The sequence below is a fragment of the Pseudorasbora parva genome, chromosome 20, assembly GCF_024679245.1.
Source record: "Pseudorasbora parva isolate DD20220531a chromosome 20, ASM2467924v1, whole genome shotgun sequence".
NCBI lineage: Eukaryota > Metazoa > Chordata > Actinopteri > Cypriniformes > Gobionidae > Pseudorasbora > Pseudorasbora parva.
Window position 1 is genome coordinate 20,244,320 of NC_090191.1, and position 72,089 is coordinate 20,316,408.

The window sequence follows — 72,089 nt, forward strand, 5'->3', positions numbered from 1 at the left end:
AGCTCTCTGGATGTCAGACTGTGATGAAGGTTCCTCTTCCAACAGGTCAACGACCCTAAGCACACAGCCAAGATAACACAGGATGAGACAACTCTGTGAATGTCCTTGAGTGGCCCGGCCAGAGCCAAGACCTGAACCCGACTGAACATCTCTGGAGAGATGGAGAGGTCCTGCCTGCAAAGAAGAATGGGAGAAACTGCTCTAAAAAGGTGTGCCAAGCTTGTAGCATCATACTCAAAAAGACTTGAGAATGTAATTGGTGCCAAAGGTGCTTCAACAATGTATTGAGCAAAGGGCTGTCCATACTTATGTAAATGTGATTTTTGACATTTTTTGGTGGAAAAAGTAAAGCACTGTGAATACTTTCCAGATGCATGCTTTCCTGTATGTTTCATATAATGCATTACATTATTAGCAAATCACGATATATGAAGATAAAATACCCATAGAAGAATTATTAAATATACATATATTGACTTTTTATATGGTACTGTATGTTAACGCCTTATACAGTATGTAAACAATATGTCTAATTTATATATGCAAGTTTATTTAAACAACATATATGCAAACATTCAGTATATTTATATAGGGTTTTGTATGGATTTATATAGTTGTACACCACATATAAACATTAAAACACAAATTGTCCACATGCACATATTACAGAAATGTATATACAGAAATGAATTTATATTGTCATATGTCTGTCTGTTGCCACCTTTACCCCTCATTAGTTTAATCCTGTCCAGCTGTGTGTAATCATTTATCTTCTGTCCAGCAGCCATATCACCCTGTATCCCAAGACTGGTTTCCCACTGAAGCTAAGCAGGACTGAGCCTGGTCAGTACCTGGATGGGAGACCAACTGGGAAAACCAGGTAGCTGCTGGTAGAGGTGTTATTGAGGCCAGCAGGGGGTGCTCACCCTGTGGTCTGTGTGGGTCCTAACGCCCCAGTATAGTGATGGGGAGACTATACTGTCAAAGAGCACCGTCCTTCGGATGAGATGTTAAACCGAGGCCCTGACTCTGTGGTCATTAAAAATCCCATGGCACTTCTCGTAAAAGAGTAGGGGTGTAACCACAGAGTCCTGGCCAAATTTTCTCGATTGACCCTTACCTATCATGGCCTCCTAATAATCCCCATCCACTGAATTGGCTCTATCACCCTCTCTCCTCTCCACCTATCGCTGGTATGTGGTGAGCGCACTGGCGCCGTTGTACTGTGGCTGCCATCGCATCATCCAAGTGGATTGTCTCCTCGTTTTCTCCCAGCGTGCACCATGGACCATCAAGCGGTCGAGCTCATGTGCCTTGAGCAGGAAGAAAGCTCCCTCGAGAGACATTTACAACGATATTTGGATCTCGCCCATTGACAATATTTGGATCTCGCCAACGATATTTTGATCGTCGCCACATTGTCCGGGGAGGGTCCTCGAGGTAACTTTTCATTGTATGTGGAGTGGGTGCTGGCATCCTGTAACTCACCATTCACCGTCGTGGATGCCGCCAGCCCCACTTCTGATCCAAGACCCTGCCCAGTACCTCCTTGCTGCAAGGAATGGCAGGATGTACCCACCGTAGATGGAGAGAAGACCTCGGCAAAGATGTCAGAGCCCACACCGGAAGGAGCGAGGGAGCCGGACATCTCACCGAAGCCTGAGGGGAATCCGTCTGACCAGTGTGCGAGCCGACTGACCCTTCCATCGCAGAGGGAGTCCTCGTGGAGTTCAAGGGAATGGAGATGAGCCCCACCCACCCTCCCGTCATTGAGAGTGAGTACTGCTGGAACATCATGGACAGGTTGTTTTTGTCTGGAGACACCAATTTCCTGTGCCCCCTCATCTCATATAAATCTTCTTCATCAGTCATGTTAACCCCACCAATCCTCCCTCTCCCACCACCTATCCAAACTGCCATATACAATCATTGTCCTGTCATCAGTAGCTATTTTCTTCAGTCTCTTCTTCAGCCCTCAGCCACTCCTACAGACCAGTCAACGCTTCCTCCCATCAGTCCCTCAGTTTCACCTCAGCCTCCTCTCAGTGGCGCGGCTACCCCTTGGACCCGCTGGGAGTTACATATCCCTGGATGTCTGATGCCCGTGGCTCCACCTCCAGCCTCCGAGTGCTCCGCTCCACCACGACCTGTCATCCTGGCGCCTACGCCCTCACTCCTTCCTCCCTAAATTTTTAAATGTCGCAAAAGCACTTTGTTCCTACATGAACTGACTACCTCTTTGCACTGCAATAAAAAATAAAAAAATAAATAAAAAAGATTTTGTGGTATTTGGCATAAATGTTTTTGCAGTATTTTTGGGGGGTTATCTTTCCTGTAAAGATATCGAGATATATATTGTATATCGAGATATAGCAAAATATATAAATATATATTTTTTGCTCCATATCGCCCAGCCCTACGTCCCATATTTCCAAAAAGAACTTCACATTTTGATTCGTCTGACAACAGAACAGTTTTCCACTTTGCCACAGTCCATTTTAAATGAGTGCTGGTCCAGAGAATGCGCCTGCGCTTCTGGATCCTGTTGATATGGCTTCTTCTTTTTTGACCAATAGAGTTTTAGCCAGCAATGGCGAATAGCAAAGTGGATTGTGTTCACTGACCATGTTTTCTGGAAGTATTCCTGAGCCCAGGTTGTGATTTCCATTACAATAGCATGTGTGATGCAGTGCCGTCCAAGGGCCTGAAGATCACGGGGATCCAGTGTGGTTTTCCGGCCTTGACCCTTGCGCACAGAGATTTTTCCAGATTCTCTGAATCTTTGGTTGATATTATGCACTGTAGATGATGGTAACTTTAAACTCTTTGCAATTTTTCTCTGAGAAACTCCTTTCTGATATTGCTCCACTATTATTTGCCGCAGCATTGGGGGAATTGGTGATCATCTGCCCATCTTGGCTTCTAAGAAACACTGCCACTCTATTTATACCCAGTCGTGTTGCCAATTTACCTAGTAAGTAGCAAATTGGTCCTCCAACTGTTCCTTATATGTACATTTAACTTTTCCTGTCTCTTATTGCTACCTGTCCCAACTATTTTGGAATGTGTAGCTCTCATGAAATCCAAAATTAGCCAAAATTGGCATTACATTTCAAATTGTATATCTATATTGTATTGTGTATAAAAAATAAGTTTATGAGATTTGTAAACATTGCATTGCTTTTTCATTCCCAATTTGTAATGTGTCCCAACTTTTTTGGAATTGGGTTTGTATACACGAGAATGAAGGCTTTAAAATATCATGTTCTGAGTTTTCTTGGAGCAAAACCACTCTCTTTAAGCAGCATGTGTTGAGCTGTTGGTGTCTCTTGAGCTGGAACGTTGTTGGAATAGAAATGTGCAGAGCTTTTGTCTGGATGAGCTGGCTTTTGTAGAGACCCAGAAACACGTTTTCTCTCCAAGATGGATACTGCCCGTACCCATGTCAGATACAGCACAATTTGGCATATTTGTTTCTCTTGATCCCTTTGTTTTCTCAGAACCCCCTAACTTTTTTTTGCCTTAGCTGAATGGCTGGTGGAAGGGCTTCTGACTGGGAGGGGAAAATTAAACCGAACTAATTCTGAGAGGATTATCTGAGTAAGTCATGAAAACAGTAAAAAAAAAGTCATTCTCTGTTTCATATGGTTGGCTTTTCCTTGTTTGTTTTTTATTATTTTAAATGTAGTATTATTATTATTATTATTATTATTATTATTATTATTATTATTATTATTATTAGTAGTAGTAGTAGTAGTAGTAGTTTTTGTATTTGTTTCACCTTCAAATATTTAGGAGATGGGGCAATAGAACAGAAGCTAGCCTTTGCTTGCTCCAAAAATTGGAACATTTCAGTCTTTCTGAAAATTTAAATACAAGGTAAGTTATGAGTGACATTTTTTTTAAATTCCTTTTAAGTTTATATTACGTTTACAATAACTTAATAACTGTTTTTAAAATTTAAGACACTGGCCATTAAACTTGGATTTGACTCACAACTTCTTGTTATTGAGGAATTTATTTTTATGTACATACATTTATTTTAATCTTATTTCATGTTCAGATTAATGTGCAACAGTGCAAATGATTTAGAAAGTTAGGTAAAGGCTAGTAAATAAATCTTTTTATTATCATTTATTTATCATAATTATTTGTATAATGCATTTTGTAAAGTCAGACTGTGTATGTCGCAAGTAGAGACATGGGTGATCTATATTGGACCCACTTTATATTAGGTTACCTAAACTACTGTACTAACATTGTAATTAATCATTTGATACAATGAACTTATTATGTACATACATGTTTTTACATTGTACTTACATTTTGCATGTAATTTATGTCTGTGATTAATTTCTGTAGTTACATTTGTAATTACACAGTTGCCACTTCCCTTACACCTAACCCTACCCTTAAACTGACCCACACCACCACACCTGTCTCTAACTTTACCCGTATCCCACCTCAATATCAGCAAAGGTGTTTTGCAATACAATTTGAACACAGTAAGTACATTGCACTTATTTTTTGATGTAAATACATAGTACTTACCTAATATAAAGTGGGGCTGCTATATTTGATGCCGGAATGTGCATACATGTATCCAATATAGAAGGCACAGCATTGTGTTTTAATCTCAATATGTCTGCAAGACCAACTTGATCTGAGACTTTTTTACAAACGATTTCAAAGTGAAATGAAGCAAACACAGATATGTCTTCCCCATGTGAGCTAGAGCCTCATTAAAAATAAATATCACACATTCCTAATATTAGGATCCGTAGGAAGCTTATACAGCGACTGTGTTCTGCCACAACAAGGAATAGTGCAATATGTTGCTACCTTCTTCAGCATGTTTATTGCTGCTGGCTAGCGTGATCCGAATGGCTCCATGAGTCGGGGGGGGGGGGGGGGGGGGGGCTACTGAATTAGACGTGCTTATTATTCAGTAGAGGCGGTGTAATGAAGCACACGATCATTTGCTGGGCCTGGTGTCTATAAAAGCTTTTCTTTGACTAACAAGGATTTTTTCAGCTCTGAAACTTACAGGATATTTGTATATAACAATGACCTTTTTATATCAAAAGCTCAAGGGAAAGTTGATTTCTCAATTCATCACCCCTTTAAAGAGCAGCGCAGGGGGCAGAAAAAATACATCAATAATAAAGTAACAAACTCATACTAAATAAAATGTCTCTGGAAAAATTACACAATTAAAAAGTACTATTTGTTTTACACATTTATGTTAAAAAAATATATAAAATGTAGTTTGCACCATTTCCCGTCACTTATTCGATTCATTAACACGTTCACCTGTGTCAACTGTCAATCGCAACGTTTGTCTGTCTATTTAATCCCTTTGTCTTCAGTTAACCTTTGTCCAGTCTCCTCTATACTGTACATGTGAATGTACATCAACATTATTGTGTGTACCTGCTTGTAATCTTGTGGATTTGACCTATGGATAAATATTAAATACCATTTGAACCTGTCATCTTTGTTTTCATGCCTTTGTATGCAATACAGCCATGACAGAAGACTGACACAATACAAGTCATAAGTATACAAAACATAAGTGTTCTATATAAAGATTGCAGTTTTGTTTAGATTTTTAATTTTTTTTCGTATCAGTATTTTTGTGTTTTCCCCATCACCACGGACTCTCCCTTGTTCCTGTTATTGTACCTTGAGCAGGGAAATTGCTCCTCTGGGGCACATTTGACAGAATTCCTTGACATAGCACATCAGTCCAGCTTCCCGGACAACTGCCTTTGTTCATTCTTCTTTGATAGACTCAACACATTGGTTCTCTGCATTCGTGAAGTGGGTGCTGCACATCATGTGGATTGCATTTTGCCGTCAAACCCGACAACGACGACACCTGTCCCCCTCCCAGTGCTCAGCCAGGAACCACCAGAAGGCAAGGGGCGACAACATGAGCGACATGATGTGGAAGCCAGTGATTAAAGGAACAGCTGAGCTAAACATTGCCCTTTGAGCAGGAGCCTTTTGTGTCTAACCAGGTGTGCGACCCGGCTGAACCAGCTACCAAGAGAGTTCATGAGGAATTCGGGGATAGATGGAGCCCCATGCATACTCTAGCCACTGAAAGTCAATTTCTGGCCCGAACTATGAACAGTGATTTTCGATTCTGTCTGTTTTCAACCCAGCCTTCATCTCCAACCTCCTTGCCGGACTTTTCCCAACCAATATATATATATATATATATATATATATATATATATATATATATATATATATATATATATATATATATATTTTTTTTTTTTTTTTTTGCCATACACTCTGTTCCTCCTTAGTTCCTTCTCCAGCCCTTAGCCATGCCTGCTACCCAACTCTTGCTGGCTCTCATCAGCCCCTCAGTTCTTCATCAGTCTCCTTTCAGTGGCCTGACCACACCTGGGGCCAGCTGTGAGCCATCTTCTCCTAGGCATGGAGATCACGTGGCTCCAACCCTGGTCTCAGATCCCGTCGTGCCACCTTAGCCCATTGCCCTGACTCCTTTGCCTTAGCTCGTTTCTCCCTCAACTCCAACATCGACCATCGAGCTTTCAGCTCCGCCAAACTCCCTTCAGACCATCGGCTCTACCTGACACAGCATCACTTCACCACAAATTCGCGGGCCATTTGCTGCTCTCCGGCCTCTCACCCCTAAGACTCTGTTTGTCGTTCCAGCTCCACCACAGCCCTCCAGTATCCTGATTTCATCTCTGGGTGTCGTTGCTGTGGATCTTCAGTGTCGCTCCTTCAGCTCTCTGTATGTCCACCTCCATCGACTTTGTCAACTCTGCTTGTCCCCAGGTTGGAGTGGAAACACTCACCACCATGGCTCCTCCCTTTAAAAACACCACCATTGGACATCTTTCTGGCAGTGACCTGGAGCGCAACCAGGCCATTCCTGCTCAAGGCCATTCCCTGGATTACACCAACATCTGCACAACCTGGGCATCCTTTCATTACATCCCTCTGCCTGATTCCTGTCCTCCCTGAAACCTTCTCCATCCAACTGCCATGCCTTTCTTGAAGGGGTGTAATGTCGCAATATCACACCGTACACTCAGTTTGGTTTTACAGAGCACTGAATAAAATTTTGTGCAAAATACACAGAGATAAGGATTAAAGCAACTGATAAATTCAGACACATAAGAGAGTAACAATCAAAAGTTTAATCTCAATGCCTAAATTAACTGAAATGCAGAAAAATCTGAATACAATGTAATTAATTAAGTTAAAGCTTGACTAAATATATAATTGTTTGATTATATCATGACAGCAAAATGTCTGAGCCAGAGGACAATGGAAAGCCAATCAGCCAACAAGACCTCTGCATTCCAGAGAAAGAGGCCCCAAAGGACTCCTGCTATTCAAGTCTAAAGGTACCTGTACTTTATTGAATGTGGGTGAACATTTTTTTTATACCACATAATGTATGTGATCATTTAAATCAGTTCTTAATGTGAATAAAGATAATTTAAGTACTGTCCGAAGTATTTCTCACTAGTCTGGATAATCATTTATATTTCTATTGTAACTTTTCTTCAAGATTTTTATTGTGGCCCTCTCCTTCGCCTTCTTCTCCAAAACTCTGTGTGGAACCTACATGAAAAGCACCATTACTCAGATTGAGAGGAGATTTGATCTTTCCAGTTCTGCTGTGGGCCTCATTGATGGAAGTTTTGAAATGGGTTTGTAGAAGGATCCCAATTTGGCTCAACAAAAATTGCCCATTCATTGCAAAAATTACTTTCAGAGTAAAAAAAATAAAATAAAAATAGATTTCGAGTTATTTAAGTATATAAGTACTTCAACATTTTATTTGTTGTATAATGTTGTAAAACATTCATGGAAGTCACATTGGATGGGCAATCTTATTATGGCTTTTTTCATACTCTGCCATTTTTTTTGTCCAAACTACCAACATAGGCTCATGAAAAATCAGGACCTACATTTTTGCAAATTTCAAAAATGTGCTCTAGCTATATAAAATTCACTGCAATTTCTAGCTGAAATAAACACTAGTGTCAGTAAAACACCAATAACTTGTATTTTTACACAAATTATGATTTATGGGGCAAATTATTGATTGATAAAGACTTATTTTCATGTGGTTTTCCAAATACTATGTTATGACATCAGACCACTTTTACCATAGTGCATGATTTGTAAAGTAACACAAGTAATATGTTTACATTAGGTAAACAAGCAAGACTTGACTTTGTACACCGACGCATGTGTCATACCTATTTTGCACCTGCGCAAAGCGCGCTTTTCCCTCCACAGAAGCACGTCACTAAACTAGTGAATGAACTTGCGCTCCCTGGGCGGTTCAGCGCAAAAAAAGAGGCGTGTTTCGGCGCAAACAATCCCTGGTGCTATTTTGCTGTTCCATTAAACAATTGCGCCACTGACCAGAAAAAACCTAGTCTAAAGTCAGTGGCGCGTTGCGCATTGTTCATTATGCTATCTTAAGGGCGCATGCTTTACCATGATGTATAGCGTGCACAATGCGCATACACTTTGCTCATGTAATCTACACAGATGCAACAGTTATTTTTGCAAATCATAAATTGTTACACTAAAAAAAAAATTAACACATGAGATGACGGAAATCATTGTGGTGTGCCACGAAGATGTGAAAAAATAGGCATAAATCTAGCTTACAAATTATTCAGGCTAATTATACTAATTAAAGATCAGACCTGTTTGCCCAATAGCAAATATATTATAGACATATATGTATATGAGGACATCTGTCTTTCACTGCTCTTACAAGAACATCAGTTTCCTCGGCTGTGAACCGCTCCTGGCGTGCGCCTGGTAAATACGTCATAATAATAGCAACCCATAATGGAACTTGCGCACCTGCTTTAAAAGGGAATGTTGGATGATGCTCTGATTGGTTTATTCACGTTACGCCCAAACCACACCTATGAATAATGAAGCTACTTCAGACCAACCCATTTTAGATTTGCGCCGGGCGCAAGAGTCATTTATCCCGCCGGGAAAATAGCAACAGCGTCGACACCCGTCCACAAAGTTACTTGCGCTTCGCGCTTTGACACTTGCGTTTCAGATCGTTAAAATAGGGCCCATATTGTTTTAACACTATATGTTGGGTCGGTTTAGGGTATAGGGTTTTAATGTAGGTCGTATGTTGTTTTGAAACACTTTTTTGGGCCGTCCTCCAGACATTTAATTGCCAAACTTCCATGATGCAAATAACAACCAACGTAAGAAAATGTCAGTTTCATGTTCATCTGTTTCAAATAAAACTGAACATGCTTTAACCACTGATCAGTGGCTTTAAGCTCCACTAGCTGGGCATTTTATTTTGAAATTGTAACGAATTGTACAAAATGAGACAATGTATAATGTTTGCAGTAATGTTAGCACAGGCAGTTTTTTCAATGAGCTGTGAAGTTGGTTGTCCATTTCATGATAAAAATAAATATGCTTCTAAATATGTTTTGTGTATTTTCATTGTCTTAATTCATTGGTTGTTCTCGAAATGCTTTTCTGCAGGTAACCTGCTCTTTCTGGCAGTGGTTAGTCATTTTGGGGCGAGACTGCACAGGCCACGGCTCATAGGAATGGGCTGTTTCCTCATGGCCATTGGCTCGGCTCTCACTGGACTGCCACACTTTTTCATGGGGCGGTATATTCATTAATACATACATATTATTATTATTATTATTATACACAGTTGGCTTAGTTGATCATTTCTTATAAAGTTACTCATGTTTCTTTCTTTCTCTTTGTCGTTTATCCTCCTACAGGTACAAGTATGACTCTGCAATACAAGGCTCTTTAAACAAGACTGTCAGTATAGCTCCTTGTCAGTATCCCATGGTTCCAAGCGATTACTCAAGTGCACACATTAAGCCTTCTAATAACATTGGAACAGGTAACTGGTTTACATTTACAATACCACATAGCCTGATAGACTTCATGCCCTGATATTTTTTCAAGTGAACTGGTTTGATGTAATTTCAACATAAAATGAAGCTTGTTTGGAGTTTTGTTTCAGGAGTTTGTAACAGCTTTCCAAAGCAAACTTTCCAGAAAAGTCTGCTCCACTGTTGCCAACTAATTTTCAGAAGTTGCTAGTGGCAAGGTCTTTGTCTTGAGGGACTATTTGTTTGAAGCGATTACTGGTATAATATCATGATTGCTGAGAATTATAAGTGTGAATCTGTGTCCAAGGTTTTTGACAGCCAATGACACACAATTTGAGTGGGACTTTGTGTGTAAACTGAGAGTGTTTTCCACTGAGGAAGCTCTGCTCTATCTAGTCCCTTTTCTCAAGGGGAGAGGGACAGACTTCTGGACCCGACGTCTCAGGCCCTGCTTGCACTAAGGCAAAGAGGAAATTAAGATCGTGGGGATCCCAGAAGAGCAGGAGATGTCTGCAGAGGTTGAGGAGTATGAGTCATCTGAGCCCTCTCAGCCTCGCTGTCCCACAAGTTCTGAGCTGCTGGGAGTTACGGAACACTCTTCTACTAGACTCCCACTACAATGGGAGTGCATGAGGGAAGAAACTCCTTGCAGCCGAGTTGACGAACGGTTTCTTTCTGGTTATAACCCTCCAGCTCCCGCGAGCCGTCTGTTCCTTCTGGATTTCCATTCTGAGATCAAGAAGGCATGAAAGAATCTGTATTTGACCCGCAACCATCGACCTCAGCATGATAACTATGTGAATGTCGAGCAGATGTGTAAGTACAGATATATGTTGATGCCACCCATTGATAAGACATTTGTGAACTATCTTGTGGCAGGTGAGGCATCGACAGTAGAATCTTATCAGAGTTGTCTAGGTATAAAACGCTTCGCTCACAGAGCTCCATGCTTTGGGTGTCAGATGCCAGGTATTCTCAGGTTCTCACTGGGATGCTTCTGGGCTGCCTGCTGAACAGTCCCTTCATACAAGAAGCGGATGACATCTAGGAGCTCCTTGAATACTTCCTGTTCATAGGAAGTGATGTCATGGGCTGTTGCTGGCCAATATGATTGCCAGATTTGATGCTGTATCTTGTTCCCTTTTCTCAGGGAACCATAGTTTCATGAGCAACACAAGACGTTTTCTTGCCGTAATTTTGTGTGTGTACTTTTTGTAATTTAGAGGAAAGTATGTAGAAAATATTTTTTACCTATTGATCTAAATGCTTCTCCCAGCAGCATGGGTGGCATTGCGGTGTTTACTAATAGCATACTGCAGTTCAATTGTGATGTAGGATATAAGGACTTTTGAAATAACTGAAAGCGTGGTACGGAACTGTAATACGGTCAAGACTTGCATGGATCTTTTTTTTTAGCTGTGAACACAACATCCATCAACCAATCAGAATTAAAGCATTTAACAGCCCCTTAGTATAAGAAAAGAAGAACCTGTATGGTTTCAGTATTTGAATAAGTGTTAGATGAAACTCACCACTCATATTTTCTTAAAAAAATTGCAACATATAGTTTTCTTTCAAGAGTTGACTTGATTTCTATATTTTAACCTTAGATTGTGTGAAGGACCCTGAATCTAGTATGTGGATCTATGTTTTCTTGGGTAATGCACTCAGAGGAATCGGAGAGACTCCAGTCACACCGCTCGGCATATCTTATATTGATGACTTTGCAAAAGCAGAAAACTCAGCATTTTACATTTGTAAGTAACATTTGAATGTCTTTTTTTCTTTTCTTTTTTTTACTACAGGTCAAACTCTGTTGTGTTACAATATAGAAGTATAATTTACATCAGCACAACAAAATATTATATCTGCATTATGAAAATATGAGCCCTTGTGCTGAATGTGCACTTGACATATTTCATATAAGTAAAATAATAAAATATAAGTATATTTAAAAAAAAAACTGTACTGAATAAAAATCAACTTGCTGCAAATGTACATAAAGAGAGTTTTCTTACATTTTCATTAAACTGCAATTAACAATTAAGTGTCCAGAAACATTAAATTCAGTTCACACTTAAGTATATTCTGCTAAAGTATATTATTTCTGTTAATTACTCTTTTTATAAGTATGCCACAATGTACACCATTTTCACAAGGGAAGAGCAATGTTTTATGGCGGAATGATTAATTAAAAGACTCTGTTCTGATGTTTAGCATGTCTTCAGACTATTATGCTGCTGGGTCCCATGTTTGGATTCATACTGGGCTCCATGTGTGCCAGACTGTATGTGGATATTGGATTTGTCAGTGTTGGTAAGCATCCAGTTTAATTCGTTTCACCAGTACTGTGTGTATGCATTGCAGTTACAATGTAATTATATGTTCTGCTTGTTATTACATATGTAATTACATTATTGTCCATACACCATCCCTAAAGCATCTCTTCAACCTACCTGCATCCCAACCTAGTGAGAGTTTTGCAGAACGTCCTATATGGACCCCACTTTATATTAGGTGGCCTTAAGTATTATGTAGTAACATTGTAATTAATCATTTGATACAATGCACTTATTGTGTGCATACATGTTTTTACATTGTGCTTACATTTAAAAAAATACCTGCATGTAATTACGTCTGTAATTAATTTCTGTACTTACATTTCTAATTACACAGTTGGCACTTCCATTACACCTAACCCTAACCTTAAACTTACCCACACCACCACACCTGTCCCTAACTCTACCCGTATCCCACCTCAATATCAGCAAAGATGTTTTGCAATACAATTTGAACACAGTAAGTACATTGTACTTATTTTTTGATGTAAGTACATAGTATTTAAGGCCACCTAATATAAAGTTCATTGCATAACGTTTCATTGTAGAATATACACCGATCATGCATAACATTATGACCTAATATTGTTTTGGTCCCCCTTTTGGTGACAAAACAGCCTCGACCTTTCGAGGCATGGACTCCACTAGACCCCTGAAGGTGTGCTGTGGTATCTGGCACCAATGATGTTAGCAGCAGACCCTGAAAGTCCTGTAAGATGCCAAGTGGGGCCTCTTGTTTGTTCAGAACATCCCACAAATACTCAATTTTATTGAGATCTGGGGACTTTGGACATCAAGTCAACACCTCAAACCCATTTTTGTCCTCCTCAAACCATTCCTGAACCATTTTTGCTTTTTGGCAGGGCACATTATCCTGATGAAAGAGCCACCAGGGAATAATGTTTCCATGAAAACCACCCTTCCACCCTTTCCATGAAAGGGTGTACATGGTCTGCAGCAATGCTTAGGTAGGTGGTACATGTCAAAGTAGCATCCACATGGATGTAAGGAACCAAGGTTTCCCAGCAGAACTTTGCCCAAAGCATCCCACTGCCCCCGTCGGTTTGCCCTCTTCCCATAGTGCATCCTGGTGCCTTGTGCTCCCCAGTTAAGCCACGCCATTCATGTGATGTAAAGGGACCATGATTAATCCGATGAGGCCACCTTCTTCCATTGCTTAGTGGTCCAGTTCTGATGCTCACGTGCCCACTGTTGCCACTTTCAGTGATAGACAGGGGTCAGCATGGGCACTCTGACTGGTCTGAGGCTATGCAGCCCCATATGCAACAAACTATGATGCACTGTGTATTCTGACACCTTTCTACCAGAGCCAGCATTAACTTCTTGAGCAATTTTAATTACAGTAGCTCGTCTGTTTGATCGGACCACACGGGTCAGCTTCACTCCCTACCTGCATCAATAAGCCTTGGCCACCCATGACCCTGTCACCGTTTCAGCACTGTTCTTTCCTTGGACCACTTTTGATAGATATTTATGTGGCAAGCAGCGAGGCGATGGACCGTGAGAGCGGGCCGGTGGCAAGTGATAATGAGCGCCAGCTGTGTGCCACAACGGTCTCGTCTCACGACGGAGTGACAGGAGTATAAAAGGTGTAGCAAAGACAGTGGAAGATGAGAGAGGACCAGGCCTGGACTTTATGTTGAGTTTTGTTTATGCTTAGGTATGTGTGTGCGGGCAGTCCTCCGTGAGGGGCTGCCCACGTTACTTTCGTTTTGTTTACATTTATTTGATAATTTATTACATAATTTATTTCATTAAAAGTTGTTGAACGTCCGCCTCCTTTCTTCCCATATTTATGAACATTTTTACAATTGACAACTGCAGACCAGGAACACCCCACAAGAGCTCTGATCCACATGTCTAGCCACCACAATGTGTCCCTTGTCAAACTCCCTAAAATCAAACATGCTTGCCTATTTTTCCTGCTTTTCCTGCTAATACATAAAATTTGAGAACGAAATGTTCACTTGCTGCCAAATATATCCCACCCACTAACAGGTGCCATGATGAAGAGATAATCAGTGTTATTCACTTCACCTTCGTAATGTTATGCACAATTGGTGTAAATGCACAATAATTATGGTTAAAGAGAGCTAATATGAAGTAAAACCATGCTATTTGATATTACAATGTTAGTTTTTTTCTTCTTGTTATAAGCTTGTTTCAGAGCAGTTACATTCTGATTTCTTATAAAAAAATAAAATAAAATAAAAATATTTAGACAATCATATTGTTCATTGGACTGACGCTAGCGGTTGCAGCCTTTATCCTCCTTGTTAGAGTGTCCGACTCTCATGCTGGTGGACCAGGGTTCGAGTCCTGCTGGGAGTGGGTGGTTTGAACAGGAGGGCTTACATTAAGCAGACAATTTACTAATACTCGACTGAAAGTTAGTTGAAATGTAGGTGCAGCTTTACTTGTAGTCTGGCTGCTAGCAAATAATGACTAAAATGGAGACTTTGTTCCCAGTGATTAAATTGATTTTCCCTGAGAATGACATTGTGTAGTCTAAATATTGTATACTTTTTTCCCCATTCTCCTGCAGACAGTGTAACCATCACACCACAGGATGCACGCTGGGTGGGCGCTTGGTGGCTGGGCTTCTTTGTGTCATCTGCCATATTAGTACTTGCTGGTGTTCCTTTTTGGTTCATGCCCAGGTCTTTAACCAAACAAGGAGAGGAAGGGAAGGAAAACTCAACCGTGGATCAGGAAAACAAAGAGCAACCTGTCCAACTAACCACACACTCAATGAACCTGTCCGACATTGCAAAAGGCAACTTCCTTCCACCATTTTAATAAATGCAGTATTGTTTGAACTATTTGTTTTCCTATTCATGTGCCTTTTTCTCTTACAATAACACATTCATGTTAATAATAGGATGCATTCAAATTTTATAAGAAAGGTCTTAAAGATGATACCATTTTAATGAAGCTTAACATCTATGCAAATCTTTAGGAAAAGCTGACTTCATTCTCTGTACTCTGTCTTGTAAATGGTAAGGATTCTTGCCTTCCCTGAAAAGACTACTGTGCACTCCAGCATACTTCCTGTTGCTGTGCGGGACTGTTTTGAAGTTCAACTCTTTCATCGGACTGCTCACCTTCAAAGCCAAATACATGGAGCAACAGTTTGGCCAATCTGCATCAAGAGCAAACTTCCTTATTGGTAAGAAGTCTTTCATGTAAAAGTGTCTTATCCTTAGTAAATGTCCAGGTTGTTCATTGTTTTGTTCCGTGTATGTGCCTAATTGTGATTATGAACAACCATTTAGAAATCTATGTCAATGTAGTAGATTTATATTTAACATATATATATATATATATATATATATATATATATATATATATATATATATATATATATATATATATTCAATAATAAATAAATTACATAAAAACATAAAAAATAAACTATAATACAGATAGAATATAAAACGTCTCAGGTTACGTATGTAACCCTAGTTCCCTGAGGGAACGAGACGCTGCGTCGAAACACTGTGAGAATGCCTCTGCGTTAATGCGTCGTGAAGCGCCTGTAGAACCATTCCATCGGAAAAAAGATCGATCGTCGGCGTGATGACGTCATCGACCGGAAGCTATAAAACGTCCGTGAAAACAAACAGGAACTAACTTCTGATAAAGCCTGAAGTAAGTGATCACGGACACGCCGGGAGTATGGCAAAGCGACGCAGCGTCTCGTTCCCTCAGGGAACTAGGGTTACATACGTAACCTGAGACGTTCCCTTTCGGGGAACTCGAGCTGCGTCGAAACGCTGTGAGAACGCTTATACCCACATCGCCATAGGACCAAGTGTCTCGTATGTGTGAAGCCGAAGCGCACACGGTTACGAGAGTACCTGTGCCCCTACTGTAGATGCCAGGTCTAGTTCATAGAACCTGACGAAGGTAGAAGGAGACGACCATCCGGCATATCGTGGAGGGAAGCCCCCGACAAGAGTGCTTTAGAAGCAGCCATACCCCTGGTTAAGTGCGCCCGGACAGCCAGTGGAGATGGCTGCCCGGTAGCTTCATAAGCAAGTGAGATGGCCTCGACCACCCACTTGCTCATCCTCTGCTTGGATACTGGAGCCCCTTTCTTAGGGGGTCCAAAGCAAACAAACAATTGTTCTGATTTTCTCCACAGGGCAGCTCTGTGGACATAAGTATCCAGTGCCCTCACAGGGCACAGCAGATTTAACCTTTCCTGGTCTGACGTCATAAATGGAGGAGGACAGAAGGCTTGTAGAGTGATGGGGCCCCGTGGGCTCGTAGGAACCTTGGGGACATAACCCGGCCTGGGATGCAGAAATGCTTTCACCATCCCTGGCGCAAACTCTAGACATGAGGGCCCTACTGACAGGGACTGAATATCTCCTATCCTTTTAAGAGATGAAATGGCCAAAAGGAAGATAGTTTTTAAGGTGAGGAACTTATCCGAAACCTCCTCCAGAGGTTCGAACGGAGGTCCGGACAAGCCCCTCAAAACAATGGCCAAGTCCCATGCTGGGACCCTCGAGTGCATAACTGGCCTCAACCTTAATGTGCCACGAAGGAAGCGTGTAATTAGAGGGTGTCTTCCCAAAGACACTCCACTGCAAGGGACGTGGAAGGCACCCAAGGCCGCCACGTACACCTTAAGTGTGGAGGGGGTCAACCCTGCAGAGAACCTCTCCTGCAGGAACTCCAGCACTGTACCAACCGGGCAGTTAACTGGATCCCACTGGCGTTCTCTGCACCAAGCTGAGAAAAGTCTCCATTTCAAAGCGTACAGCTTCCTTGTGGACGGAGCTCTGGAGTGTAGGATGGTCTCCACGACCTCGGTCGAGAGACCTTCCTCTATGAGCCTAGCCCCCTCAGAGGCCAGGCCCACAGTTTCCACATCTCCGGGCGTGGGTGCAGGAATCTCCCGCCCGCCTGAGAGAGTAGATCCCTCCTGATCGGAATCTCCATTGGAGAGCCTACCAGGAGAGATATTAGGTCCGAAAACCATACTCGGGTCGGCCAGTTCGGAGCCACTAGAAGTACCTGGGCCCCGTCCCGGCGTACCCTCTCCAGAACTCCTGGAAGCAAGACAATCGGGGGGAAGGCGTACAGAGGCAGCCTCGGCCACTCCTGTACCATGGCATCCAGCCCCAGCGGGGCCGGATGGGTCAGAGAAAACCACTGCGGGCAGTGAGAATTCTCCGCCGAAGCGAACAGGTCTATCTCTGCCTTCCCATAAACCTTCCAAAGGAGCTCCACCACCTCTGGGTGGAGTCTCCAGTCCCCGGGCCTCGGCCCCTGTCTCGACAGGCTGTCTGCTTCCTGATTCAGGGCCCCCGGGATATATACTGCCCTGATTGACAGCAATTTCCCTTGGGCCCACAGGAGGATCCGATGTGCCAATTTGTCCAACGGACGAGACCTCAGACCCCCCTGGTGATTTATATAGGCCACCACGGACGTGTTGTCTGTTCTGACTAGTACATGGTGGCCCCTGAGGTCGGGCAGGAACTGTTTCAATGCAAGAAACACTGCGAGCATCTCTAGCCGATTTATGTGCCAGTGCCGCTGATGTTCCTGCCATAGACCCTGGGATGAGCGACCACTCATGGTCGCCCCCCAGCCCGTGAGAGAGGCGTCTGTCGTTAGCGTTACGCGACGAACATGAGCCCCCAACACGGGACCCTGAGATAAAAACCCCGGGTTTTTCCACATGACCAGAGCACGTAGGCATCGCCGCGTGACTTTGATCGTGCGGAGCGGATTTCCCCCCGGGGAGAACCCTTTTGTTTTGAGCCACCACTGCAGTGGCCTCATGTACAGTAGGCCAAAAGGTATCACGTTGGACGCTGCTGCCATGAGACCTAACAGTTTCTGGAACCGTTTCACAGTGACGGCTCGGCCTAGCTTCTGTTCTTTGGCGGCTGCCAGGATCGATGCTATGCGTGTTGGCGATAATTGCGCCCGCATAATTACCGAATCCCAGTTCACACCTAGAAAAGTGGTTCTCTGAGCCGGAGAAAGCACACTCTTCTTGGCGTTCAGCCTCAACCCCAGCTTCGACATATGGGCGAGAACAGCATCTCGATGCTGAACCGCCATCTGCTCTGTATTCGCTAGAATCAGCCAGTCGTCGATATAGTTCAGTATGCGGATGCCCTGTAGACGCAGCGGCGCCAGAGCTGCATCCACACACTTGGTGAACGTGCGGGGTGACAGTGCTAGACCGAAGGGAAGTACACGATATTGGTATGCCTCTCCCCCGAAGGCAAACCTCAGGAACTTCCTGTGATGTGGAAGGATGGAGACATGAAAATACGCATCTTTGAGGTCTATGGTGACAAACCAATCCTCCGATCTGACCTGCGCTACAATCTGTCTGAGTGTAAGCATCTTGAATTTGAGCTTGGCCACCGAGCGATTCAATAGCCGCAGATCTAATATCGGGCGTAAGCCCCCATCCTTCTTCGGCACGATGAAGTAACGGCTGTAAAAGCCAGACTCCCTGCTGGGAGGGGGAACCCTCTCTATAGCCCCTTTTTGCAGGAGTGTCTCTACTTCCTGTGCCATTACCAGAGCCTGCTCCGGGCCCACCTCTGTAGGTAGGACACCGCAGAAAGGAGGTGGCCGACTCTTGAATTGAATGGCGTACCCCCTTTCTACTATCTGCAGGACCCAACGAGATATATTTGATAGACGTTTCCATTCGTCTAGAAAATCTACTAAGGGAACCAGCCTCTCAAGGCTGGCCTCTGGTGTATTTTGAGCAACAAATACAGTGCCCTGAAGCGGCGGACCGGCAGGGAACGACTGACTTGACTGCTCGGGGACCCCCCGGAGGGGGTGCGGACCACCCTCGGGTGGCCCGCGGAGACCGACTGCGCCCCGGCATTGCGGCGGGGTTGGCAGCGCGGCCCCCCGAGGGTGCCGTAGGGAAGCGGGTACCGTTAGCAGGGGTAAACACCGCTTCCCTATGGGGGGAACCACCCTCAGCGTCCTGACGCTTCTGGCGTCAGGAACGCTTCGACGAGGCCTTCTTGGCGATCAGGACTGTCCGCAGATCAGCCCTGCCCCTCGAAGGCCTCGCCTGAGAGCGCCGCCCCTCGTCCCCGCGCTGAGGGGGAGCTCGAGCGGCGACGCTCTGTTTTTGTTGTGCCCTGTGAGCGGAGCTCGTACTCGGCTTGGGCTGCCTGATGTCAGCGGCAGCCCCAGGGACCTGGACCCGGAGAGGGAGAAACTGCTTTAGCGCCGCAGCTTGTTTCTTTGACTCCTGGAACCTCTCGGTGACAGTATGTACTGCGTCACCGAAAAGGCCACCAGGAGACAGCGGCGCGTCGAGCAGGAAGCTTTTCTCCCTCTCCTTGATTTCAGTGGGGTTGAGCCATAAATGTCTCTCCGTAGCCACCAATGCTGCCATAGAGCGGCCAACACATCTGGCCGTCTCTTTGGTGGCCCGGAGAGTTAGATCAGCTGCTGTTCTTAGCTCATTTATGACATCACCCCCCACTTCATCACGTCCATCTAAGTCCCTGAGCAGGTCAGCCTGATAAGCCTGCATTATAGCCATGGTATGCAGGCATGCAGCAGCCTGACCTGCCGCCGAGTACGCTTTGCCCACCATTGCCGACGTTGTTTTTAATGGTCTGGTGGGCAAAGTCGGGGCCTTTAGGGACGATGCCGAGGAAGGCGAGAGATGGCTCTTCTACCTTTGGCATCGCCCCATAACCGTAGTGCTTCAGCCCCATGATGTTGCTGTAGACCGAAGTCTGAGGGCTGAACACACGGTATGATGCCGGTCTCCTCCATGATGTTGCCACCTCGGTGTGCAAATCATGGAAGAATGGCAGGCCCCGCCGCTGAGGTTCTGAAGCGCGAGCGGGCAGGAATCTTTCATCTAATTTACTAGATCTTTTCCTTCCTGCCTCAGATCTCTCTACGGGCCAGTCAATATTTAATCTGGCCACGGCTCGCGTTAGAACCTCAACGAGCTCCTCACTCGCAGGGGACTGAAGTGGCGAATCTTCAGTCGCGATGCTCTCAACGTCCACCTCCTCGGAGCTGGATAGTTGGAGCACCGGCGGCTCTCTCGGGGGGGAAGAAACCGCAATGCGTGCTTCCAAGCCCCGAGAAGAACCGCTGGATGGAGCAGGTGAGGGCAGAGATAAGGCAGCGCCCGTCTCAAACCCCTCTGCAACATCCAATTGTGAACCCCACGACTGCAGCCTCCGCTCTGCCTCGGCAGCAGCGGGACCAGAGCCGCGGGGAACACGAGCCGAGGCACCCTCCTCGAAGAGTGCCCGGCGGGAGCGCAGCGTTCTCAGTGGCATACGCTCACAGTGCTCGCAAGCAGCCCCCTCGAGGGCTGCCTGGGCATGCTGCGCTCCCAAGCAGGCAACACAAAGAGAGTGTGTATCCCCACTCGTGATGTAGCGTGGGCAGGGATGTACACACCTCTTGAACTGACTGCTTTCACTCGCCATTTCTCTATCTATTTATTTTCTCTTTTTTGTAAATATAAGGAATATTTAACAAAGGGTGGAAAAACTCTTTCAATAGACAGACAAAAACACCAAATAGACAGACAGGTTCACACAGATCGCTTGCTGAAGGCTCAGAAGCTAGTTCCTGTTTGTTTTCACGGACGTTTTATAGCTTCCGGTCGATGACGTCATCACGCCGACGATCGATCTTTTTTCCGATGGAATGGTTCTACAGGCGCTTCACGACGCATTAACGCAGAGGTGTTCTCACAGCGTTTCGACGCAGCTCGAGTTCCCCGAAAGGGAACTAGAATTACTTCTTGTTGTCTTTACAATATGGTTGAAGTATACTGTCCAATTGACAAACATTTATTGCCATTTCTTATGAAAATTGTATGTCATGTGTTTAAATATGTGTTATTACTCATTTGTAGTAAACTTACATGCAAATATATTAACTTTAAACATACACTAATATTGAATAACGCACTACAGTAAAAATCTAGTTTAAATCCACTTAGTATGTTAGTCAACACATCAAAATTAGATTACTTCTTTAAAGCATGACAAAAGTTTATCAAAACATGATTTAACATGAATGTTGATGTAAAACTTTAACTATTTTATCGACTTCCATTAACTTTTGTTAGTGACAAATGGCCATATGTCATATTCAATTACAGTATTTTGGGGCAAATTCATCAGTCACACCGAAGCCAAGAAACCCAAGTATACAACTTATCCCACACAGAGAAGCATATCAGGCTTGAAATTAATTGAAACTAAAGACCTGTCATGTCCCACAGGTGTCCTAATCCTGCCTGTGGTTGCCGTGGGAATATTCCTGGGCGGTTTGTTAATGAAAAGATACAAGTTGAGCGTTGTGGCAGGGGCTCAGCTCTCCTTCATCACCTCCTTCTCTGCATTCCTTCTCCTCTTTCTACATTTTGGCACAAAGTGTGACAATTTGCCTGTGGCAGGGCTCACTGTGTCCTACAATGGGTAAAATGTTTGTATAACTGTAAATCAGTGGTTCTCAAAATGTGGGATATATTGTAAAAGGACTACACTAATTCTCAAATCTTATTCACTTTCTCACATTCAAATATGCTGTTTGACAATAGGGGAAAACCAATTAGGTTTTATGCAGTTTCTCATTCTCCTTATTGTACAAAGAAATATATTGTTACATGCAATGTTCTTCATACAAAATTATTATGCGGCTTCAGAGAATTTAGAAAATAAAACACAAGTTGTATGGACCAGATTTATTATATTTCTTTGCAATTAAGATACAATCACTACCATATACAGCTTATCCAATGTATTCCACAAATGGGGAAAATGGACATCAGGGAAATAGCAATAAATATACAGATACAGTTGTGCTCAAAATTATTGTCTTCTGGTAAATATAATTAAAGGTGGCTGTAAAATTAAATCTGCATTGTTAATCCTTTTAATCTTTCATTAAAATAAAAAAATGCTAAAATATAACCTTTAATTGAAGTAAAATTGAAAGTGCCATGCCCGCACAGTGATCAGACATTGCCACACCCACTCGTTCCCCATCACCGGCATTCTATTCACCTGTGCACCATCACCAGAAACACTACTTAAACACTCCTCACCCTCACACTCACCGTCTGGTCTTGCCCGTGACTACCTGTCCTTCATAGAAGCCCTCAACTGAAACCTTCATCGTCTTCATCATCTTCGTTTCCTTCGTCATCCTTGTCTTCACCATCATCATCGTCTTCACCTCCATCGTCCTTCGTCTGAGTGTCACCACCCATCTAAGTATCACCTGTGTCCTTTGTTATTAAACTTTGCACTTGCACTAATCCATCTGTGTCCTCGTCTGTGTCTGACAGAAGACCAGACCAAATGCAGAGCTCTTCAGACACAGACGGGGACAGCACCGCAGACCACTTCACCACACTGGTTCACGCTGTACGGTCCTCACTGGTTCATGACATTCCCTCCACCGCTACCCATGCTAGCGTTTCATCACCTTCAACACCGGCACCGCTACTTCGTCGACTGCCTGCGTAAGTCCCATGGCCCGACCAGTTACCTACAGCGGCACGGCGGAGGATTGCAGCGGGTTTTTCTTGCAATGTTCCCTGTATATGGAAGCGAATTCCTATCTGTTCCACAGCAAGAGCCAGGTGCCAGGTGGCGTTTATCATCTCATTACTCTCAGGCCGAGCCCTTCATTGGGCACAGTCACTATGGGAAGCGGATGCCCCCGTCATCGGCGCAACTACCGCCTTCTGCACTCATCTAAAAGAGGTATTTGGTCAACAAACTGAATTTTCTGTCCATGATCAACTGTTTTCTATTCGCCAAGGCAAATGAGAGACAGCGAGTTCCTATGCATTGCGTTTCCGCACGTTGGCCTGTATGAGCGGATGGAATGAATCAGCCTTCGTCACCGCCTTTCGCCACGGCCTCCACGCTGATGTCAAGCAACTTACTGTAGTCTACGAGGATGCCATGGTCTTGGAGGTCCTCAGCCAGGAAACTATCCGCCTGTCTCAACGGTTCTCTGCCTGTGGCCTCTCCTCACCCGCTGCCGATCCTCCGCCCGCTCAAACAGCTGTCGCACCTCCAGCACCTGAACCCATGCAGATCGACTCATACCATCTCACCACCACCGAACGCCAACGCAGGATATCACAACATCTGTGCCTGTATTGTGGGGGAGATGGACATGGCATCACCTCCTGCCCCGTGCGACCTTCTTTAACGGCAAACCGTACCAAGATGCCTGTATTCGTTTGTAATTCTCACTCATCTGTTGCAGCACAAGCCCTCATCGACTCCGGGTCGGCAGGAAACTTCATCAGTCAGCAAACCCTCGAAAAGTTAACCGTCCAACGTCAATGTTGTCCCGTCGACCTCAGAATCACCACCATTTCTCCCCCACACTTTGGTCATCTGCGTGAGGAAACCATCACGTTCATGGTGCTGGAGGAGTCAACTGTGGACATCATCCTGGGATGCCCCTGGCTTATCTTACACCAGCCACATATCCACTGGTCCACCGGAGAGATCCTGCAATGGGGTGAGAACTGCTTTGATCGTTGTATTCATCGTCCTCGCCGAAAAGGTCCATCATCATCGTCAGTTCCTTCATCATTACCAGTCCAGTCCACCTCAGTAGAGAGTCCTGAAACTCAAGTCAATTTGGCCATTCCCCCAGCTTACCAAGCATTCCAGGATGAAACAAGATTAAACAAGTTTGTCATCGTCTATATCTATCTATCTATCTATCTATCTATCTATCTATCTATCTATCTATCTATCTATCTATCTATCTATCTATCTCATCTATTCTAGTGACCTGAGGGAGCATGAAGAGCATATCTGTCAAGTCCTGCAAAAGCTCCAAGACCATCCCTTTAATCTCAAGCTCAAGAAGTGTGAGTTTCATGTCTCCACTGTCCAGTTTCTTGGGTACATCATAGACAACAATGGAGTCAAGATGGACCAGAGGAAGGTGGACACCATCACCCATTGGCCTCAGCCCACCACCATCAAGGAGCTGCAGTGCTTCCTGGGATTTGCCAACTGGCGGAGCAGAACTATGACATCGGCAACCGGGAGCTCCTGGCGATCAAGCTCGCCTTGGAGGAATGGATACACTGGCTGAAGGGAGCAGAACATCCATTTGAATTCATCACCAACCATCGTAACCTTGAATACCTTCGAGACGCCTGAGAATGGCTGAATGGCATCGTCTCCTTTGTCATCCTCGTCTTCACCATCATCATCGTCTTCACCTCAGTCGTCCTTCGTCTGAGTGTCACCATCCATCTAAGTATCACCTGTGTCCGTTACCTCTGTTATTAAACTTTGCACTTGCACTAATCCATCTATGTCCTTGTCTATGTCTGACAGAAAGTGGGTTGAAATTCACATATGAAATAAATATTTTACTCCAAAACATGTTGGCCACAATTAATGGAACCCCTTAATTTTTATTTTTTAAAATAGTTGAGTTGTGTGGTCAGAAAACCTACAAAAAATTAAATAAATAAAACAAACCCTACACAACCACATGTTGTTTGGGAGGGTTTCAAGAAACAATCCTTCTCGCTCATCCAAAAACAAACTCCAGCATATTCAGTTAATAAATTAATTAATGTATTTATTTTTGCTGGAATTCCCAGACATCTTTTTCAGATACATGGTATTATGGATTCTAGAAAATACCAGCAGATTAAAACAAAAACAAAAAAGAAATATAAACCTGATGGCTTCTCCTAGAAATCGAATAATGGGCCATGGTTGAATCTTCCATCAGAACAATGATCAAAATCAACACAAAAATGTGTCACTGAGCACTAAATGAAGCCTCTGCTATGACAATCCCTGTCTCCTAACCTGAACCCTATAGAAAAAGAGTGGGATGAATGGAAGAGAAGAAGTACCAACATGGAGCTGGAGAGATTCTGTATGAAGGAAAGGTCTCTGGAGAACAACTAACAAGAAATCAGAAATCTCTGCTCTCTTGTAAGGTGTTCTCGAAACTCATCAGGCATTATAGAAGAAAACTCAGAGCTGTTATCTTTGCAAAAAGAGGATGCAAAAAGTATTCAATTAAAGGGTGCAAAGAATAAAGGCCGATGTGTTTTGGAGAAAAGCATTCATTTCATAATGTGATTTACCCCCCACTTTCACTTTCTTTTACTTAGGGGGTTAGATTTTTGTAATATGTTCAATGAAAGATCAAAATGTATAAACAATGGAGATTTATTTTTACAGCAATCTTTGATTATTTTTAAGGGGTGCCAATAATTCTAACCACAACTGAATACACAACTGAAACATACAGAAATAGAACATTTGAGTATGTTTTCTCTACTCTTTTATGGATACTGTGAATTCTGACATACAGTATTTACTTATTTTGTCACATACTGTTTTTCTCCTGCTATATAGTAGGGAAGTATACGATTTTGATTTCAGCCAATGGATTGAGAACACAATTTAGAACCACTGTTATAAGACAACATTGGCTCATGGTCAGAATATGGCCATTGTGTTTCAAACTGGAAACAAACACACATCTTAAAATTCCTCCTCAGGACTCCTGATACATCTTATGATGAGCGCTCACTCATGTCTCAGTGTAACCAGGACTGTTCGTGCTCTACGTCTGAATGGGATCCTGTGTGCTCTGACAATGGCATTACATATGTGTCACCCTGTTTGGCAGGATGCTCCACCTCCACTGGACAAGGAAAACATACGGTACATATCTAAAAAATGTATTTTTGTTTTCTTCCTAAAACTCTTTTCTAAATTCAAGGCACCTAAGTATTGTAAGCCTTCTTTTACATACTATAATATATTTTCTTCTCATTTACATTTTATCACAGGTTTTCCACAACTGCAGCTGTGTCTTAACCCCCTCACCAGTAGAGGGCAGCAGATCTGTGTCTCTGGGCCAGTGTCCTCGTGGGCCAGTATGTACCCGGAGTTTCACCTCCTACATGGCTGTATCTGTCCTTAGCTCCTTCATTAGTTCTCTTGGCACTACTCCTGGATACATGATCACTATACGGTCAGTTACCACCAGAATATAATTTAGTTTTTGGTCATTGGCAAGGCAAGAATGTGGGAGTGAGATTTGCTCAGGCAAGCACTCGCATATTCTTCAGAAAATAGTATTACAGTTATTTTTTTTTAATCAATGCTAGGGGAAATGTCTCATCATTTTCTCAAATCTCTTCACACAGTGAGCACAACAGCAGTTTATGTGGGCTAAACTATGGATCATTTATCATTGCTTTGTTACTGAATACTTATTTCAGCTTACATTAATTAATTTCTCACTTTCTCCATGCAAAAAGTTATGTATTTTTAGAAGAATTACAATCTTACATGTTCTTTACATACTCAAAACCTAACATAATGCAAATATTAATAAGAAAGCAATTGGCTACATTTCTACAGTAATACCATATTGAAATACTGACAACTATCAAAACAATTAGATGAAGCTGGACACTTATACAGGTGTTAGTCTTTCAATTGTATCACCATCTATACAAAAGTGGGCAAAACTTATGGGGAACATATATTCATTATTAACTATGATTTAAATTAAGGGTTTTTGTTGTTCTAGTGCATTTTGAACAAGAAAATTAACTACTGTGCAATGCTGAAATTTTATTTTTATTATTGAGAAATGTGTCCTAGTTATTGTAAAAATATTAATATTAAACATATATAAATAGGCTTGGTTCCCTTTCAGTCAGTCACTTTTGAGGTTTCCCTTGTGTGCTTCAGCACATTAAAGAAAGCTTATTTCCCTAAAAAAGCATGCTTTTAGGGAAAAGCTCTGGCAAACCGCAAGCTGTAGAGCTTCTGGAGGAGCACGCTGGTCCTTCTCATGGAGGACCGTTCATTTTATTAGGGGGTTTGCTGGACGATCAGATGTCGATCACTGAGGATTTTGCCAGAAACCGGTCCGGTGCCTCTTAATTCTGATGTTTGGATGGCCATGGGGTACATGCAGATCCCCCTGGTGTAGCACGCTGTTATAATGCAATTCTGTCCAAAAAGCAATGCCACCTGGAGGGGTAATCCGTGTCTCCCATCCAAGGCCTGTACGTTCTCATCCATTCTTAAAGGCAAGGCTTTTCGCTGGACAGCCTGCCTCCACCCTGTACACCATGGCTGTCTAGCAGATTTGTTTAGGCCAAGGCACTTAAGGAGTTGCACAAGTGTAGTACTGATTCAGGTCTAATGCAGGAGCTGCCCACAGTGACAGGCTGCACAGAAGCAGACAGAGGTGAACAGAGACATCCTGCCCCACTGGCCAGTTGGTGCTTCCACCCTGCTGCCATCTGTTACACTATGCCTTGCCACCCTCATACCCCTTTTCGATTGCCAGTGGGCAGCAGCATGCGCTTCGAGGACACGAGGCCTCCTCATGCATCCACTTGCCCAACAGTGGAACCAGGTGTGTGTTGCACTGCACACTCAGACCCCACTTTGGGATATTACGCCTTCTGAGTCAGGTCCCTGTGTTCCACCTTGCTGCCCCACTGCGGATACATCTGTTGTCCCTCTGGTCTTGCTTGTATGGTCTCTGGGGGCCTGTCTAGTGCATTCGGACCATCAGATTCGGCTATGTTATCATTTTGCCCGGCATTCCCCAGAGTTCCGAGGTAATTGGTTCACCTCTGTGCTGAATGAGGGTGCTCATGTCTCAAACTATATTCTAAAAAATGTATCTGCAAGGTATTTTATACAATTTTGCTTTTATGGATATTTTGATTTATTGATTCTAAAACACAAAAAGGAAAGGGTAATGGACTTTATTTATGTAGAGCTTTCAAAAGACCATCCAAAGTGCTTTACATTTTCGCCTCACATTCACCTATTCATACACCGACAGCGATTTCAGCCATGTAAGGCACCATCCAGCCCGTCGGGAGCAGCTAGGATTAGGTCTCTTGCTCATGAACACCTTGACACTTGGTCAGGTGGAACCGGGTATTGAATCACCAACTTTCTGGTTTGTAGACAACCTGCACTGAGCCACTGCCACCCCCATATATTGGGTGATTTTCAGCAATCTAATGTGTAAGGCACTGATGGCATTTATAGTTCATACGTATGTACCTTTGACAGTGTTAAACATTGTGTCAAGTAGATGGGAATATGCATGGAAATCATATGCTGATGAGGTTATGCATAGTAAAACAAAGTATTGTAAGCTCCATAAATGGTGATTTCGGGGAGGAGACAGAGTTGAGATGCACGCACGCACAACCTTCTGCTGACTGGAATTCATAAATGGATTTTTGCACAGGTTCCAGCGTACACATGGTGGTAGACCAGCCAGTGGTAGACACCATCACTTGAGCAAGAAAGCCCTATACTAAGCTTGCTTATGCTTTGAGGTAGAACCTGTGTTCTTCTTACCGGGAAGACCCCGGGAGATGCCCAATCAGAATGGTGATTTCCTGTCTGTAGAAAGGGTTGGAGCAAAGGCTGTCTCCCACCACCCCACTCATGATGCAGTTGATTTTAAATCCGTAGATATCTACGATGATCCCATATGTGTATTCTTCTACGGTACAGCTTCCCTGTCGGTGAGCCCATGTTTTTCACTTGGCAGACGCTCTGCCGTCCATCCCGGTGTTAACTTCCCCCTAATTTGTTGCCACAATTGTCACACATCACGATGCAGTTGATGGTAAATCTGTGGGAAAGCATGACCTGATTATCAGGTTCCTGAGGGGTGCGAGAAAGCTAAATCCTCCTCGCTCTCACCCCGTACCTAGAGGATCTCTCGTTGGTGCTTACAGCTTTACAGAGCAATATCATCCAACTGCGGCCACAAATGGGCGTTATCGTGCTGGTGGGGGGTTACCGTTTTCACAGACTGGAACTTCATCTTCTTCTTCTTCTTCTTCTTCTTCTTCTTCTTCTTCTTCTTCGCCTCTTCTGCTGAACTGCTGGCTGTTAACATCTGGATTATTATACTCAACATTCGCTAGTTAGTTTTTTTCAAACAGAAGCTTCAAAATAAGATCTATCATCTTACACCATGACATTATGACTTTGCATAAACATACACGGCACTTTCTAAAGCCAAGTGGTGTGTTATCTGTACGCATTTTGAGCGTGTATGTCTACGCTGTGTGATTCCGCGTGAATGTCTACGCCTAAACAAACCATCATCCCCGCTTGTTGTTCCGCGTATATGTCTACACCTAAAACAAAACCATTATGTGTGTGTGTGTTCACAATATAAATGGATTTATAAACGTACTAAATTATGTTTTTTTGAAAATGCAGAATGTTTCTTGTGATGGGTAGGTTTAGAGATCAGGGTTGGGTGTAGGCAATCGTTATTGTGATTGACATGGCCAATGAAATGTTAAATTGGTTGCAGGGCATTTCCGCTGAACTGGTTTGGGGAAAAAATCATGCATATGGAAGGGGATAATAACATCATACCCAGTGAGAAAATTATTGCGATTGGTTCGATGAGACGTTACCAGGAACGCCCAATAGGCGTTCTTGTTCCATGAGAGGAACGCCCAAGCCACAGCTGGACCCTTCTCTTACAGAGAGCCCCTTAAGGAACAATGCAGTCAACTGAGCTAAACATTTTGTCAATAAAGGCAGTACTCCTGACTGCACTGGCTTCCATTAAGAGGCTAGAGGACCTGCAAGCATTTTTGTTTGATTAATTGTGCCTGGAATTCGGGCCGGATATGAACCCAAGCTTTCCACCACTCCTTCCAAGGACCAGGTGGTGAACTTGCAAGTGGTTCCCCGAAGGAAGCAGATCCAGCCCTCACTTTCCTCTGTCCCGTTCATGTTTTGCGCCTTTTCATGGACCGGGCACAGAGCTTCAGGACCTCAGACCAGCTCTTTGTCTGTTATGGAGACCAGTAGAAGGGAAAGGCTGTATCCAAGCAGAGACTGGCCCACCGGAAAGTGGATGCCATCATCTTGGGATACCAAGTTTGCAACTTGGTGAGCTGTTCTCCCTTGGGTGGAGAGCTCACTTTACCAGAAGTGTTGCTTCTTCCTGGGCATTGGCGCTGGTAGATAAATAAATAGAGAGCTGGGAGACACCCAAGATTCTATAGCCTCACTGTAGAGCTGGTATCCTCTCGTGTACTCACTTCAAGTAGCCAGTAACACTGGATACCTGCTTAGTGTCTCGCTTGCTGCGCCATTCCCCTCCTAAGGACCGTATATGTGTGCTATACTGCTCTTAGGTGAGTTCCCCAGCTGGCGAACCCTGTTTGAGTATAGTAAGCCCAGTGGTTGAGCCCTGTGCCAGGCTAGGTGTCCATATGCTGTGATCCCTACAGTTAATCTGAAATGTGTATTCTTCCATGGTCCATGTCTTTCCTTTGGCAGAGTCCGCTCTGCCGTCCCTGTCAGTGTTGACTTTCCCCTAATTAGGTCAAAGCTACCCCAGTGCCCATCTTTATGTAGCATATTTGCCAATCCAAATGTGTAACTTCCATATGGGCAAGATGTGTCTTCCGTATTGTCCTTTTTCCAGCTGAAATAGGCATGGTATTCTAGTGTTATCAAATATTCTTACTGTATGGGACATATGTAAATGAGACATTTCACAGACAGGGCTTAGATTAAGCCATGATTTGGCCTTAGTTTAATTATGCCATCTAAGTATCTTACGCAGATATTAAAGGGAGTGTTTGAAAGGACCGATCTGCTGTTATCGGTCCATTTGTTTATCCAGGTAAGGACTTCCTGAACCTTTTTTTGGACAGTCTTGGAAATGTTTTGCTCCCATTAGAAAAAGAAAGCAGTATGTATTTTGAATATACCTTCCTAATATTGTTTAGTTTAGTTTTACTTGTCAAAACAGCCCTGACTTGTCAATGCATGGACAGCACTAGACCTCTGAAGCAGGTATCTGGCACCAAGATGTTAGCAGCAGATTATTTAAGTCCTATAAGTTGCAAGGTAGGGCCTCCATGGATCGGACTTCTTTGTTCAGCACATTCCACAGATACTTAATTGGATTGAGATCTGGGAAATTTGGAGGCCAAGTCAACACCTCAAACTCGTTGATGTGCTTCTCAAACTATTCCTGTACCAATTTGTTTTATTATTTGTTTTATTATTTTTTTGTGGCAGGGCACACTATCCTGCCAAAAGAGGCCACAGCCACCTGGCAATACCATTTCAATGGAATTACACACATGTAAGTGTACATGGTCTGCAACAATGCTTAGATCGATAGTATATGTTAAAGTTACATCCACATGGATGGCAGGACCCAAGCCATCCAAGGTTTCGCAGCTTCACACTGCCTCCACCATTGCCTTCTTCCCATCCTGCTGCCATGTGTTCCCCAGGTAAGCTAAGCAACATGCACCTGGCCATCCCCATGATCCACGTTCCAAATCCATATGCTTGCCCATTTTCCTGCATCTTATACATCAGCTTTGAAGACAAAATATTCACTTGATATGTTGACATGTTGACTCAATAACATTCATTATCTCTTCATCACAGCACCTGTTGGTGAGTGGTATACATTAGGCTGCAAGTGCACATTTTGTCCTCAAAATTGAGGTGTTCAAGGAGGAACAATAGGCAAGCATGTGGATTTCAGCGAGTTTGACAAGGGCTAAATTGTGATGGCTAGATGTCTGGGTCAGAGTATCTCCCAAATTGCAGCTCTTGTGGGGTGTTCCTGGTCTGCAATGGTCATTATCTATTAAAAGTGGTCAAAGGAAGGAACAGGGGTGAACCGACGGCAGGGTCATGGGTGGCCAAGGGTCATTGATGCACGTGGGGAGCATTGAGCAACATGGGGTCTAATCAAACAGACAAGCTACTGTAGCTCAAATTGCTCAAGAAATGAATGCTGGTTCTGATAGAAAGGTGTCAGAATACAAAGTGCATCAAAGTTTGTTGTTTATGTGGTAGCATAGCCGCAGACCAGAGAGGGTGCCCATGCTGACCCCTGTCCACCGCTGAAATCCCCAACATTGGGCAGGGGTCAACAGAGGTCTAGTGGATTGCTTCGACAGTTCAGGGCTGTTTTGGCAGCAAAAGGCGGACTAACACAATAATAGGAAAGTCATAATATTATGCCTGACCTGTGTATATGTTTCTGTGTATTATTTTTATTTGAAGTATTCCTGACTTACAATTCCATCTCTGTATGTCATGTATTTACCTTTTATAATATGTGTTTTTAGATGCATTGCACCTGAGCTGAAGTCACTGGCATTGGGTATTCAAACTCTTGTGATGCGAACTCTAGGTACAATTAATGTTCAGATTATGGTTATAAAGTGTTACTTTAGCTACTAAGGCGAGCTATAAATGTCTAACTATAAAAAAAGCAGTAAGGCAATATTGTACTATTATAATATTTTACATTTTGTGCCTATTATGTTTTCTGTAAACTGCAATAATGTCTAATATCTTTCTGGAGGTGGTATTCCTGCGCCAGTATATTTTGGAGCTCTCATTGACTCAACATGCTTAAAATGGGGAATGACGAGGTGCGGGGGGCGAGGAGCCTGCCGGATGTATGACTCAGATATGTACAGGTGTGTATTTGTAATTATATGCCATTATAAAATATGGGACAAAGCATCTGATACTTAAGTCTTTAAATGCCCATATAAATATAGGCCCTATTGTATATTTACTAAATTCCTAAAGCTCACTTTTGAAAAACCTTGGATGTCTTTACAAAAACCTTGGTGTTCTGTTTTCAGAGTGATCTTCTTGAGCCTGACTACATGTTTAAGTGGATGCTCCTATTTCTTCATCATTGCTGTCATTGTGCTGCTGCGGAAGCAGTATAGTAAAGAAGAGGTCAAAGCATTACAGCAAACAGCCAGCAAGCAACATGAAATTGAACTTCAGGTTCCAGAGATGCACCACCCTGATGGATCTAAAACTGATACCAGAGAAAAAACAGAAACAACCAATAGTCAAGGCTTGCAATGAGCACCACAACATCATTATGGAACTATTTCAGGGAAACCAGGAGACATTTTTGAGACAGAAATGGGTGGAGAACCACTAATACATTTAGGGACCAGAACTGCAGGCCACGCCATTGTCACTTTTCATAACACTTATGCTCTTCTATTGTACTATCGGTTTTAGGATCCAGAGTTGTTTGTTTTTTTATGGTACAGTTATAAGCTAAAAGTGATTTTCAATCAGTTTTACCAAAAATCTGCCAATCTGCCATTGGTCTGAAAAAAGTTGCCCCGCATCATGCGAGTATAGCCATTGTTGCCCAGCTACTCAAACAAACAGAGCAATGCTTTGAACATTACTACATACTGGTTGATTAAATGTTTTAAGGCAAATCAACCTATAACATTTACATTCACCCAAGAAAGAATAAAAAAGCTGATTAGTTTGTTTTAATAAAAATCAAGAAGCTCTTATATTTAAATGTATTTCAGTTTTAAACAAGAATTCCTTCCTGGAGTCTTTCATTTGTGGAATACAAACACAATATTGCCAAATGTTTTAGGATGCCTGCCTTTACATGCTCATTGACTTTAATTACATACCATTCTTAATCCATAAGGTTTAATATAGAGTTGGCCCAACCTTTGCAGCTATAGTAGAGTAGTAGTGCTTTAGAGTTCTGTTGCAGCATGATTTACAACACTGCATCCGACTCTTTGCATTGCACTTGGTGATGTAAGGCTTGGATGCAGCTGCTTGGCCATGGAAACCTATTCCATGAAGCTCTCTATGCACTGTTCTTGAGCTAATTTAAGTTGAGTTTGGAGGCCTGTAGCTATATCTGCAGAAAATTTGCTCTGTGATTTTATGTGGCTGTTGTTCCTGAGTTGCTGTTGTTCCCAGTTGCTTCCACTTTCATTTGAGACCACTAACAGTTTACCGTGGGATATTTAGTAGTGAATACATTTCACAAATGGACTTATTGCACTGCTGGAAACCTATTACGGTACCACGCTTGAATTCACTTAATCTTGAAAGCGACCCGTTCTTTCCCAAATGTTTGTAGAAGCGTCTGCATGCGTAGATGCTTGATTTTATACACCTGCTGCCATTGAAGAGATTTGAACAACTGTATTCAATGATTTGGAAGGGTGCCCCAATACATTTAGCAATATAGTGTATTGTTCATATAATGAAATATAATTGTAATGTAAATGTAAAATGTTAATTTCACATGTTATTGCATGTGCAGAACTAGGATTGGGGAACACTGCCTTCCTGTTCCAATAAAGAATGAAGATTTTTACTTATTTTCCTTTGCTGGAGTTGTCAACCATAGACCTCAAAGTTATGTTGTCAATTAGTAAATGATGAAATGACCAAAGAGTACCAACAAATTACTAACTGGTACATTGTGTTTTAGGACACCAAATTGCACACACAGTATCCTGGGTTTGCCAGTAGCTGACAAACTATTGAAGCGTTGCAAATCTGTTGCAACCTGCAATTATTTGTAAGAAAGTGATTTTTATCATTTAGTATGTATTAACTGCAGGTTTACTATTTTGTAAGACAGAGAAGGCAAATGTGAACTGCCAAAATATACATAATGCACCAAGAAAGAGCAGATTTGTGTTGTTTGGTTTTTAATGCTGTTAATGGTATCTGTTTTAAATGTATGGTGATTAGTACATTTTGCCATATAAATACTCATAAAAAGACAAGAACAACTTTAAAGTCATACTTAGGGTACATTTATGCAGCAATGATGTACTAAAAATGGAAAAATGGAAACGCCCTGTTCACAATGGATTTGCAAAAACGACAAAAAAAATTGGTATTATGCTTGCAAGTCAGTAGTTGGCGATGTTACTTTGTAAAGAAATGCTACGTACCTATAGACAGAACACTTATTAAACATGACATCACTGTTTTCACAAAGTTGCATTTTTGTTATTTACATGGAGAAAATAATGGTATAATTTTTTTAAAAACTTGCACTTTTAACCCTGTTTTTCAAAGTTGTATTTCTCAGACCTTCAAAATGCAATTTTTTGTGTAAATGAATCGCCAAAATGCATAAAACATTAAATAGCCCCTAACTTGTTTTACATTGGTAGTCACATCCAGAATGACAGCTCATTATCATATTTCCAGAATTAATCATGTTATGATGCCATCCTGTAGCCTAGAAATCTAGACGCACCCTATCTATTTTGCTGCAAATGTAGTCTAGCAACTCTAGGGCTGGGCACCGGCGGACAACGGCGATACTTTTATGGTATCAAAATAAAAACTTAGATACTATGAGTGCCAAATTTTGTTTTTGTTGGTTTAACTTAAAAAAGTAAGTAACCTGGTTGCCTTAAAAGTTTGAGTTTATCGAAATTAAAAATTTGAGTTAATACAATGAAAGAAATTTGTTTAATAAATAGAAACTCAAAATGTTGTATCTGAATCACATAAAAAAATTGATAAATCATGAAAATAGCACAATTTGGCATGTTTCACTGCATCATCAGAAATAAAACACACACAATTACCCAATATGCTTACAAAATCTTTTAATAATATTTTAATAAAGGTTGTCGAATCTCTAAAAATGTTCATTGTATTAACTCAAAAAAAAATGTATTTCAATGAACTCAAAATTTTAAGGCAACCAGGTAACTTTTTTTCTAAATATTTTTTTACAGTGCTGACATTGCATCCTAACAGTAACTCAGCATAAATGTATACAAGATACATTTAGTACATTGTTATCACTTAGTATAACGCATGTAAAGTGTCTCAGAAGTACAATTCGATGCATCTCAAAAGCATATTTTTACATCACAAATAATTTAGTAATTTAGTCCATTTCATCAATTTCAGTTTGTTTGTTCTACAGTAGGTTTAAAGGAACACTTAGTGCAAGTTAATGATTAATAAAACTGTCTAATGGCTTGTAGGTGAATATAAAGAGATCCCGCTCTGGGCATATTTCAACTGATTGTTCATCTGCTTCCTCTCTGTGACACATCTGGACATGTGAGTGTTTCAAACTTGTGAATTAAGAATATTTTAATGTTTCTTTGTATTTGATTAGAATTTGTTTTCCTTTGGATCATCTCTGACATGATAGAAATGAATGGATAAAGTCTTAAAGTCTGTTAAGAAGTGGTTCTCAACTTTATTTGTTTATTTATGTATTTTGGAATCAAGGCAGTTCAAAATTGTATCTAAATGGCTGATTGTACAAAGTTATGAATAAAATATTTTGATAAATCGTTGAAAAATTATTAATATTATCATGAACTGCATAATCCCAACAATATGCTAAAATATCAACATGAATTGACTAAAAGGGTTTACTGTCAACATTTTTTATTAACATTTTATTATACTTTTTTTTTTCATTTTTCCACATTAATACACAACTTTAACTTTGCAGAGTTTGTCTTCTCTCATCTTTCATCAGTTGGTTATTTGTTTACCTCTTCACTAGCCCATAGTGAAGACCAAGACCAAGTTTTGTGCAGTACGGATGGTTTCTTTGAGCCCAGACCAATGGAATATTCAGACAATTATAAGAAAACAACTCAGGCCAAATGCTGCTCCCCAAGCCTGAAGGCAAGAGACAATATACATATATAGCTGTAATGCTTAAAAAAGGTTTAATCTAAACTTAATCTCTTTTCTCCCCTTGTGCCTGGAAAGATATTTCTTGGTGTGCTTGCCTTCTGTTGGTTCTCGAAATATATGACGGGAGCTTACACCAAAAGCACCGTCACTCAGATTGAGAGGCGATTTGAGATCCCAAGCTCTACTGTTGGGATCATTGATGGCAGCTTTGAAATGGGTGAGTTGAGATGGGTCGAGCTGCACTGAGATATGAGGGCAGAGCTTCACCCATTAGATGAGTACTTACACCAGTGAGTCACTGATGCTGTAATGTGACTGAATTGCTGTTCATACTTTGGACTCAAATGCGTTGATTTTACGGTATGCTATGAAACAACAGAACTTGTTAAATAACATTACATTTGCTTGCAGGTAATCTGTTGGTCATTACTGTGATAAGCTACTTTGGTAGTAAGTTTCACAGGCCCAAGATCATTGGAGCAGGGGTGTTGCTGATGGGTATAGGGACACTGGTGATGGCCTTGCCTCAGTTCATTATGGGCCGGTGAGTTGACATTTATGGGTCAGTGACAAATGAGTGTCGATGATGAAACATTTTTATAGTGCTTAACAATTACTTTTTTATTCATGTTCAGTTCCATATTATTTTAAAAAACCTTTATAACATTATCAAGAAAAGATGAAACTTAATGACTGTGTAATTTAGCCCAAACATCAAGTTAAAGTATATTTCTATTATCTAATAAAATATTTGTTGATTTTAAAAGATGTGTTTCAAGTGATTATATCTATATCAATTGTATTTTAATTAATATAGATGGCCATCACATAAAACTCATAATTACTATATCCATACATATTTAATGAAGATCCATCTCATAACAATTAGTATTCTTGAAGATCTGTATTTGACTATTTATGTGTCTGTTTGTTTCTGACAGGTACAAGTACGATACAGCTGCCGCCCACACTAATGATGCTGATAATTTCACATTGAGGTCAACATGCTCATCTGACACCCAGAATACTGTTCAACAGCTTGTTTCTGGTAATGCATGGTTTTACTCTTTGTGGAAAAGCATGTGGAATATTTTAATTGTAAAATGCAGTAAAATTCCCAACAGAGACAACTTTTGTATATGTGTTGTATAGGGTGCCAAAAAGGAGAAGAGGAAAACTCACCCACATGGGTGATTGTGCTGTTGGGAAACATTATTCGTGGCATTGGGGAAGCCAGCATCGGCCCTTTGGGAATATCTTTCTTAGATGATTATGCACATCCTGAAAACTCAGCTTTTTACATTGGTGAGAAAATTGTTGTGTGTGTGTCTAAGAGTGTACCCTTGTCCTTCATGTGATTCCATTTCCTTTTCCTTTTTTTGTTTTCCTTTTCTGTAGGTTGCCTGCAATCAATCGGAGTGATCGGACCAATTTTTGGTTATTTGCTTGGATCTCTGTGTGCTAGTCTTTATGTAGATATTGGCTTTGTGAATCAAGGTGAGTTAAAATGTACATACCTTAGAGGTCACTAACAAAAAAGTAAAAAAAAAATAAAATAAATAAGTGCAGTTTTACTTTATTTTAATGCGTAGTAGTATTTACTCTTTGGACTACATTGTGGAACTATACAAACTCCATGGAGTATTAATATGGTAATGGACATTTGGAAAAGCCAGCAGAGCAGGAGTCTCAGGAAAGGCCAGTTGAGCAAGTGACCCAAGATAGGAAGACAGATAATGAGGACTCAGCAAATTCGGCTGAGTGAAAACAACAGAAGAGCCAAAAATATGACTTTTTTCTTTCCGCCAAACACAAGAGTCTTTTTAAATATCCTTGCTCTTCCCAGCTTTAAAATGAGAATAAACAGTAACTTGGATTTTGAAGCCCAAAAAGCACATTCCATCTACCATAAAAGTAATCCATTTGGCTCCAGGGGTGTTAAAGGTGTACTTCAGTGCTGGAAAGATGAATCTGTATTTAAACTGTGTCATTAATGTAGTAGAAATATGAAATTATTTTTGAATTTGGTGCCTTAAATTCCTAGAACGTGTCTGTTCAATATAATGATTGAGTCGCCGCGTGAGTCTCACAGCACTAACGCTGCAGGAGTCAGATTACATTTAACATAAAAGAGTTGAGCTCTCGTGATAAGAGCTGAGGTAATCGGTAATAGCGACCACATTTGCGGCAAATACATTCACAACGCGTGTTCACGCTAGCGCGTTTTCAGTTCATGCCTTTGGAAGCTTAACTTTCATAGAAATTAATTTGAGAAGTTAAAAGACTTACATTGCTCACCATAGGTCCGTTTAAATGAATCCATGTGAGTGCGATCTCCCATCCCCCATGCGTGGGTGTAAGACATGTGGAAATAGCTCCCTCTGCTGGCTGTAGTCTTTAGCCTCTGGCCAAGAATTGGGGGGTGGGGGGGTGTTATGTATAACTTTATAAACTATAATCACTAGTTTCTTATAATCGCTAGCTTCCACCCGTGAGAAGCTAACATTGAAATTCTTGATTTCAAACATTGAAATCAAGAGGGCACACAGAAGGGTTCTTTTTCTGAGCTTCCCAATGCAAAATATCCGTAAACGACATACCATTTGGAAATAAAAGAAAGTGAAGATTAGGAGATCAACATCGATCAAGCGCTACTAGAGATAATAGATTGAGACTTCCTTTTTTAAAATATCTTTTCTCAATAATAGCCAGGTAAGCCTAAAGCAACAAGTAAGATTACAATGATAAACAGATGAGCCTGAGCAACAAGCACCCCCCCCCCCCCAATACAAACAGACAACATTAGCGATTTGCTGATATATAAGCTTAAAGAACAAACATGAGCTTTGCTTAGTACAATATGTTGGCAATAATAGCCTTAGTTAGAAACATGTTGTCTTCCCAGAGCTGCAACACAGCAGAAGTGAATTTTGCCCGCATAACCCAAACTATATTTCCTGCACATCACTGAATGCAAGCTTTGGTAACACTTTAGCATAATGGTCCGTTATTAATAGATAACTATGCAGGAAGTAATGCAGGACTAATAAGTAGCACTACACTTCAGCTACTACTAACTAATATAGAAACAAGCTGAACTAATCAGTAAGTAACATTGAATTCAGGACTAAGATATTAGGTAATTAATAGTTACTGAATGAGACTGGCATCATTCATAATTAGGTAACAAGGAAAAATTATAGAGAATTACTAATTTATTACTAATCACAACATTAACATGTCTGAGATGTGAGAATTTATCTTTGTTTACTCTCAATGTGGTCATAAAATGCATCACTATTTACTTAAGTGTTACCTAGTCATTATGCAGGAACTTCTAGTGTTCTGGACCATTATTTAACAGTGGAAAACATTGTTAGATCACTAGTAGTTCTTACATTTTTTTTCCTTTTTTACTCTGAATAAAGTAATAAAATGCATCACTAATTACTCAAGTAACCAATCACTCTTCAAGGACTACTGGTGATCTGGACCATTATTTTAAAGTGAAAACCCATAATGGTCCAGATAGCTCCTGCATAATGACTAACACTTAAGTAACTAATTAGTGATGCATTTTATAACTTTATTCAGAGTAAAGAATATGATTAATTACATCTCAGACCCACAATAATGTTGTTATAATTGGTCAGTTAGTTAATAGTAATTAATGGGGCTAACCTCAGTCAGAAATTATTGATTATTTAATTAGGAAATATCTCTTAAATTCGATGTTACTTACTGATTAGTTCAGCTTGTTTCTATGTTAGTTAATAGTAGTAGCTGAAGTGTTAATGTAGTGCTACTTATTAGTCCTGCATTACTTCCTGCATAGTTATCTATTAACAACTGTACAAAACACTATACAAATGAGTGACCTGACTAGGTTTAAGCACAGCATGTTGGCAGCGATAAGTATATAATTTTGTCAACCAACGCAGATGCCTGTCCGAAGCTAGAGATAATAGTTATATGGGATAGTTATAATCAGAATAATCAGAAGAAACAGAATTAGGGGAGCAAAAGGCTGGAGGAACAAGGAGTCTGGCAGAATCAATGGACATAAGTAAAAAGATAAAACTGAACGGAGAAGTGACCCAGAGGGAGCCAGTAAAAAGAGGGACCCCTGAGGAGTTTATGGATGGGAAAACCATAATACAGCTGGTGGAGTAAAAAAGGTGGATAAAGGGTAGCGTTTCTAGCTAGGACAAAAGGTTCAATGGGAACTCCTGTTACCTGAGAGAATAGCCAATGAGTGGCCCCTGTGGTGAGAAAAAAGGACTCTTTTTTCGAGGAAGTATTGTTGATCTCAACAACAGAGATGGCAGGGATGAAGATATTGTTGCTCTCTGTGGTTTAGATGAAGGAGTGAATATTATCCGCTTGGGAATCTCTGAGAGAATTTAAGAATTTCTCTGAGAGGAGTCTCTTGGTCAAGTCCTCTGAGAGGAGTTAAGATCCCACTGGGTTCATAATAAAGGTACACTGCTCTTCTTATTTAGTAGTTTCCAGTCCAAATATCTAAAAATTCTTAAATCAAGATTCATTTACTTGATAAGTAAAATTACACAAGATATTTGTCCTTGTTTTCTGGGGGAAAATATCAAAATGAAGTGAGTTTTTGCATAAAACAAGCAAAATTATCTGCCAATGGGGTGAGAAAAATAATTCAATAATTCTGTTCAGGACGTAAAAAAAAAAAAAAAAAAGATTTTAATCAGAAACAAGATTATTTTTCTCACCCCATTGGTAAATAATTGTGCCTGTTTTAAGCAAAAACTCACTTAATTTTGATTTTTATTTTCAACAAAACAGAAAAAAAATCTTGTCATTTTACTTATAATAGTGAATGCATCTTGATTTAAGAATTGTTAGATATTTAGACTAGAACAAGACAAAAATATGAAGAAGAGCATATTTTGCAGTGTATGGTCTTCTTTCAGGTAGACAACACACACAGTTTGATTGTGAACCCAAGTGCAGGAACTTTTTTAGGTTATGGATTGTGAACAGGTAAGAATGATACAATAAAAATAACACTTGGGATTGCAGGACAGGTAATATACCAACTATAAACAGTTAAGTCTGTTTGTTCTAATCAGATATCAAAAAAACTAAGTGACTGTGGTGAGTATAAATGCGGTCCCAGGTGTGACTTGAACGCTTAGAATGGGCGAATGGTCAATTGAGATGATAAGTCCAGTGGAGGTGTAAAACATATTTTTCTAACTCATACTGTATTGTTTATTTGTATATTTTCTTCTCATTGTCAGAAAGTGTGACCATCACCCCTCAGGACTCTCGCTGGGTTGGGGCCTGGTGGTTGGGTTATGTGGTTTCTGGGCTGTTTACTCTCCATGCTGCTTTTCCTCTCTGGTTCCTGCCAAGAGCTTTACCGGAAGAAACTTCTGAGCAATGCCACCCCTCAAACCAAACTAAACACACACCCAGCATTACAGATATTGCTAAAGGTATGGCAGCCTTACACAGACCACATAGTGAAGTTAATAAACGTAATTTCAGGAGGAGTACGCCCATCTAATCTTTCAATTAATACCAAAGTATAAAACCAGCAGCTTACCTCTTCCCCTTTTTAGTTCCTGAAGCATCCCTCCTCCTCCCCTGCTCCTCCTTTTGTACAATTTTGTGGTGGCTTTGGTGGTTGAGGAGAGATCCCTGACACGAGTGTAAAGCGCTTTGGGTGTATAATAGTACATATGAAAGCGCTATATGAATGACGCATTCACTCATTATTTTATTCATTCAATTTGCCTGTTATAGGGGGGCAATCGGAGATCGGGTAGAATATCCTCTCTGAGCCCCTCTATAGCAGACTGCAAGCCAAATCTGTTTACCACTTTCACTAAGATTATATGGGCACACAAACCCGTGAATATACAATTAAGGTTTGCAGGTCTACTATTGTTCAAAAAAATATATATAATTTGCTTATTTTCTAGATTTTGGGCCATCTCTGAAGCGTCTTCTCACCAACAAGATCTATATCCTTTACCTGGTTTCCAACGTTGTGACATTCAATGCCTTTGCCATATTCACAACATATACGCCAAAATATTTGGAACAGCAATTTGGACAAAGTGCATCCAAGACCAACTTTCTCATAGGTGACAACTGCCATGATTACTGCCATTTATTTATTTATTTATTTATTTAGTTAGTTAAATGTGCTTATACATTTCTGTAGGTGTGACAACTATTCCACCATTGGCTCTGGGTATGTTACTGAGCGGGTGGATAATGAAGAGGTTTAAACTGGATCTGCTGGGATCTGCAAGAATGACGTTTTTCACGGCTATTGCCTCATTGTTTCTCACCATACCTTACTTCGCTCTTAGCTGTGAAAATATAGATGTCGCTGGGGTCACAGTGCCCTATCAAGGGTACTTTAATCTACAATCATACTCTTTGTATATCTTATCACATCATAGAAACTATACATTATCCATCAATCCAATCTATCCATTTAACAATCTGCTTGCCCTATGTACAGCAGGGTCATATAAATATGTAATATAATATAGTCAATTGTTTATGTTGCAGATCTGTAGATGTTCAGAATCTCACTTCTTGCAATGCCGGCTGTGGGTGTCCTGACTTCCAATGGGATCCAGTGTGTGGACAGAATGGAGTGACCTACATCTCTCCTTGTCATGCAGGCTGCAATTCTACTAGTGGCACAGGATGGAATATGGTAAACAACTACTTTTAAATGGGTGGTAAAACACATTCTTTCGAAGGCTTGATATTGTTTACAGGGTGCACTGCAACATGTGTTCATGCTTCGTTTTTAAAAAATTGCATTATTTTTGCATATATTTTACCTTTATTCTACACTGCTCTGACCCTCCTTGTAAAAACGGTCTGATGGTTTCTGGATTCTATGAAGCTGTTCCCTCAAAAGTACGCAATGGGCTCATATTGGTTAGCTGGCCCAGCTGTGTTCTGATTCGCTAACCGCCTAGTGCATGTGTTTCTTGATCAGTAAGTTATAACGGGCTGTGGGTGGGGTGGGGCGCCGCCATTACATGTTTCCAACACTGACAGGGAGTCGGAGCCTGCTGGATTTACAACAGAAGATCATCCACTTCACCTGATATATGTTACGTGGCATTACGTGAGGAAACAGGATCGAAAATGGGTTGTGTTAGTTGATCGGTAATGTTATCACGGGCTGTGGGCGTCCGCACCGTCATTATATTACAACACTGACGGAGCTGGATTTACAACACAAGATCATCCACTTCTCCTGAAATACGGTGAATTTGAGGTGTTTGGGACACTTTTTGGCATTAAGATGACTTGGGAAAAGTGTCACAATCACCCAGAATTCACCTTATGTACCATTACGTGAAGGAACAGGGTAGAAAATTATTGTGTTAGTTGATCGGTAAAGTTATCATGGGCTGTGGGCGTCGGCGCCGCCATTATATGTTTTTACACTGACGGAGATGGGGGCCTGCTGGATTTAAACCTAAGATCATCCACTTCTCCTGATATATGACATGTTTGTGATTGTGTAATGTAATTTGAAGTGTATGAAACCTAAAATAAACATTTAAAGACACTGCGCTCAGTGGCTCAGCGCCAGATCAACAGCATTTTACAAATCCATTGACAAAAAATTAATCATACTTACAGCTTAGCTTATGGGCCGTAAACAGCTTCTGTTTTTAAAGTTGGAACTGCTCCATCTTTCAGGACAAGCCGTTGTGCGAATTCATGCTTTGAACTCGCGGCAATTGTGAGCTTTTCACTGTAAAAATGTGCAGCACAGAGACAGAGATTTGGGTAATATTTATAAGGGACAGATTTAAAAATAAATTTTAACCATTGATCCCTAACTCCCCCATCCCTGTAAAGTGGACCTGCAATCTAGATGAAAATCAGTTATTTTCAGTTATCAGTTACTCCCGCATCTGCACGACAGATGGCACTCCAGCCTACTATTCCACAGCAATAAAAAATGGCCTCGCCCCCTTTAATTTAATATTCTTGGAGGAGGTGTTTATGTAAATATTGGAGCTGCTGATGTCACCAACCCTGGAGGAAAAGGCTGTAGTTCCCTACAGGCCATTTGCTGTACTCCTTAGAAATTGATTTCTTTAAAAAAAAATAAGTTAAAAAAAATTCTTTGAAGCCCCCTTTGCTTTAAACTTTGAGCGTTGTATCTTTGCAGATATTGTTTATGCTCACACAGCAACATTGCACAGTTAGAAAAGTGAAATCATGTTTTACCACCACTTTAATTATTGACCTCAAAATCATTATTACGTGTTTTTGAGTTTCTTTCTTTTTCTTTTTTTTCTTTGTGTGTTTGTCAGACCTTCCACCACTGTGCATGTGTCCAGAGCTGGGGAATGAGTGCTGGGAACTCCTCTGTAGTGCTTGGACAGTGTCCACGAGAGAGCAGCTGTACTAGAATGTTCTACATCTATCTGGCACTACAGTCTTTTGCATTCTTTGTGTACTGTCTGGGCTCTGTTCCCTTATTCATCATCACATTGAGGTACTGTTTATATCAGGGGTTTCCAAACTCAGTCCTGAAGGGGGCCACTGTCCTTCAGAATTTAGCCCCAGCTTGTCTAAGTACACCTGCTGTAAGTTTCTAGTTTCAAACCCTCGATTAGCTGGTTCAGCTGTTTCATTGGGGTTGGAGCTAAACTCTGCAGGGCAGTGGCCCTCCGATTTATATACCATATTTATATGGAGGAAATTTGTATTAAATGTTAAATATAAAAAAAAAAAATGTCTTGCAGGATTGTGGATCCTGAGCTGAAGTCTCTCTCAGTGGGCGTGCTGCTGTTAGTTTTAAGAGTTTTCGGTAAGTTCCCATTTGGAGTTGCTAGTAATGTATCGTTTTGGTTTATTTAGACAGAGTGCCCCAAGAATTTATAACAAGTCACAGATGTTATTCACATTAAGGTCTGGCACACCATTGTTATTAATGTAATTTCACTCTGTTAAAGGTGGTATTCCTGCTCCCATTTACTTTGGTGCTCTCATTGACTCCGTCTGTCTGAAATGGGGTCACAAGAAATGTGGTGGAAGAGGTGCTTGCAGAATGTATGATACCGAGTCTTTCAGGTGAGCAAATCTGGTGGGACAATTCTATATAGCACCAACTGACGCATACTAAAAATTTATGTGACCCCCTTCAGGTTTCTGTTTTTGGGACTGCACAACTGTCTTCGAGTATTAGCATATATCCTGTTATGGATGGCCATCACAGAGATTAATAGGAAACGACAGAATGAGAAATGGGTTTCCAAAGACATCGAACTGCTGGAGCCTGTGCTGAAAGATCCAGAAAAGCTGAAGACTCTAAAATAATGTTCTGTGTTGATTTATTTTGTATTCGTTTATGTGTGCTTTTTTATGTACTTTGTTTTGTGCTATTTTGTACCTGGGTCATTTTCAAAATATGGTGACAAACATATTTCTCTGGCCAGGTGCCTGAAAATCTTTAGTCTCATTCTGCACATATGAGTTCCACAGTTATTTATATTTTTATTTAAATAATTTATATAACAACATATAAATTATTTTGTTGTCAATGTTAAGAAAGTGTTAAATAGCACAGCTGAGAGGGAGTGCATATGTAGATTCCACCCAATTATGACTTGTGTGGGTGAGTATAATGTATTTGCACAAAGTGTGTGACTCTTGCTTCCTTTATTCATGAATCGAATAAAGATTAAGATCAAAAGTCAAGTTGTCCTATGTTTTTTTAAAAAGTAAAACATTTTTAACTTTGAACTTTGCTGTTGAACTGAGAATTAGGGTTTTCAAACTTTGTAGTTCTTGTGTCATCTTTCACGGCATGAAATCTGACATAAAAAGTTGTGTGAAACATACTGTTTTGTGCAACAGTATAAAAAAAATGTTTACACGTTTTGAGTTGTTAAAGGGATCCCCTATTGTTGAGACTTGTATGGCTTAATATAACATAAATGATGTCTCTTACTGAAAAATGTAGTAGAAAACCCATGAAAGATAAATATCTATTTAAAAAAACGATTATATATTTGGACCATGGGCGGCGCCATTTTGTTTGAGCTCTAGTTTGATGACGTAGAATTGTTGCACTCCTCAATCTGCTGGCATTACCCGTAGCTATTGTTACCACAACGCAACTCGAAAATTGTTTCAGAGTTAAACAAAACCAAATAATTACTTTGTAAGTATACTTAAAACACATAAAAAAATACATGTGCACACAAACTCTCTCTTTCACAGACTCACACACACACCAACAGATCGGTACATACATCAACCTCATCCACTATTCCCTGTGTTGATATCAGATAGACGGTTAATATGCAGTAGATTAAATGTAATGCCTAATGTGACCAGCAGAGGGAACTATCTAGGTAGGACGATGGGATAGGGGAACATGAGGAAGAGAGGCAGGATGTTTTGGTTATGATGTTTGTTCGTGCATTAAAGTTTGAGCACAAGTTCAGTAATTTAAAACCTCAATCTTTAAACTTTCATCTTTAAGACACGAATAACATTCCCTACTTTTGTTCACTAATACAACTTGGAGTGAATGAAGACGGGTGCGTAAAGTCGGACACCTCACAGCTCACAACGTGAGACTAATGAGTGCACTTGAACATGTCCACTGGTGTCGGACAACACTACAAATGGCCGTCCCTTCAAACAATGCCCTATTTCAGGGTATAGGGGGTCGATTTCAGATTCAGCGCCTGTCGTGGAGACTGAGCAGCCCAACATCTCGATTGAGACAGCTGTCAGTGTGTGCGCGCCTGCCGATCTGTTTGTGACTTTGTGTAGGTGAGTTTGTGTGCACATGTATGTTTGAAATGGTCCTTATTTCCTGTTTACTAATCAGGGCATTGGGGTCTGTGTGACCTCAAAATTGAAAGCATAATTGTAGAAAATATATAGTACATTTTCAATAATACAAATAATATATAATTTTGTTTTGTTTACTCCTCATCTATGCATTAATGCTGTGTTTTGGGAGATTTGAATTACTTTTGTACCTATTTACCTCAATAATACTACATTTTTAATATATTTACTGTTTACAAAGTAGGACAAAAGTGTCACAGAGAAATCCAAACCTTGTTTGGATAAAGGAGCATCTCCACCAAAAATGTCTAACGTCACCCTCCCTCTCTTCCTCTGGCACACTTCTCAAACACACAGACATCGGTTGAATGAGGAATCGATATAAATATATCTGTGATTGCACCGGCTCTATCTGGTCTCGGTCTCGACCCTTTTTGAACTCGGTCTCGACTTGGACTCGACCCTCTCTGAACTCGGACTCAACCCTCTCTGAACTCGGACTCGACAACACTGATACTGTCCATGTCCAGAAAGAGAATAAAAACAAAGTAGTCCATATGTGACATCAGTTAGTTCATTAGAATATCTTGAAGCATCGAAAATACATTTTGGTACAAAAATAACGAAAACTACGGCTTTATTCAGCATTGTCTTCTCTTCTGCGTTTGATTTCAAACCTCAAATAAAGATTCAAACGGTCATGTATCAGCTTATTGATTCATGATTTGGATCGCGTGTCAAACTGCTGAAATCACGTGACATTGGCGATCCGAATCAATACGACGATTCATGAACGTTTGAATCTTTATTTGGGGTTTCAAAAACAAATGCGGAAGAAAAGACAATGCTAAATAAAGTCATAGTTTTTGCTGTTTTTGGACCAAAATGTATTTGATGCTTCAAGAGATTATAATTAACTAACTGATGTCACAGATGGACTACTTTGATTATGTTTTTATTCCGTTTTTGGACACAAGTGCTTCTACACTTAGGACGCTTTCAGACTAAATCTAAAATATCTTAAACTGTGTTCCGAAGATGAACGGAGGTCTTACGAGTGTGGAACGACATTAGGGTGAGGCATTAATGACATCAATTTTATTTTTGGGTGAACTAACCCTTTAACTCAGGATAAACAAACTGAAGGAACAGTCAGATAAGCAATACATTTGTTACAGGATTTGTTAATCTTTGTTATTGTTAGTAAAAATACAACTGGTCATTATTAGTTCACTAATGTTATTAAATACAAATACAGATTTTAATTAGTAAATGTTGAAATTAACATTAAGATGAATAAATGATGTAGAAGTATTATTTGTTCATTCTTAGTTCACGTTAACTAAAGTAGTGAACTAATGTAACTAATTTAAAACAATTAAATCTTATTGTGAAGCGTTACCAAAATTTTAAACACATTGTAAAAGGACCAGTTCTAATGAATTATAAAAATATACTGTGAATAGATATTCACAAACAGTACCTCATGTACATATAGTAATCGTTACATTTGTAAAGTAAATGATAATTAAGTCTATTAAGATGCAATGGAGTCTTTGTAAAAAAAAATAGTGGCAGAATATTCTAGTACAGAAATGAGTAATCCACATTATATTTAATTTAACATACTAGTTTTTAACTCATCCTTCACGCTCTTTTCAATGTTTGTTTGAGGACACAGGAATGAGGCAGGCCGGCTGCTACTCAGGATGGTTATGCAAACCCACCTCAACTTCACAATGCATTGGCACCACACGCACACACACCCTAAAGCAGTTGTGTCAGTATACACACACAGCAGCTAGCCTCCCCTGTTTCCCAGTGCAAATCCACACTGGCTCCTGGAGAAAGAGGAAATATGTTAGCAAGAAACACAACAGAATTTACACAAATAACACTAAAAAATAAGGGAAAAACAAAATAATCATAGACACTGTGCACCAGGATGGTACCAGCAGGACAATGCATTCATTTATAACAATTATACAATTTAATAATAAACTGTATAAACATAGTTGAATTCAAGTATTATTATTTTTTTTACAAACAGTAGATCACTGTCAAGGTTATTTCAGATCAACAGATGTATGCAAGTGACCACTAGATGGTGTCATGGAGACGGGTGTCGGATATTGTTTTGAAGCTTCAGCACATTTGCTTCAACTGTTTCAGTGCTTCACAAAGCCTCTGTCTGCCCACCACTACACTGCTCTAAACCATAAACAGTGGATATTGTCACATAGCACAGCCTTAAGCAGCTCACATTACACCATCTGCAGCCCAACATACCTATATAGAGGGAATGCACGTGACGTCACTGTCAGCTGGAGAGACTGCGATTACGCCCTACCGAGTGGCAAAAAGACTGAGAGGCAGAATTGGTTTACTGCGTGAATGCAGCGAAAACACAAAACCAGGCCCGGCGCCAGAGGGGGGGTAAAAGCGTGTAATTTTCTAACTCAAACCACAGCCAACCTAGCCTAGAAATCTAGACGCACCCTAGCGGCAGCAAATTTAATCTGCCCGCGAGTGTCTTCTAGCAACTCTCAATACCCTTCTGAGCTGTATTCGCCTAACTCTAGCCGGGCCAATCACATCGTGTATAGAGTTGGTGGGCGGGGCCATAATGACGATGGCCGAGTTGCGTTTGCGTGCTTCTAGTAAACATAGAAACTGGCGAACGGCGGTCTTTCGAATTAGCTTTGACTGCGACTCTGGAAGACTTGGAGTTAAGCTTTTCTCTGAGAAAAGAACAAAGAATGGCCCTGAAGTCATTCTTAAAAATGGAAGATGTGTTCGGAGTTTTGCCGACCGGATACGGCGAATGTTTAATCTATCAACAAGCTCTGCTTCACCTTCGTTGCTCTGGTTGGTTTGTAGCGCTATCCTATCGCGTGCAGAGGGAGTTTGAAAGACAACCGTTTATCCCGCCCCTCGGATTGAGTCCTGTCAATGGTGAGTTTCCAGACCAAACATCTTGATGTGGGCCTGGCTTGTCAGGCTACAGCCAACCTGCTGCTGCTTCTGCTTTAAGAGGGAAATGCTGCCCATGCTTTAGAAATGCTGCCCATGCATAGAACTGCTTGTCTAGGATCTGTAATCCTCTGTAAGAATTCGTAATAATAGCATATTATTAGCGAAAAGGAGCTAGCAAATGATCCAGTGTGTATCTTTGCACTCTTCAAATGATTACATTTCCAACGTGTTTTCGCCTCGGTGAGTAATGTAGCCAATCACAGACAAGTTTGTAGATATCTACAACGGAATTGGCCAATCACAGGTGTTGAACTTGGAATCCACTCACCGCTCGAGTGTTTGTCCAGGTGCTGAGTTCAGTTAACACGTGCGTGCGTCTCTGTAAGTGCAGACATTGTGAAAATAAGATATTCATTGTATACCAGGTTCACTGTGGAACTTTGTGAGATTGCGTTTATTGAATGAGTGACAGCTTTGATTATAAAGGGAGCACTCTTCGCGCGCTGTCTGTGCAATATAATTATTATTTATTTTGTATTAATAGGTCTAATATATATTTCGAATTTGAATAAAACTATTGTTTTCCATTCATGACAAGTGGCCACATACATGCTTCAATACACTGACCCATCCACATATACATGCGGGATTCACTCGAAAAATTAAACACGCGCGTCTATCCTCTGTAAGTGCAGGCTTTGTGAAAATGAGAGATACCAACATCACTGCGGAACTTTGTGAGATTGCATTTATTGAATGAGTGACAGCTTTTAGTGAATATAAAGTATATTACCACCACTACACGCTTCAAAACACTGACCCATCCACATATCATGCGGGATTCACTCGAAAAATGTGATGAATGACAGTTATAAACATTCATGTCGAAAGCATGCTCCTAAAAATATCAGGAAAACATGATTCCTAGCTGCATATCATTATCCATGGATCACTGAATCTTTGGTGTAAGTTGTAAGGATCGTGCATCGACGTCACTTTCCTGCCGTAACACGCCCCCTCAGCCGGGGCTGAGTGGCAGAAGTGCTGCTGCGTGACTGGAGTTACTAGAGAAAAACACGAGTAGAGCAAACGATCCTTACAACTTACCAAAGATTCAGTGATCCATGGATAATGATATGCAGCCAGGAATCGTGTTTTCATGACATTTTTAGGAGCCTCATTTCGACAAGAATGTTTATAACTGTCATTCATCACGTTTTTCAAGTGAATCCCGCATGTATATGTGGATGGGTCAATGTTTTGAAGCGTGTAATATACGTGTTGGTAATATACATTTATATTCACTAAAAGCTGTCACTCATTCAATAAACGGAATCTCACAAAGTTCCGCAGTGACCTTGGTATACAATGAATCTCTTAGTTTCACAATGTCTGCACTTACAGAGGATTGCTGCGCGTGTTTAACTGAACTCAGCACCTGGACAAACGCTCGAGCGGTGCGTGATTCCAAATTCAACACCTGTGATTGGCCAATTCCGCAGATAAGTGAAGAAAACCGAATGACAGTTTTGTTTTGATGAACTTTTATTAACTTTTCTTGACTTTTGAGTTTAGTTCTAGAATGTTCTGAGTATTTCACATTTGAAAAAATGGCTGAAGGTGGCACAGATAATTAATTTCTTCGGATTGGATGAGGCAAATACCTAATGCAGTTTTCTGATAACAAGCCAGCGTTGGGCGAAATCGGCTATAAGACTGACATTCATGCTGAAAGTGGGAGAAATTACATGGCTCATGATGTTTATAAGACTATCCCTATCACTTCTACTCTGAAGCCATGTAATGTGGAAAGTTCTAGTGATCAAAATATCAATAAACTTGGCGCTCTAGTTAAAGAATTTCTCAGAGGGCAGGGCAGAAGGATGGACAATTTAAATTCTGAAGTTGCAATGAGGTTTGTGAGAAATTGTCCAGACCCTGATATTGCACGCACTTTTAAAGTACGGCCGTTAGAATTAAGTGCTGGACTGCAAAAGATGTTCAAGAGCTTTTAGACAGTTTCCAGCGTGAACATAAGTTAAGAACAAACACCAATGCCTACCCAGTCAGCCAAAATGCACAATCTACCACACAAAGCATTGGAAATTCTAACATTGTTTCTGAGTCTACATTAAAGTGTCTTAAGCAGGGGACCAACTGGCCCGGTGTCCAATAAGGATACAAAGGACCATTCCAGTCTGAATTGAATGGCTGACATGCTGGCTCAGCTGATTGAAGTTTTGAAGGCGAGAGTGTATAAAATGAACACAACAGGACCAAGGAACTGTAAGATTTCTGGCGACACAACACACACTACATTCGATCACTGCAGATCCAATCATTTGTGCTTTAGTTGTCATGTTGCTGGTTCCTCAAAATGCGACTGCACAACAAGATTCTCAAATTCGACCACTGCGCTAATACCACCTGACAGTCAGGGAAACTGACGCACCCACATTCGTAGAGGGGAGGTGTGGGTGATGTTGAAATTTCCCTCAAAATGGACACAGATTTTGAAGCTTTGCTCAGCTCCTTTAAGAATGTATGTCCTGACTCCTAGAAAGTCGTCTTTCAAAATACACAATGCATTAAGTGCTCGGATACACTTTTCTAGACACCTGTTTGTATTAATGATTCACTTACTGTCAGCATTGTATACTGGCTCTATGGCCTGTACATTAAATGATTCAGTTGTCAGTAAACTAAGGGAACATGGTTTGTCCCATGCCTTTTTGTTCCAGGCCAAGGAGATGATCTCATTTTAGGGACAAACGTCATCAAACATCTAGTCCACAGATTAATGGTTGATGGCTGGTGTATTTCGATGGAGGGGCGGAATGATTCCTGATGTCGTTGGTACAGTTAAACTTCAACATGCAGTTACACTTTCGTCTGGCCAAGAGCATTGTGGCGAGGGGGGGCGTGGTTTAGCGAGGTCTGTGACAGGAGAGAGAGTCGGAGGGCGAGTGGCACGTAAGTGAATCAGGGGCAAACAATGAACACCTGTCTCTTGTTTCAGTAATTGGTGTGGAGAGACAGGTTATAAGCCACGCAGGAGATGAGGACCGGAGAGAGAGAAGCTGGGACCACACAGCGTGCTGGGACTCGGGCTGAGAGAGAAGCTGGGAACACACAGCGTGCTGGGACTTGGGCTGACTGACTGCTAAAACCAAAGCGAAGAGACTCTGAAAGAGAGACTGAGAAATACAGTGCGAAGTGCACACCGTCTATACCTGAGTTAATTGAGAAAATAAACAGCCTTGAGTTCCAGCCAGTCGATCCTTTCAGGCGCTCTTCCTGGCTCAGCAGCAGGACCGCAATGCTTTTCCGGAGCTGCATCGATCGGGAGGTTCCCGTCGGGGACACATCATCAACCCCGGCCAGCGCCACCCGCATGCAGCACACCAAGATGGGTCCGCAGGACAACCCAGAAGCCTTCCTGGACTTGTTCGAGCGGTCTGCGGAAGCATGTGGGTGGCCGCAACTAGACTGGCCGGTGCGCCTCATCCCACTGTTATCCAGTGAGGCGCAGATAGCGGCTCAACAACTTCCAGTCCCGAACCTTCTGGTTTATGACGACCTACAACGGGCCATCCTTCAGCGGGTCGGGAGAACGGGTCGGGAGAATAGCCGGCCCTTCGTGATGGCCCAGCAGCTCCGGGATGCCTGCCGCAGATGGCTGAGGGGGGACCAGTCGACCATCAAGCAGGTCGTGGATCAAGTGGCACTGGAAAACCGCGCAATGGGTCCAGTGCCACAGGCCGACGTCGCTGGACCAAGCCAGCTGGGGGAGGATCAAATGGTGGTGTGCCCAGGGGTCGGCAAACACCTGCTGGCGGCTTCTCTCTCTCTCTCTCACCCCTCCCCTGTTTTCTCTCTGTCCCCTTACAGGCCAGTTCCGGCTCCCCGTACCAGGAGAGGGTATCCGCCATGGGGGCAGGCCCGGGGAAGGTTCGGGGGATCCCCGGACAGAGCGTTGGGCTCTCGTGTGCCATCCCGAGGGGGGTACCTATCCGGCTTTGGTGGATTGGGGGTGTAACCAGACCGCTATCCACCAAAGCCTGATACAATCATTGGCATTGGATAATGGCCGCTTGGTTAAGGTACGGTGTGTGCAAGGGGATGTGGTGGATTATCCGCTGGTGACGGTCATAATTCAATTTCGGGGTCAAAAATATAGAGTGGAGGTGGCAGTTAGTCCGCAACTCCGACATCCGTTAATTTTGGGGACGAATTGGCCAGCATTTGATATTTGTCTATTGGGGTACTTATGTGCGGATGTCTCTTGGGACAAAACAAGGCGGGGATAGAGAGCGGTTGTGTAGGTGGGAGAGGCTGAGCCAGGACCAACAGGGACTGTTGCAGAGGAACGGAGCAGTGTTGAGAGGCTGAACCTCACTGACCGCGATGATTTTCCTCTGGAACAGTCCCAGGATGAGTCGCTCAAAAATGCATTTGCGCAGGTCCGATCAATCGATGGACAGCTTCTCCATCCTGAGCAGACGCTCTCGTATCCTTATTTTGCCATATTAAAAGACAGGTTTTATCGAGTGACCCAAGACAAAAATAAAACAAGATAAAACGCAGTGGTTAGTTCCGAAAAGCCGTCGGGAAATGATTTTCCAGGCGCCTCATTCTAATCCAATGTCCGGTAATTTGGGACAAGCGGCAACACTAAATCGTTTTATGGTCCAGTTCTTTTGGATGGGCATTCACGAGAACGTGCGCAGGTGGTGCGCGTCTTGTCGTGAATGCCAGCTGGTTACTTGCCAAGTGGCAAGGGCCCTTTGTGGTCACACTGCGAATAGGAAATCTCGATTATGAGGTTTTCCGGTCGGATAGGGGCGGGGCACATCAAATATACCACCTCAACCTCCTTAAAAAGTGGAGCGAGGCGGAGTCAGTGATGCTGGCAACGGCGGTGAGTGGGGAGGAGGATCTTGGGCCAGAGGTGAGCACAAAAGATACATCCCTCGCTCTGGCCCCAGGGGGAGATCACCTCTCGCCGTTGCAACTCACTGACATAGCCCAGTTACAGGAAGTTTTTTCCAATGTGGTCTCGCCCATTCCCGGCCGAACAAATCTCATTCAGCACCATATTGAGACGGAGCCGGGCGTGGTAGTTCGCAGTTGGCCGTATAGGTTACCCGAACACAAAAAAAAAGTGGTTCAGGAAGAATTAGAGGCAATGCTGGATATGGGAGTGATAGAAGAATCCTACAGTGATTGGGCCAGCCCGATAGTTTTAGTCCCTAAAACTGACGGCTCAGTCCGATTCTGTGTGGATTATCGCAAGGTGAACGCTGTGTCAAAATTCGACGCTTATCCAATGCCAAGAGTTGATGAGTTGCTCGATTGGCTGGGCACGGCTCGTTTTTATTTGACACTGGATTTAACAAAGGGATATTGGCAGTAGTAATGTCTTAAGGCCGTTAACTAAAGAAAAAAAAGCCTTTACGACGCCGTTTGGATTACACCAATTTGTCACACTTCCATTCGGGTTGTTTGGGGCTCCGGCCATGTTTCAGCGTCTTATGGATAAAATTCTTCGGCCGCATGCTGGCTATGCCACTGCATACTTGGATGACATCATCATCTATAGTAACGATTGGCGACGACATACGGAGCATGTGCGGGCCGTCCTGAGATCGCTGAAACTGGCCGGGCTAACGGCCAACCCGAAGAAGTGTGCAATTGGGCGCGTGGAGGTCAGGTATCTGGGTTTCCACTTGGATCATGGGCAGGTGCATCCTCGGGCTGAGAGTGAAGCAGAGAGGAACTGCTAAAACCAAACCGAAGAGACTTTGAAAGAGAGACTTAGAAATACAGTGCGAAGTGCGAGTTAATTGAGAAAATAAATAAGCCTTGAGTTCCAGCCAGCCATCCCTGTTGTCTTCTTCCTCACCCATATACACAAACATTGTTACAAGCATCTTGTCTGGGGTAAACTCCCGATTAAGTCCTTTAGTCAACTGGGCAGTACTGTTATGGTGGAACCAACTAGACTTTGTTCTGCCTCCAGAAATGTTTTAGTGTGTTGTGTTGTCACTCCTTCTAATGGTATTTTTGGAAAGGCTGGGAGAAGACTATTACAATAGTTTACCCTGCTGGTGATGAAAGCATGAACGTCTTGCCTGGAGACAAAGCATCTAATTCTTGCAATATTTTTCATATGATAGTATGCCCTTTTGATAGTTATTGCTTTGACATTACTACTGAAACTCCAAAATTACACCAAGATTCCTGACTTTTTTGTTATTATACCTTTAGCCTTAAGATATACATTCACCTTGAGAATGACATTTTTTTCCAGAACGTAGTGATTTCAGTTTTGTCTTTGTTTAACTGAAAATAGTTTTGGCACATCCAGTTGTTAACTTCATCAATGCATTTGCACAGGGAGTAAATGGGGCTATAGTCATTAGGTGATAGCTCTAAGTAGATCTGGGTGTCGTCAGCATAGCTGTGGTAAACAGTTCCTTTTTATTATTTGGCTCAGTGGAAACATATATAGGTTGAATAGGAGTGGTGCAATAATTGACCCTTGAGGGACGCCGCATGTTAAGAATGTCCACTCAGGCTTATGGTCACCTATACTCAAATAATAACCTCTCCCTTCTAAGTATGACCTGAACCATTTGAGGACCATACCAGAGAGCCAAACCCAGTTTTCCAGCCTGTCTAGAAGTATGTTGTGGTTGATTAAAACCAGAATTTATGTTTTGCCTGTATCAGTATTTAAGCGAATATCATTTATAATCTGTGCTATGATGCGGTTTAGAAACCAGATTGAAAATGGTCAAAGTATCCGTTTGAGTTTAAGATTTTGTTTAGCTGACTGAAGACACATTTTTGAATGATCTTGCCTATGAAGGGGAGATATTTTATTGGTCTGTAATTGCTCAGTATGGAGTTATTCAGATTTCTCTTTTTCAGAAGAGGCTTAACTATTGCAGTTTTAAGGGAGTTCGGAATAAAATTAAAACCAGGAGGGGCTGGTTCGTTGAGGACTGTTGCACTGCAGATTTCTTCTAACCATGTTTCATTTAGAAGCAAAACATCTAGGTTGTTTGTGGTTATTAAGTCGTTGACTAGAAATTATTTGATCTTAAGTGAAAGGATGTTTAAATGTGCTAACTTAACGGTATTATTTTTTCCCCCACATTCTTAGTTTGACAAGTAACAGGCAGCAGATTAGATGGGTTTGCTATACGGTCTGACAGGGCTTTAAACTTTCTATCACATAACAGAACAGAGATAGAGAAAGAGACAAGCCACACTTGTTCTGTAAACATTTGAAAAGTTACTATTATCATAGTGGGGACACAACACACACCAGTGAAAGATGGAATCATTTGTTTTTGATTCATCTTCAACAGATGGAGGAGGGTGTGGGCCCTGGCATTGTGACAGAAGAAATCTCACAGGAAGAGGGGGGGGGGGGGGTGGGGGGGGTTGCGAGCTGGGCCCACAGGCTTTGGGGGGCTTGACACTTTTTGGTTTTATTTCTGGGGGCTCGCAGTGATTGAGTGGTTCTTTTCTCTGAGAAGCACAGAAGCAGGGATGCAGGAGGAATAACATGTCTGGTGAGGGGGGCTGTTGCTCATCCAGTTCATGGATTGACCTAGACATTTCATCCAGCAACATGGTCAGAATGCGTAACAGTAATAAACTGCATTTCAGCAATCTCCATTTTAGATGTTCTGCCAAAAGTGTAACTTAGTCAGTCTGTGTTCTGTCATGACTCATGAGCCGCTTGTGCTGTTTGCGAGTGTGTTTTCTCAATGATTGCACTTGTATGAGTTGCTGAGATGAACCTTGCTGCGAAATAGCCAATCAGCCCAGAACTCAACATTATTCATGACTCTTACAGTTTGTAACGGTTAGAGGTACCAGGAAGAAGCTGAAGTTTCATGAAATAATAATCAAACATAAACTTTAATCAATTTCTTTAAGGAACATGACAACAGGTAATGAAATACACAACCTAACATGATAGTGACTAGACAAGGACAGAGTGAACAAGAGGATCTTAAATATTCAACCCAAATGAGATCATTAAACAGACACAGCTGAACTAAATTAACTCATAATGATAGTGACCATGGAAACAAGGAGTGTTGAGAAACTGAACAAAGGAACAAATTAAACACAATCAAAACAGACTGAACATGTGACATAACTTTCCCCTCCCGGTAGGCGCATCCTCACGCCTTAGAAAGACCAAGCGGGGATGGGGGACGGGCACCTTGGAGTCCTTGGGGACCAAGGCAGGTGATCCGGGTCCTGACTGGTGTCAGTGCTCAGGAGACCATGGAGGTACCGGAAGCTCAGGAGACCACAGCGGCTCAGGAAGTTCAGGGAGCCACGGTGGCTCGGTCAGTTCAGGACCAGCCTCCGTGGATGGGTAGCTGGAGTCCACTCTGAACTGGAGACAGGAGGCGGACTTGGACTTGGGATGGAAGGAGGTGGAGTCCTCTCTGTACTGGGGACTGGAGACTGAAGACAGATTCCTCACTGGACTGGAGACAGGAGACGGAGTTCTCACTGGACTCGGGATAGAAGGAGATTGAGACTCGGGACAAAATGAGACAGAGCTCTCTCTGGAACCTGGTCAGGGGTTGGAGCCCTTCCTCGACTCTGGTCAGGGGCTTGAGCCCTCTATCGACTCTTGTCAGGAGTTGGAAGAGGCGTGGACCAAATGTCTATTATCCTGTGGATCTCCACTGGCCTCTGCATAGAGATCTAAGATGTCTTCGGACTCTGGACATGGACGTGAGACATCACTGGACTCTAGATGGAGTTAGGAGACATCACTGGGCTCTGGACAGAGACAGAGGACGTCTCTGGGGTTGTACGGATACAGGGTGTGGGGCGACTGAGGCTGAGTGGTTGTGGAATCAGATTGGCAGATGGTAAAATATGAATCGTTAAAGTCAAGCACCTGCTCCACATAAGCAGGAAAGCTCCCTCGAGGACCTTCCCCAGACAGCTTAGCCTTCGTTGAGGTGTTCAGTCCAACATAGTAAACAGTCAAAGGCAGCTGTCCGGTTAGTGTATGAGGTAGGCCAGATCTAAAAAACTACCTTGTGTGGTCCTCAAGGGAGCCGTCCCCTTGTTCCAGGCATAAGAGTTGAACAACTGGCAAATCCATTATCTTCTGTTTTCACCTTTAGCTGTTCTTCTGTCACTGTCTAGTCATCTGTAACAGTGGAAGGTACCTGAAACAAGCTGAAGACTCAGGAGATAATAATCAAACATAAACTTTAATTAAAACTTCTCAGGAACATGATGACCGGTAACAGTAATAATTAAACAGACACAGGTAAACTAAATGAACTCATAATGATGGTGATCATGGAAACAAGAAGTGGTGGGAAACCAAACCAAGGAACAAATCTAACACAAGCAAAAGAGACTGAACATGCGACACAGATAAAGTAATAACAGACCATTTAATTCTAGGGACAAATCCTAGAGTTGTAAATGGACATGTCAAACTGTTTTCTGGATTTTTGCCCTTACCCAAGCCACATACCTTCTATGTAGATTTCAGAGAACAATTTAACATAGTGTATCAGTGCATTCTATGGCACGTTTAAAGAGTTTCATTATAGCTGGAAGGCATTTTTTTTGTTATGATTGTATACACAGCCAATAAAACAATAAAGCTCTTGATCTTTACCACAGGTCTTTAGTACAGCCTGGACATGTTGTATTCAGTCCATATTTCTATTCCTGATTGAAAATTAGAGATCTGACCTTGACTGACTCATCAACCAGAGCTGTTGAGCTAATGAAGAGGATGTGTTCGCAAGTACTCACCATCACAAGTACCCATTTTTAAGCACAGAGGCCCCAGCCTTATTATCTTTGTGGGTAACATTTTACTGAACGAATAGGCTAGGGTCAAAGGTGAAAAATAATTTGATAAAAAAAAATTATATATATATATATATATATATATATATATATATATATATATATATATATATATATATATATATATATATATATATATATATAGTGGTTTGACAGACCTCTTTGTTGAACAATGCAAAACAGTGAGTGGAATATACTGTAGAATATACAGAATATACTGTATACTGTATTTTTGCTCCTTCAATATGTTATCATGATCCCAAACTGTTTCCCTGTCTTGTGACGACTTTTGCTATCCTGACGTTTGTCCTGTCTTGTGCAATGATGTTTTAGTTCTTTGTAGTTTTTTTATGTTGATTAGTCTCCACAGTTGTGGCTTGTTAATTTGTTGTTTGCCCCTGTGTGTTTAAACCTCTGTACTTCAGTTGTTGGGTGTCGGTCGCTGTTCTGCTATGCATGTTTTCTCATGGATTATGGCTGGTCATGTGTTTAATAAATGGTTCATGCTGCATTTGGATTCTCACTCTGCTTCATCCCTGCTCACATGTGACACATGTAAACAACTTACCTACTGCATGAAATGTTGTTTTGTTTTTGTTTTTTTGTTCTACAGTAGGTTTAAAGGAACACCCAGTGCAAGTTAAAGATTAATACAACTGTACTGTAGGCGAATATAAAGAGATCCCACTTTTGGGCATATTTCAACTGTTTTGTTCTACTTCTTCCTCTCTAAGACACATCTGGGCATGTGAGTGTTTCAAAATTGTGAATTCAAAATATTTTAATGTTCATTTGCATTTGATTAGAACTTATTTTCCCTTGGATCATCTCTGACATAATAGAAGTGGGTGGATACACATCCTTATATTCTTATATACATTCTTACATATTTAAAAGAAATTAATATTAGTATCGTATACAAATCTGATGTTAAGCATTGGTCCTCATTTTTTAAAACATCAAGGCAGTTCAACATAGTATAATGGTTAACTGTACAAAAGTAATAATGCAAGTAATGTCCTTAAATAAATAGTTGAAAAATTTGTAAGATTATCATGCTAAAATATGAACATGAAATGGACCGAAAGGAAAAATCATCGTTATTTGTTTCATTAATTTTAGTTTTTATTTTATTATTTTTATGCTTATTACATTTTTAATATTTTTATTATATATATATATATATATATATATATATATATATATATATATATATATATATATATATATATATATATATATATATATTTTTTTTTTTTTTTTTTTTTTTTTCAACAATTTTTCAACATGAGAACACAACTTCAACTTTGAAGAGTTTGTCTTCTGTCATATTTATATTTTGTGACTAGCAGACAGTACGGATATAATCTTTGAACCCAGACCAATGGAGTATTCAGACAGTCATAAGAAAACATCTCAAGGTGCAGGACAAATTCTGCTCCCCAAGCCTGAAGGCAAGAGACAATATATTTGACTATATGCAAGTTTAATTGAGCAACAAGAGTAGAACCTATTAGTTGATTATTACAGCAGTTTTATAATAGTGTACCCTTTTCTACCCTTGTGCCTGGAAAGATCTTTATTGGTGTGCTTGCCTTCTGTTATTTCTCGAAATCTCTGACGGGAGTTTACACCAAAAGCACCATCAGTCAGATTGAGAGGCGGTTTGAGATCCCAAGCTCTACTGTTGGGATCATTGATGGCAGCTTTGAAATGGGTGAGTTGAGATGTGTCGAGCTGCACTGAGATATGAGGGCAGAGCTTCACCCATTAGATGAGTACTTACACCAGTGAGTCACTGATGCTGAAATGTGACTGAATTGCTGTTCATACTATAAAAATGGGACTGTTGATTGACCATATGCTTTTAAACAACATATAACTTGTTAAATTACAATTTCCATGCAGGTTTTCTGTTGGTCATTACTGTGATAAGCTTCTTTGGTGCTAAGTTTCACAGGCCCAAGATCATTGGAGAAGGGGTGTTGCTGATGGGTATAGGGACACTGGTGATGGCCTTGCCTCAGTTCATTATAGGCCGGTGAGTAACTTTCATGGGTCAATGATAAATGAAAGTGTCCATGATGAAGAACAAAATTATTGGTAACACTTTATAATAACTCACGCTATGAAGCATTAATAAAGCATTAGTAAATAGTTAATTCATCATTTATAAAGCATTCATTAACATTAATAGGCAGTTTACAAATACAACTATAAATGCTATATTCTTGATTTATAATTATATATATATATATATATATATATATATATATATATATATATATATATATATATATATATAATTATAAATATATAATTATAAATACAACAATTAATAAACACATTATATATATATATATATATATATATATATATATATATATATATATATATATATATATATATATATATATATATATATATATATATATATATATATATATATATATATATATATATATATATATATATATATATATATATAATGTGTTTATTAATTGTTGTATTTGCCACTCCAGTAATCCAGTGTAATCCACTGGTACATTTTTATTCAGCAATGTTTACACTTTACATAAATGTATTTTTATATCAGATTGCATAGGCTTAGTTTAATTTGACTGCAGTTATGGTTTCTGGTTGTCTACAGGAAAAATATTTTCTATGACAAAAATAGGTTTAATTTAAATTTGATATAAGTTACTAGTTGTACAGTCTCCATTTTTGCATTTTGAAATAAATATTTCTATGTGCTATATTCCTCTGTTGTGTTTGTTTCCTTTTTCTGTTCAGAAGAGAACTGAGCCTTTGTAAAAGCTTTACGAGGCATAAATAGTCCTCACTTTAGATGAGCTCACAGAAATAGTTAACTGACAACAACTAAATGTTTTAAAACAACCTGAATTAATCATGAACTACAGTAGGCATACATATTAATAAAGCATTTATTAACACCCTTAGTAACTATAACTATATTTCTAAATAATGTGATGTATAAATGTACATTTAATAGTTTATGAACTCTTTACTTACACTTTCTAAATGATCATATGAACCACTGACGACAACTAAATAACTGCTCTGTAAATAATGTAATAATTAATTTAGGAATGATAAATTGATCATTTATAAAGTAGGAAAATACAATTATTAAACACATTATAGATATGCTAATAAATCAAGAACAAAGCATTTATATCTGTACTTATAAACTGCCTATTAATGTCTAGTAATGATTTATAAATGATGAATTATCTATTTACCAATGCTTAACTAATACTTCAAATTGTGTAGTTCTTATAAAGTGTTACCAAGATGGTTTTTTATTCCTATCAATTGCATTTTTATACAACCTGAAACAGATAGCTATCAAATAATATTCATATTAAAATATTAAATGAAGACCCATTTCATTAATATTAGTATTCTTGAAGATCTGTATTTTAAATCCTTTTACTATTTATGTGTCTGTTTGTTTCTGACAGGTACAAGTACGATACAGCTGCCGCCCACACTAATGTTGCTGATAATTTCACATTGAGGTCAACATGCACATCTGACACCCAGAATACTGTTCAACAACGTGTTTCCGGTATTGCATGGTTATACTCTATGTGGAAAAGCATGTGGAATATTTTAATTGTAAAATGCAGTAAAATACCCAACAGAGTACTCTAAATGGGTTTGTATAGTGTGCCAAAAAGGGGAAGAGGAAAGCTCGCCCACATGGGTGATTGTGCTGTTGGGAAACATTATTCGTGGCATCGGCGAAGCCAGCATCGGCCCTTTCGGAATGTCTTTCATAGATGATTATGCACATCCTGAAAACTCTGCATTGGTGAGAAAATGTGTGTGTGTGTGTGTGTGTGTGTGTGTGTGTGCGTGCGTGCGTGCGTGCGTGCGTGCGTGCGTGCGTGCGTGCGTGCGTGCGTGCGTGCGTGTGTGTGTGTGTGTGTGTGTGTTTAATCTCAAATCAAGTTCCCTAATCCCTCATGCAATTCAGTCTATTTTTTTTTTTTTTTTTTTTTTGGTAGGTTGCCTGCATACACTAGGTGTGATCGGGCCAATTTTTGGTTATTCACTTGGATCTCTGTGTGCTAGTCTATATGTGGACATTGGCTTTGTGAATCAAGGTGAGTTAAAATTGTTATACCATAGAGGTCACTGACAAAAAATACCAAAAAGAAATGTACTATTACTTTTGTTTGTTTTTTACATGTACCATGGTACTTCCTCTTTGAATTACGTTGAGGTGCAAATACCATGTAAATACCAAATACCCATGGTATATGAATATTGTAATAGACCAAAATGGGGTCAGAAGGTCAGTAACATCTAGAGCTGGAAAACAGGGGACTATGACAGAAGCATTGTTTAGGAAGACTACAGAAAAGCCAACAGACAAGAAGACTTAAGAAGATTTGGTTATGCCACAGGGATCTCCACTGCTTCAGCGGAATCTTCAGCTGGGGCCACTGAGGTGGTCTTCAGACTGTAGATGGACTGAGTAACCTTCCATTACTTTCTCCAGGAAAACACACCATAATGGAAGCGTGAACAAAACAGGCCTCCCTGGATAATCAAGTGAAATTAAATTAGGAGATCACATGAGGCCATGGTGACAGTGTAGGAACTAGGAGTCTATGAACCAATGGACAGGGATAACAAGGTAAAACTGGACGGAGGAGTGACCCAGAGGGAGCCAGTGAAAGGAGGGACCCCTGTTGATGGACAAAAATACCATAAAAGAGCTGGTGGAGCCCATTGAGTCAATTTTTGCAAAGACATAAGTGTTGTCACCTTGTCATATGAGCTTCACCTGTGACTAATAATGGATCAATTAGGTCTCATGTGTGTATAAAAAGAACCCCAGTACGCTAGACCTTCACATCAACTGCAACTAGACGTCTGCAAACATGCCTCAGATTCACCCTGAGACTAAAGTTTTGATTATCATGAGGCTGAAGACCAGATCCACTGCTGATGTGGCAGACACCTTCAATGTGTCTCAGCGTCAAGTACAGAGGATTAAAAAAAAGATTTGAAGAGACCTGATCACCTGAAGTCCCTGTGTCAACCAGAACAGTTTGTCGGATTCTGTCTCGAAATGGCCTCCATGGTCGAATCAGTGCCTGGAAGCCAGCACTAAACAAAAGACAATTGAAAAACCGTGTGGCATTTGCCAAGGCCCACAGCCTGCTAAAAGAATGGACGCTGGAAAAGTGTCAGAAGGTGGATTTTTCAGATGAATCTTCTGTTGAATTACAGCAAAGTCGCTGCAAATATTGCAGGAGACGTACTGGAGCCAGAATGGATCCGAGATTCTCCCAGAAAACAGTGAAATTTGGTGGCGGAAAAATCATGGTGTGGTGTTACATCCAGTATGGGGGTGTGCGAGAGATCTGCAGGGTGGAAGGCAACATCAATAGTCTAAAATACCAAGAAATCTTACTACCTCTTATATTCCCAACCATAAAAGAGGCCAAATTCTGCAGCAGGACGGTGCTCCATCGCATACTTCCATCTCCACATCAAAGTTCCTCAAGGCGAAAAAGATCAAGATGCTCCAGGATTGGCCAGCCCAGTCACCAGACATGAACATCATTGAGCATATGTGGGGTAGGATGAAAGAGGACGCATGGAAGACGAAACCAAAGAATATTGATGAACTCTGGGAGGCATGCAAGACTGCTATCTTAGCTATTCCTGATGACTTCATCAATAAATTGTATGAATCCTTGCCAAACCGCATGGATGCAGTCCTTCAAGCTCATGGAAGTCATACAAGATATTAAATTTGAATCTCACAGCACCAAAACTTAATTTGCTGACATATTTTTGTATTTGCAGTAAATTTGTTCAATTTCTGTATAGGCGACAAAACGTTTGTCTTGCCAAAATTTGACCTTTCTGTCTTGATTAAATTATAAATATTTTTTCTGTGAAAATTATTTATTTCAGTGCATTAAACATCATTTGGGAGGGTTTTAGCTTTTCATATGAGCTATTTCTAACACCAATTAATTAATTAAAAGTCAGGTTAATATCAGGTATTTCTAGAAAATAGATAAGCGACAAGACTTTTGTCAGGGACTGTATTGTAATGGTCTGCTCACTGGTCTTCTCACCGGCCTTCCCAAAAAGAACACTATGCTACATTCACATATATATATCTATATATATGGTATTCTAATTCCCCTTAAATCAGACTACATTTCTAAATTATTGTGTACATTTAATATAAACCTTAATGATATCTGCAGTACATTGTGTTGATTCTGTTCTGTTTACATTCTTTATCAATGCTAGGCTGCATGAATTAGCCCAGAACAGAACCATACCGCCAATACAAACTATATGCTAATAGTCAATCTATCATCTTTGACGATAGTGGTCCTGACAGAAATGACTTAAAACAACAAAAAGTGCTTGCTGAAGAGCGAATGCTAACTCTGCTGTGTGCCAGTGTCCCTTTGTAGCTTCCGGTTATGCCATCACATGTTACATCATGACGCAATACCAATCAGGATTGGAATAGTTTAATTTATACTTCAGATGCGCTATGCTAAGGAAACATCCCAAAAGTGTCGTTAACAATGCAATGTGAGTTCCCTCGCTTTGGTTTTCAGTGGAATTGCGTAAGTCATAATATCGACATTAAACGTGCAAAATTATGATCAATCGTTTATATATATATATATATATATATATATATATATATATATATATATATATATATATATATATATATATATATATATATATATATATATATATACAGCATTCAGCACAGCAGGTATGTCCAAAAAATGGTCAAAAAATATATTTGTATTGGTGTACTTGCCATCTTTTATTTCTCCAAACCCCTGACAGGGACTTACACCAAAAGCACCATCAGTCAGATTGAGAGGCGGTTTGAGATCCCAAGCTCTACTGTTGGTATCATTGATGGCAGCTTTGAAATGGGTGAGTTGAGATGTGTCGAGATGCATTGAGAAATGAGGGCAGAGCTTCACCCATTAGATGAGTACCTACATCAGTGAGTCACACCAATGTGCTGCAATGTGACTGAATTTCTGTTCATACTTTATGGTGTCGAGACTGATGATTTATTCTATGCCATAAATTTGTACAAAACTTAAGTTAAACATTAAAAATATTTCATCTGCTTGCATGCAATAGTGGTCATTGTTGTGGTAAGCTACTTGAAAGGTAATTTTCACAGGCCTATAAGCTCATTGGAGCAGGAACTTGTTGGTGGGTTACTGTTAATGCCTTTACCTCACTTCATTATGGGCCAGTGAGTTTAAAAATCAAATTATATATATATATATATATATATATATATATATATATATATATATATATATATATATATATATATATATATATATATATATAATTTTAAAACATGCATATCATAAAAGAGGTGTATCTGTGTGTGTGATATTATGTGAATTAAATTGTAATGTCATTCTGAGTAAAGTTATAGACAAGAAAAAAAGAGCATCATGTCATACTCATAATATATTCATACTGAGGGTTATTAAAGATCCCCATTTGTTTCTGACAGTACGATAAGAATGATACAGCTGCCGCCCACACTAATGATGCTGATAATTTCACATTGAGATCAACATGCTCTTCTGACACTCAGAATACAGTTCAACTGCTTGTTTCCGGTAATGCATGATTATACTGTATCTGGAAAAGCATGATAAAATTCAGAAAAATACCTCACAAAGCACAATATATGGTTTGTATAGCATGTCAAAAATGGGATCTAGCAGGTGAGAATGTATAGTTAGTGCATTTTAGCAATGTAATGCATTGTAGGAATGTAATGAGCTTATTTTCTACAGTAAGTGAATATTACCAAGGACTTTAATATAACAACAAAAATATACACCTAGCATTACAGAGGTCTGGCATGGTTTACATATATGTATATATTACTGTTCAATACAAAAGATTTACTCTAATCATCCAATCCTCTCTTTACTAGTGTTACTCGGTCTTAATGCAGCATTTGATACTGTCAACCACAATATTATTTTGAGTAGACTCGAACATTATGTTGGCATTAGTAGAATTAGATTGGCATGGTTTAAATCATAATTGTCTGACCGTTATCAGTTTGTAGCAGTAAATGAAGAGATGTCACACCAATCACAAGCTCAGTATGGAATTCCACACAAACCTCAACTCAACATATCTATGTCCTTAAGAAGAAGTGGGCATCATTCTGTTTGCCCCAAGCTAAAAAAAAACCCCAGCTAATTACTTTCTGGCCTGACAAACTTTCGGTTTGAGAAAGAGCCAAAGAGCCAAAGCAGACCCCTGTTTTCTTAACAACCTTTGAAAGAAACTCTTTGAAAGAGTGACACGGTTGAAATTTACAGGAAAATCCACCGAGAATGTTGTTACATATACACTCACCTAAAGGATTATTAAGAACACCTGTTCAATTTCTCATTAATGCAATTATGTAATCCAACCAATCACATGGCAGTTGCGTCAGTGCATTTAGGGGTGTGGTCCTGGTCAAGACAAACTCCTGAACTCCAAACTGAATGGGGAATAAAAAGCTGATTTAAGCAATTTTGAGTGTGGCATGGTTGTGGGTGCCAGATGGGCCGGTCTGAGTATTTCACAATCTGCTCAGTTACTGGGATTTTCACGCACAGCCATTTCTAAGGTTTACAAAGAATGGTGTGAAAACAGAGGGGAAAAAAATCCAGTATGCGGCAATCCTGTGTGCGAGCATTAAAATGGCCCCCACAGTCACCAGATCTTAACCCAATAGAGCATCTTTGGGGTGTGTTGGAATGGGAGTTTCATGCCCTGGATGTGCATCCCACAAATCTCAACAACAACTACCTTTATTTCTATAGCACGTTTAAAAACAACATAAGTTGACCAAAGTGCTTTACACTCTCAATGTCACTCATAAAACATTGACAAAACACTCAGTACAGGACAATTCTCAAAATTCCAGCCCTTATGGGCAGTGGTAAGCAATATAAATTAAACTAGAGAATGTGTTTTCAATAATGATCTTAAACATTCTTACGAGTCAGAGGATCTGATATGCAGAGGGAGGCTATTCCAGATTCCACATTTTTTAATCAATGCCACGTGGAATTAAGGCAGTTCTGAAGGCGAAAAGGGGTCAAACACAGTATTAGTATGGTGTGCCTAATAATCCTTAAGGTGAGTGTAAATGGCATCAAATCTTTCTGAAAGGATGATAGTCAGACTTACATTCAAACAGCCCTTTACTGCGTGATTCTATATCATGTATATAACCAATACATTTGACCATTATGCATATAGATCATGGAAGGAGCAGGATGAGTGAGAAGAGTGAGAATTAGAGGAGGCAGAGGAAGAGGACATGAAGGTGAAGAAGTAGGAGGGTGAGGACGACAAGGACAAGAAGGTGAAGTTAGAAGAAGAGGACAAGGAGGAGCAAGAGGAGGAAGAGGATGGAGAAGAGGAAGAGGAAGAAGATAAATAAATAGAATTACTGATGACATCAGAGCTGTAATAGTGGAGCATGTACTCAGCCATGGAATGACCCTGAGGGAAGCTGGCCCACGTGTTCAACCTAACTTGACCCGCTACACTGGAGCAGGCATCATAAGGACATTTCGAAATGAGAATCCGTTAGTACAGTCACTTTACACTACGTTTTGTAGCACTGCCGTACTCTAATGAGAAACTCAACAATAAAAACACTGTAAAAAATACTGAAATTATTACTTTACAGAATTGCTAAATGTCCAGATGCTGCGGGCAGAGGAAGAATGTTCACTGCAGAACAAGAGACCCAAAAAGTCAATATGGTGATTACAAATAATTCCATAAGGCTACGAGAAACACCCAAACTTCAATGTACTCAACCTCCCCTCATACTCTCCATTCTTGAATCCAATTGAAGAGTTCTTCTCTGCCTGGCGCTCTCTACATCCCCATCAACGCAAAGCCCTTTTACAGGCAATGGAGGAGGCATGTGGAGATATTGACCAGGAATCATATCAGGCCTGGATACAGTATTCCAGAAGATATTTTCCCCATGCCTTGGACTAGAAGACATTGCATGTGATGTAGACAAAATTTTGTGGCCAGACCCAGAGAGACTACACGATGTAGACTGATTTTTTTTCTCAGTAAAATTACTATTTTGTGTTTTGACTTGGGAAAAAACACTTGTGTTTGTTCTGATGTGGGTAAATAAACACTAGTACTTGAAGTTTGGATCCCTGTATGTTTACAGAACTATGACAAAAGTATGACATCAAACTGACATAACCCACATTTAGCACAGAGAAAGGAAAAGTCAGATGTATTTTTTATTCATCACTGTGTAGTTGGCACATTGTGTGCTTATTTATGTGAAAACTTGTGTTAACTGTGTAGCCACAATGACGGGGTCTGTTCATCTGGCAAACGGCCAGATGCCTCTCGCCTCTCGCGAGGCGTTATCAGATCATGTTAATACGATTAATGGCCCGACAATGGCACCACGATGTCTGAAGACCACTCTTTGATCTCCCTTGGGAGACAACAAGCAGGCTCCGTAGTGACTTTTATTGCCCCCAAATGGCCCTGCACGATATCTGACACCTCACAAACATCTAGACACACACACCCACATAGAGTCCCACGAGTATCAAAGGAATGTATGATTAAAAGTCACCCCAAAAACGTATTAAATGTATGCTTTTCTGCTTAAAGTGTTTTTATATGTGTCTGAAATAATTAGGAGAAATTATATGAATGTAACTCAAGCTTTGTAGGCCCACAGACAGTGGAAAGCCTGTATTTGTGTATTCCCAGATCTCAGACTTATGATCCATGGTATCCTTGTAATCAGAAAAATGCGATTGTACCGAATCTTGTAAAAGAATTTACAGAATATGCATTATTACAAAATTACCAGCGTTGTAAAGAAAAATGCATTAAGCATATCTTCCCCGGATAAGGACCAAAAGGAGGGACTAAGCTGAACAAAGAACTTTGTTTCGCGCCGAAAACTCTCTGATCGATTGGATCATCCAGGAAATGGGCGTCGCTCTACCTGATCTACAAATGCCAATGTGACCCTCACCCTTTTGGCTTTTGCATCGCATCAAACGCCGCAGGGCCATCTGCCACCTGCTTTTCAGCCCCCGAGGGCATTCTTCAGAGAGGAGAATTCAGCACACTTTAAGAGACCCGCCGCTCCACACCGACTTCGGAAAGAACCGCCGGACACGCAGGACATTTGAACTCACAATACACGCATACACGCGAGAAGCCAAAACCAAAGCAAGTATTCAAAATCTCTCTATTTTTGGTCTATTCATTCTTTTCGTTTATGTACCATATTCTTTTCGTTTGCTATCTATATTTCTACTCTCTTTATGCATATTTAGTATGTACTCTCTGTGTGAATCGTAGTGTTATTTTTAGTCTGTGTTTATTAAACTTCCAAAAGACATTTTTGAATTGAATCTGTTACTCTTCCACATACACGAAGTCAATGAAACTTATGATCCTAACGTTGCCTA

General features: G+C 40.9%; 2 protein-coding genes across 8 annotated transcripts; both read left to right on the forward strand.

Moving 5' to 3' along the window:
- Positions 1-3,424: 3,424 nt before the first annotated feature.
- slco1e1 (solute carrier organic anion transporter family, member 1E1) lies at positions 3,425-36,057 on the forward strand. 6 transcript variants are annotated; one of them, XM_067428529.1, is made up of 16 exons: positions 3,425-3,600; positions 3,796-3,879; positions 7,295-7,397; positions 7,565-7,706; positions 9,544-9,676; positions 9,798-9,925; positions 11,528-11,674; positions 12,135-12,233; positions 14,823-15,053; positions 15,282-15,446; positions 21,549-21,744; positions 25,839-26,004; positions 26,133-26,317; positions 32,472-32,536; positions 32,711-32,828; positions 33,000-36,057. In XM_067428529.1, the coding sequence occupies exons 3-16, from the start codon at positions 7,299-7,301 to the stop codon at positions 33,232-33,234; spliced, it is 2,109 nt and encodes a 702-aa protein (XP_067284630.1). In that variant the 5' UTR covers positions 3,425-3,600; positions 3,796-3,879; positions 7,295-7,298; the 3' UTR covers positions 33,235-36,057. The 6 variants fall into 6 exon arrangements, 4 of the variants coding, with proteins under 4 accessions (XP_067284630.1, XP_067284631.1, XP_067284629.1 ...); XR_010899729.1 differs by lacking the exons at positions 3,796-3,879; positions 33,000-36,057 and adding an exon at positions 31,399-31,465; XM_067428530.1 differs by lacking the exon at positions 3,796-3,879 and having other exon boundaries at positions 6,823-7,397.
- A 155-nt stretch (positions 36,058-36,212) lies between these two features.
- LOC137049824 (solute carrier organic anion transporter family member 1C1-like) lies at positions 36,213-46,518 on the forward strand. 2 transcript variants are annotated; one of them, XM_067428532.1, is made up of 15 exons: positions 36,213-36,243; positions 36,674-36,825; positions 36,913-37,054; positions 37,249-37,381; positions 37,779-37,885; positions 37,990-38,142; positions 38,236-38,334; positions 42,111-42,308; positions 42,798-42,962; positions 43,043-43,238; positions 43,399-43,549; positions 45,180-45,364; positions 45,615-45,679; positions 45,825-45,942; positions 46,017-46,518. In XM_067428532.1, the coding sequence occupies exons 2-15, from the start codon at positions 36,763-36,765 to the stop codon at positions 46,186-46,188; spliced, it is 1,947 nt and encodes a 648-aa protein (XP_067284633.1). In that variant the 5' UTR covers positions 36,213-36,243; positions 36,674-36,762; the 3' UTR covers positions 46,189-46,518. The 2 variants fall into 2 exon arrangements, with proteins under 2 accessions (XP_067284633.1, XP_067284634.1); XM_067428533.1 differs by having other exon boundaries at positions 36,225-36,243; positions 36,701-36,825.
- The last annotated feature ends 25,571 nt before the right edge of the window (positions 46,519-72,089 follow it).

Coding starts and splice junctions, on each gene's coding strand:
- LOC137049824 (XM_067428532.1), top strand. CDS start 36,763: ATGGAATATTCAGACAATTATAAGAAAACAACTCAGGCCAAATGCTGC. Junction 42,309..42,797: donor CATTACAGATATTGCTAAAG/GTATGGCAGCCT, acceptor CTTATTTTCTAG/ATTTTGGGCCATCTCTGAAG. Junction 45,680..45,824: donor GTTAGTTTTAAGAGTTTTCG/GTAAGTTCCCAT, acceptor ACTCTGTTAAAG/GTGGTATTCCTGCTCCCATT.
- slco1e1 (XM_067428529.1), top strand. CDS start 7,299: ATGTCTGAGCCAGAGGACAATGGAAAGCCAATCAGCCAACAAGACCTC. Junction 9,677..9,797: donor CCACACTTTTTCATGGGGCG/GTATATTCATTA, acceptor ATCCTCCTACAG/GTACAAGTATGACTCTGCAA. Junction 15,447..21,548: donor AAGAGCAAACTTCCTTATTG/GTAAGAAGTCTT, acceptor CATGTCCCACAG/GTGTCCTAATCCTGCCTGTG.